This window comes from Peromyscus leucopus, chromosome 1 (assembly GCF_004664715.2).
Source record: "Peromyscus leucopus breed LL Stock chromosome 1, UCI_PerLeu_2.1, whole genome shotgun sequence".
In the NCBI taxonomy this organism is placed as follows: domain Eukaryota; kingdom Metazoa; phylum Chordata; class Mammalia; order Rodentia; family Cricetidae; genus Peromyscus; species Peromyscus leucopus.
In genome coordinates this window covers 177225301-177292632 of record NC_051063.1, presented here as the reverse complement: position 1 = coordinate 177292632, position 67332 = coordinate 177225301, and the positions used below count along the sequence as shown (strand labels likewise).

Below are 67332 nucleotides of genomic sequence, written 5' to 3'. Positions count from 1 at the left end.
ATGAAAGGTTATATAATAACTCTAGAGTCTATGGAAGAAAAATACGTTTTTATAGGATATGTGAACAATATGTTAAGGGAACTGGAGAAATGGCTCATTGGTTAAAGAGGAGTCATGCATGAGTCCTCTTTAACCAATGAGCCATTTCTGAATACTGTACAATGGAAAGATTCTGTTCAAGTGCATGCTCATGGGCAATTTGTATTGAGAGACTACATAGGTTACATGTCCTGCCCACACAGATAAGATGGGTTTAATACTCTGTGCTGAGACATTCAAGAAGAGCACTGTCACCAGGGCTGGTGATCGCTGGGTGTGCGCTTGGAGATATAGGATGGGGAGGTCCTGAGCAGCTGCCTAGCAATATCACTCAGAGATTTTCCCTGTACTAGGATCTTTCGTCTGCCAAGTTGCATTGTTGCACTTTATTGTTTTGCTCCAGGATTACTTTTTGGCCTCTTATTTCACAATACTTGATTATTTATGTGAGCGTATGTGAGCATGCATATATGCATGAATGAGTGAATGTGCATGACTACATATATATTTGTGCATATATGTATATGTATTCATACCTCATTTATCGTGCTTGATTATACACACTTCTCAAGGTCTTGACTGAAAGAAGATAAATATAGAAATTGGATATGAGTAGGAAAATAGTCAGATGATGCCCCCTCGCAGATGATATTGCCCCACATGTCACAAATCCTAAAGACTCCTCCAAGAAAACACTTAGACTTCATAAGTACTTTCTCCAAAGCAGCACTTTCAAATAACAACAATGAACATGTTGAAAAAGAAATAAGAAAAAACGCTGTTCACAATAGCTTAAAATGTAATGGGAAAATGCTTAGGACCAGACATACAAATTAATTTCTCAGCTGGCACTGACAAGGCTAATCCAGCAGAGCCCCTGGTTAAAGTCAAAACTTACAGAGTTTTGGTGGTATTGACTTTTGAATGTATCAGCTGTTTCCTGAAGTAAATTTCTTGTGTGATATTGTATCCTTCCCCTCTGATTCTATCCCCAAACATTTCTAACAGTATGACTGATCATTTATTGGGCACAACTTCCCCTATACATTTGAGGTATTTGGATAACATCCCCAGCTGTGTATACAACCAGTCATGTTAGAAAATTGCAAAAACTCTGGTTTTGGTGTCCCAGGTTTTGGCACCAATATGTTAGTAAATTGATGGCTGAAACTGCAAGGAGACAGTTCAACCCTGGAGGGCAAGGTTTCCCAGAGACCTCATGCTACTCATAACAAGATCTCTGCCCTGAAAGTGTCCCAGACACCTGGAGCTGTGTAGCACAGCTGTGAAGGCTGAAACTGCAAGGAGAAAGTTCAACCCTGGTGGGCGAGGTATCCCGGACACCTCGAGCTACTCAGAACAAGAGCTGTGCTCTGAAGGTGTCCCAGACACCTAGAGCTATTTGTCACAGCCCTGACAGCTGGGACTGCAAAGAAACTGCCCAACCCTGGAAAGGAAATTTTTCTGACTTCTCAGGAGAGTCAAGCCTGGAACTGCTTCAGCAGGAAAGGGTGTTCTGACTATTCCTGAAAGTCAAGGTATTCCTGGTGTGATGGGAGATAGTCTCCCTGCAGGATATATCAATCCTGCTCCTCTCCTGGAGAGTCTCTGCAGCTGAGCTTTGCTCAGCCCCCACTTAAGGGGACTTGCTAGCAGAGCTCTGCTTCTCCTGCCTAAGATGTTTCTTCTTTTGCTTCTCTCTGTGAAAAGGGGAAGCCCTGCAGAAATGTAGCAATCTCCTCCAGCTCCTAAGAAAAGTGTTACTTACAGTTCTCTCTGTCCACTGAGGGATGTTTTAGCAAAGATCTTTTGTTCAGCTCCTCCTTGCTCTGCTCTTTCAGCTCTCTATCTATCTATCTATCTATCTATCTATCTATCTATCTATCTATCTATCTATCTTTCTATCTATCTATCTATTTATCTATCTATCTATCTATCTTGTTTTGTCCACTGGGGGCATCTCAGCAAGGTTATTCTTTATCCCAGTGAATGAAGATTATCACACCCAAAAAAATCTTTTTAGGAATATATTTATTTGGGAAGGGGGAGTCCAGGAGAGTAGCTGCCTCTACCAGGGTGGAGAGAACAGCCTTCCTTTTTGGACTGACTAGACAGAAGGCATTTTTTACAGGAATTTCAGGCGGTGAAGTCAACTCCTGACACAGGGTTCTACTATCCTGCTCTGTGATTGGTTGGTTTCACAAGTCAGTTGGACAGGGCAGAGATGGCTCTGAACTGAGCTAAACTGTGTTTCTCTCACTGGCTTTATCTGAGCCATCCTTCCTTAGTTCTGGGCTCCAGGATCAGGGAGGGTTTCTTTAGCCAGACCCTTTTCCCTACAAGTCACACAGACAATATGTGTTTCCAACAACCAGGCCTTTGTTCCTTTCTCCAATATAATCTTAGACATCTGCTCTCTTCCAGTTATCTTCATTGGCAGACATTTTGTTAATGTTAAGTGTCCAGGCAAAAGTATCTCATTTGAGACATTTGCAGAAACCCAAGGACAGAGCATTCCATCATGTCTGAATTTGTTGACTCACAACCTTTAGATAGAGAGGGAGCAACTGTGCCCTGGGCTCACCCAATCTGCAGATAGGAAAGTGCTGCCCCATGCTAACCTCTAACTAACAAATTCTTAACTCGTATTACGTTCATCTTGGTTTACAAATCAGCTTGTTATCTAACCACACTTATGAATGCAGTATTACACACGGATTCCCCTTTTTCCCTTCTTAGATTTCCCTAATTGATTTAAGATCTCTCTCCCTCTCATTTGACACCATTCTCTTTAAGAGTTCACTGAGTGTACAAGTCAACAATTCTTTGAGTCATAAAGAGATCCTGATTGCTGATTGGATGTGTAGAAAACAGAAAACTTAAAGGAGAACTAAGGTAGAACAAAGAGAGAACTGCAGAAAAGGATACAGAGAATCAGGCAAGAGAGAAGTGAAGTATGAGCTCTGAAAAGAGTCTGTACAGGTAGAGCAGACTTAGGACAATGAAGAGAATGGACTGGAAGAGCTCAGTGTGCATAGATTGTTTTGATATCCCTCAGATTGAATTCCCAGCTGGTTGTTTGATTCTTTCACTGACCCTGGGAGAGAGTTATATGGGTCTGGACCCTAATAGCTCTTGTTAGACTAATCCTTAAAAAGGAAGTGAAAGTCAATTACAGCAAAAATTTAAGAAACCAAAGAAAGCACCTGAAAAGGACAACATAAATGGGGATGAGCCGCCCCCCCCCCGTCCTCCCATCCTGCAATGCTTTCTTCACAGATGGGCAAATTTAATGATATGAAAATGACTAAATTACCCCAGGAAATTTACAATACAATTGTGTCCAACTTTAATTGCATTCCCTTTTTGAATATATTTTAAGTTTAATGTACTGTGATGTTTGAGTGTTTTACTTCCATGAATATCTGTGCAACTAATGTATTCTTTGTGTCTGTTGAAGCCAGGAGAGATCACTGGATTCCTTGGAACTGCACTTACAGATGGATGAAAGTAATATACAGGTAACAAGAAAGGGAGCTGGGTCCTCTGGAAGAGCAACAACAATTGCTCCTAACCACTGAACCATATTGTGCCTATCCCATTTTATGGTCTGATTATAAATAAGAAATATGATACCACTAAATTCAGGAACAAGACAAGGCTGTCCACTCTCCCCATATTTATTCAATATAGTACTAGAAGTTCTAGCTAGAGCAATAAGACAGCAAAAGGAGATCAAAGGGATACAAATTGGCAAGGAAGAAGTCAAACTTTCACTATTTGCAGATGATATGATAGTATACATAAGTGACCCCAAAAACTCTACCAGGGAACTTCTACAGCTGATAAATTCCTTCAGTAAAGTGGCAGGATACAAGATCAACTCAAAAAAATCAGTAGCCCTCCTATACACAAATGATAAAAGGGCTGAGAAAGAAGTCAGAGAAACATCACCCTTTGCAATAGCCACAAATAATATAAAATACCTTGGGATAACACTAACTAAACAAGTGAAAGACCTTTTTGATAAGAACTTTAAATCTCTAAAGAAAGAAATTGAAGAAGATATCAGAAAATGGAAGGATCTCCCATGCTCATGGATAGGTAGGATTAACATAGTAAAAATGGCAATCTTACCAAAAGCAATCTACAGATTCAATGCAATCCCATCAAAATCCCAACACAATTCTTCACAGACTTGGAAAGAAAAATACTCAACTTTATATGGAAAAACAAAAGACCCAGGATAGCTAAAAGAATCCTATATGATAAAGCAACCCTTGGAGGCATCACCATCCCGGACCTCAAACTCTACTATAGAGCTATAGTAATAAAAACAGCTTGGTACTGGTATAAAAACCGACATACGGACCAATGGAATCGAATTGAAGACCCTGACATTAATCCATGCACATATGAACACCTGGTTTTTGACAAAGGAGCCAAAACTATACAATGGAACAAAGAAAGTATCTTCAACAAATGGTGCTGGCATAACTGGATGTCAATATGTAAAAGATTACAAATAGATCCATATCTGTCACCATGCACAAAACTCAAGTCCAAGTGGATCAAAGACCTAAACATAAATCCAGTTACACTAAACTTAATAGAAAAGAAAATAGGAAGCACTCTTGAACGCATTGGCACTGGAGACCATTTCCTAAATAAAACACCGACAGCACAGACCCTGAGCACAACCATTAATAAATGGGACCTCTCAAAACTGAGAAGCTTTTGCAGGGCAAAAGACACAGTCAATAAGACAAAAAGACAGCCAACAGATTGGGAAAAGATCTTCACCAACCCCACATCTGACAGAGGATTGATCTCCACAATATATAAAGAACTCAAGAAACTAGACATCAAAGCACTGAACAGTCCAATTAAAAAATGGGCTAAAGAGCTAAACAGAGAATTCACAAAACAAGAACTACAAATGGCTGAAAGACATTTAAAGAAACGCTCAACATCCTTAATCATCAGAGAAATGCAAATCAAAAAAAACTCTGAGATACCACCTTACACCTGTTAGAATGGCTAAGATCAAAAACACCAATGACAACCAATGTTGGAGAGGATGTGGAGCAAAGGGAACACTCCTCCACTGTTGGTGGGAATGTAAACTTGTACAACCACTGTGGAAATCAGTATGGCGGTTTCTCAGAAAATTAGGAATCAAACTACCTCAAGACCCAGCCATACCACTCTTGGGCATATACCCAAAGAATGCTGATACATACCATAAAGATACATGATCAGCTATGTTCATAGCAGCACTATTTGTAATAGCCAGAACCTGGAAACAACCTAGATGCCCATCAACGGAAGAATGGATGAAAAAAATTGTGGTACATACACACAATGGAGTACTACTCAGCAGAGAAAAACAATGAAAGCATGAAATTTGCAGGCAAATGGATGGAACTAGAAAAAATCATCCTGAGTGAGGTAACCCAAACCCAGAAAGACAGTTATGGTATGTACTCACTCATTGGTGGATTCTAGATATAAAATGAACAATCAGACCACAACCCATAGAACCATAAAGGCTATATATATATAGCATGGAGGTCCCTAGGACGACTGTGGCATATAATAAATTTCAGTTTTACTCAATTATTGAAAAAAAATAGCCAAATGAATGGAAACACATGAACTATGAACCAAAGGTTGAGGGGCTCCCAGCTGGATCAGGCCCTCTGAATAGGTGAGACAGTTGATTGGCTTGATCAGTTTGGGAGGCATCTAGGCAGTGGGACCAAGTCCTGTGCTCATTGCATGAATTGGCTGTTTGAAACCAGGAACTTATGCAGGGACACTTGGCTTAGTCTGGGAGGAAGGGACTGGACCTCCCTGGACTGAGTCTACCAAGTTGATCACAGTCCTCGGGGGAGGAATTGTCCTGGAGGAGGTGGGAATGGAGGGTGGGCTGGGGGTATCGGGAGGGTATGGGAGGGGGGAGAATAGGGGAACCCATGGCTGATATGTAGAACTGAATGGTATTGTAAAATAAAAAATATATATCACAAAAAAAGATAAATAAATAAGAAATATGGTTTTCCACAAAATCCATGGAATCCTGACATCTCACTGATCTAATCTCTTATTTCCCATCACAAACATGATTTGTGTCTTAGTTTTTTTATTCCTTTGAAGAGACACCATGACCATGGCAACTCTTAGAAAATATTTAATGGGCTAGCTCACTTACATTTCAGAAGTTGAGTAATTATTTTCATGGTGGGAAACAAAGCAACATACAGGCAGATGTGGTGCTGAAGCTAAGAGTCCTTTTATCTTGAACCAAAGGCAATAGGGAATGGAGTGAGTCATTGGAAATGACTTAAGCATATATGAGACCTCAGAGACCACCCCGCAGTGAAACACTTCCTCCAACAAGGTCACACATACTCAAACAAAGCCACATCTGCTAATATTGCCACTTCCTTTGGGGGGGGGCATTTTCATTCTAATGACCAAAATTTAGTATATCAGATGAATTCCAAATGTTTTGTGGAGTATTACTTTAACTATGTGAAGATGTGTTACATTTGTTTATGTTGCAGAATATTACTTTATCTATGTAAATGTGTGTTACATTTGTTTATGCTGCATTTGTTTAAATATCTAGAGATGTGTTTATTTGTTGTTCCTTGCCTCCCTAAGGCAAATCATTGGTCTAACAAAAAGCCAAAGAGCCACTAGCTAGGCAGGAGAAGTATAGGTGGGATGGTGGGAAGAGAAAATAAATACGAGGAGAAATCTGGAAGGAGATAATGCTCCAACTAGAAATTTTAAGTAAATTGGTTACAACAACTCTGGGTTTGGTCCTGGGTTTCAGCACCAACAATGTAAGTAAATTTGTTGCAACAACACTGGGGAAAGGTGTCCTCACTACCTGGAGAGTCAGGCAACACCTTGAGCTGCTTAGGACAGCTCTGACATCTTTAACTGCAAGGGGACAGTTCAGCCATGGAGGGCAAGGTATTCCAGACACCTCAAGCTCCTCAGAAAATCAGCTCAGCCCTGAAGGTGTCCTGGACACCTGGAGCTATTTAGCACAGCTCTGATGGCCGGAACTGCAAGGAAGAAGCACAACACTGGAAGGGAATTTTTTCTGACTTTTCTAGAAAACTCAGGCCTAGAACTGCTTCACCAGGGAGGGGTATCGTGACTGTTCTGGAAAGTCAAGGTATACCTACCTGGTGTGATGGCGGATGTTCTCCCCACAGGATATATCAATCTTGTTCCGCTCCTGAGGAGCCACTCTAGCTGAGCGTTCCTCAGCCCCTACCTAAGGGGGCTTCCTATCAGAGCTCTGCTTCTCCAGCTTAAGATGTTGCTTCTTTTGCTTCACTCTGCAAAAGCGGGAAACCCCTGCAGAAATGTAGCAATCTTTTCCGGTTCTGGGGAATAGTGCAACCTGTTCAGCTCTCTCTTGCTCTGTCCATTGAGGACCCTCTTAGGAAAGAACTTCTATTAAGCTCCACCTTGTTCTGCTCTTTCAACTCCCCCTTGTTTTGTCCACTGTGGGACTTCTCAGCAAGGATCTTCTCTATACCAGTGAATGAAGATCTTCACACCCAAAAATCTTTTGAGAAAGAGATTTATTTGGGAAGGATGAGTCCAGGAGAGTAGCTAACTCTAACAGGGTGAAGAGAATAGCAGTTTTTAATGGACTAGACGGGGTGGTTTACACAGGATGCCTTGGGGGTATAGTCAACTAGGGGTTGACTTGGGTCCTGCTCTGTGATTGGTTGGTTTCACAAATCAGTTGGCCAGGGGCAGAGATGGCTCTGATCTGACTGAGCCAACCTGTGTTGCTTTCTACCCTGATCTGAGACATATTTCCCTGCTTTTGGGCTCCATTGTCAGGGTGCTTTTATTTGGCCAGCCCTTTTTCCCTACAGAAATCACATGCTACCAAGTAAAATTTCAAGTACCAGGAATTAGTTACATCTTTTCAGGAGTTGGTCAAAGGGTTCCCACAGTCCACCCCCCCCCAACAGCTTAGGCTATTGTCAGTGTTATTGATTACTGTCTACAACCTGATAGTAAGGCCTTATTCCTGAAGACATAATTTAACTTATATCATTGAATATGGAGAAAAGGATCTGGTATATAACAGGAAGCGTCATCGAGCATAATTATGATTAATAGTCCTGGAAGATACTGTGCACACTGCAGGACAAGAAAATCAATCATCAGTATGACACATCTACAAAAGTGAGCTATCTTCAAGATATACTGGTGCAATAATGGTACAAACTTTGTGGGAGAAGTCAACAACTTTTAATTGAATTTAAATCCAACTCCATCAGATCAAACCCACAACTAACACTGATAATGAGGCCAATCCTTCAACAAAAGAATGACATGTGAAAATGTGATATATACATACAATTCTCCTCAGCTGTGGAGAAAAATGAAGTCATGAAAATTTTCAGATAACTGAGTGAAACTAAAAAGTATTATAATGAGAGAGGTAACCCAGACATGAAAAACAAATTCTAAATGTTCCTCCATCTTTGTGCTTCCTGTCTACACATTTGTTGATATGCATTCATAACCTGGAATAACTACAGAACTAAGAAAGAAAAACTGGAGCAATTAATGAAAAAGCTCCAGATACTGGAATAGCATGCAGGTGCTACAAAGGGAGAAATAGAAGAAATTCAGGGACTTGAAATGATATGGGTACAGAGAGAATATATAGTGACAGAGAGGAAGGAGAGATAAATACTACCAAGGATGTTTGGAGAGACACAGGGAAGTTTATTATCTCATATTTATCTAAAGTCATATACAATGTGCATGTATTAACATGTATTTTAAAGATGTTATGAAATTTATAAGGATAATACTCCCTCCAAGTGCCATGGACTGTAAGGGAAAACTCCAGCACCATGCATGAGAAACTCCCTCTCTAGTTGTTCAGGGTACTCAAGTGACCTTCAAAACAATAACAAATATTATTGCCCTTGATTGATTGGCACACAGAACTTAGATTACAACTCTGTTGTCAAAGTCACAATACACTTTAGACACAGAATTCGAATGAATTGAACTGAAATTGACCTGGAACCTCTTATATGTCAAGTGGCTTTCATAAAGTGAAAAGCTGCAGAGGGAGAAGAGCAATCACTTGGCTTATCCAGGTGTGATATCTGTGAACCACAACAATAACTTGACTGGCAAGATATCCATGATGATGCAATAGTGGAGCTTTCATCTTTGGGGTTTCAAGGGTTGAACTTAAGGCACACTCAACAAGTGGGAAGCCATGTCTAACACTGTACACATAGACAACCACTTGTGCCTGGAACCACATAGATCTAAGAGGTGAACCTGCTACTACAAGTATCAGAATCCAGTATACTTTCTAGCTGTTTTCTTAATACATATCTCTTACACACACATAGGTATAATTCTCACCCTCATCAAAGAAGCTTCTTTTTGCAACATATGAAGACTATTACAAAGTCCCACAACTGGTCAAAATGCAGAGAATAATTGACTGCAAGGTGAACAAACACTACTGATAATACATCTACAATGAGTTCATTTAACTGAAAGGTTGGGAAAAAAAACACAGAAGAGGCAATAGAAAACCCCCAGAGCCTAAGGATCCTAATTGCTGGTACATACACCCTAGACATGACAGGAAAATACACCTATGAACTCTCAATAGTATAAGTAGGGAAATGTGCTATCATAATCACACCATTTGGTATAGAAATAAGGACAGGGGAAATTCCACATGGTCTTACCTCTAGGTGAGGTCAATGGCTGCTGAAAGAGAATCATCTGCCTCGGTAGGGAAATCTCATATTGGTTTTCCAATCACAAGTGCTCCACTCAGAGTACATTCACATACAAACAGAATGGATTTGACTCAGTAGGTTATATGTACATGTGATCATATACATATAAATATACATATACATAAACTGAAAAGTAAAGAAGAAATCATAAATACGGGTAGGGAATGAGGCACTGGAGAGGGAGTGTGAGGGTGGGAGCCATATAACACAACTAAGGACTTAAGTTTCTCAAAAATAACAACTACTTTTTAAAAAAGACTTTCATGTGGTTACATTTTGTATGACCTCTGTAACTTTTATGCACATTTGAAACCATTCTGAAAGCTGAAATATATTAGAAAACATTTTAAATTCAACCCCATCTTTATGTCCTAGTACTTGTTATTGAGTTTCTGGTTTGGGTTCATAAATATTGCAGAATGATCTCTGAATGTGTTCACAATTGCTTAACACAACCTTTGGTTATTACAATATTTCTTCCTGTAAGTAGCTAGATTTACAAGGAACTGTGCGTGGGGTGTTAATGATTTCTTTGCCTACACTATAAATATTACCTCTCAACATTTGCCAGAAGCTGAAAACTTGGCTAAAGCTGTATCATAACAGCATCCACAAAGAACTCTTTGCCATGTCAGACTACCTTTGGTTTGAAGGGATACCTTTCCCTACTGCAGTGAATGAAGAAGAAATAATTGAAGAAATTCGCAATGTGTTTGTGATCAGAGATGAAGACACAGTCATACTGACTTACCCTAAATCAGGTAAGAACTGTTAGTGAGAGTGCTCTTGAAGCGTATGAGGAAGGATAAGGCTTTGATCCTCATTCATTTGTGTGATGAGTGGCGTGCTCTATATATCTGAGGTTGAAAAAGTTTTGTGGCATGGATTGCTGTTTGTGAGTGCATTTTAATCAGAGAAAGAACTCCAGCCTGGTCTGTGTGGGGAGAGGCTCATCTAGGCCATTCAGAGCAATGCCAGTGGATCCTAAGGCAGACTCTGGCACTGTTCTGTCTCTGTGTGGAAGAGAATGTGAGGGGGAAATGAGGGAAATAAACTGAAGAAACAGCACCAAGGTAAAAGTCATGGATGTAAGAATATGTGGAGGAGAGGACAATGTCCGGTAGAAGAATTACCGTGGACCTTGTCCAATGAGAGAAAACAGTCTCAAAACTCAAGGAACCAAAAAGAAGCAGTGTGGGCTTTGGGGAAGGGTTGTTTTCTGGGTGGCAGAAGCACTGAACATAGGTAAGTTTTAGGTTGCTAACACTGACAGTGAAAGAACATGGAAAAGCCAATGGCGGTAGAATGCATGAAGAAGATTCATACAATGACCCAGAGAAGTAAGCTAGAGAAATACCCAAGGACAAGTGAAAATGTAAACATAAATACAAGTGTGTGTGGAAAATTGACAGAAGGGGATTTATTCACCTAATGAGAAACAGTACTCATACACATATTGCAGCATGGATGCATTTCAGTTGCTTTGCATTAAAAGAAAGGAGCTAGTCTCAAGGACAGAGTCGACAATTACATCCCTGTGAAGTATCTGGGAAAGTCGAACAAAAAGTACCAGAACGTAGAATGATGATGGCCCAGGACTTCAGGGGATGTTAGTTAGAGTTAATTGAATATAGTCTCAGGTTTTTCATGTGAAGCATTGGCAATGTGCTAGATGACTATACTTTGTGCTTAGAGCATGTGGACTTTGAACTCCACAGGTCTGTGTGCCTGGAAACAGCTTTACTGTAAATTGTACAGGTGTACAATGTTCTACTTGAGGCTTTTTAACAAGTACTGTTGAAATGAGTGACCATTACTTTTCCTTCTTCAGGAACTAACTGGCTAATTGAGATTGTCTGCTTGATTCAGACCAAGGGGGATCCCAATTGGATCCAATCTATGCCTATCTGGGACCGCTCACCCTGGATAGAGAATCAAAATGGATATCCACTATTAATCAATAAGGAAGGACCACGCCTCATCACCTCCCACCTTCCCTTCCATCTTTTCCCCAAGTCTTTCTTCAGTTCCAAGGCCAAGGTCAGTGTCCAGGGGTTGAGAAATCTTTGTCCAAATGTTCTTTGAATTTCATCTACCTTGGTGGGCCCTGGACCTCTTAATGAAATGCGCTCAGAATGAGTAGGTTGTGGGTGGGAACATGAGATTCTCATGCACTAACTAAGTGATGCAGATGTGTCTCTTCCTCAGACTACATCAGAGTACCAGAATGTCAAGTACCACGAGGTGATCCTGGGCAGATATACGAAAGAATGTGAAATATCAACTACAGCATTCAGGAACTACACATACAGGTCAAGCAGAGGGCAAACTCTAGTGTGCAGTGGACATTACTGTTTTCCCATCATCAAAATCAATTAGCTAATTGTGATTCTACATATATATATGGATATATATGTATATATATATATGTATATATATATATATGTATGTATGGATATATATGGATATATGTATCCCATGTGCAGTGTGTGAATCACCCCAGGCAGGGTTGCTCATAGAAGAAGCAGCCTGACCAGGCATCAGTGCTCTAATCATGGAGATTGTTCAGCAGTTATGGCTCAGTTGTACCCACTGTGTGTTATTGTATCTAGCTGTCCATTGAGATCAGTAGCCACAGGAATCCCCCACACCACAGATAGAGGATTTCCAGAGGGGAACAGAGATATGCAGGTTCTGACCTATCATAGTTTCTAGTTTGTAAAAAAGCTTTCGGGAGGTTTCTGCACAATGGAACTTAAAAATTTTATACTTAAAATACAAAGACAAATGTAGAACTATTATCTCTCTTGATAATATCATGATGAAGTTGTGACATTATATATATATATATATGTATATATGTATATATGTATATATATATATATATATATGTGTGTGTGTATGTGTGTGTGTGTGTGTGTGTGTGTGTGTGTGTTATGTGGATTTGGCAAACTCTTGGCTGGAGAAATTGAAGTCTAAAAAGTTGAATTCTAGAATAATGTTACACAGAGTATTGGTACAAAATATGAATTTCCTTTTATAAAAATTATTGTTTATTTTAAATAGTTTCCTTTATTGTTTGTGATCATAACATAAATACATCCATCATTTTCCCTTCTTCCTCTCTCCAAGGTTTACTCCTTTCTCTCTTTCAAATTTGCAGTCTTTCTTCATTAATTGTTGTTACATCTGTATATGTATCTACTTATTTCTCAATATTTAAATACAATCTGCTCAGCTTATAAAATGTTACTTGTATGTATGTTTTCAGGGTTGAGCATTTGGAATTGCATAACTACCTGTTATGCTTTTCCCAGGTAAAGTCGATTTCTCCAACTCTCTGCATTTCTGAGTTGCCTGTAAGTCTTTGTGTTCACTATTGTGACACACTGGCTTTGAGATCTGCACAATGATTCTTTGAAAGTTACATTTGGTAGTTACAGTTGTGGGCAACAATTAGGTTTGCATATTGCAGATGTATTTATCACAGTACTCATCTCTGTGTATATAAGATGTTCTCTCACAATGGAAGAATGGTTTCTTTTTTTTACATTTGTATATCATTTATTTATTAAGTATATATTTACTTTGATTGGCCAAGTATGGACAAAGGTGTTAAGGAAGAAATAGGGAAATGAAATTGAAGAATGATATTGATAATACTGTAAGTTCATAATTACAAAGAGAAGGGAAAGTAGATTGGAGAAAAGAGAGAGATGTATTCAAGAAGTAATAAAAAACAGGTTAAATAAAAAAGTTTTTGTTAGGGTTTCTATTGCTGTGACGAAACACCATAACCAAAAAGCAAGTTGATCAGGAAAGGACTGATACTTCATCATCCCTGTTCATCACTGAAGGAAGTCAGGACAGGAACCCAAGCAGGGTAGGATGCTGTAGGTAGGAGCTGGTACAGAGGCCATGAAGGGGAGCTACTAATTGGCTTGCTTCCCATTGTTTGCTCAGTCTACATTCTTATAGAACCCAGGACCAACAACCCAGGTGTAGCACCACCTACAGTGGCCTGGACCCTCCCTCATTGATCACAAATTAAGAAAATACCTTACAGCTGGAGTTGACATAGGTATTTTCATTTTTATTTTTATTTTTATTATTTTATTTTATTTTACAATACTATTCAGTTCTACATAACAGCCACAGATTCCCTTGTTCTTCCCCTTCCTGCCCCCTCCCCTTCCCACAGCACATACCCCATTCCCATCTCCTCCAGAGCAAGGCATCCCCCAAGGCCTGAGATCGACCTGATAGTCTCAGTCCAGGCAGATCCAGTCCCCTCCTCCCAGATTGAGCCAAGTGTCCTTGAATAAGTCCCAGGTTTCAAACAGCTAACTCATGCAATGAGCACAGGACCTGGTACCACTGCCTAGATGCCTCCCAAACAAATCAAGCCAAACAACTGTCTCACCTATTCAGAGGGCCTGATCCAGTTGAATTGATGGTTTTTCACAGTGTAAGATATTGATCTTTACAAATATAGGATCAGTCTTGGATCTTTGTTATAGTTGTTTTGTTTTTTTTGATGTGTTAGTGACCTGAGTAATTTTGCTGTTATGTGTTTATAAATGAAATAAATTTATAAAAGAGGATTCTCACTATAGATATTTGGTACTTATGAAAATATTTTGTCCAAATAAAAATAATTAATGTTTTTAGAACCTCATGGAGATTTGACTGACAGTTCATGTAAATTGTGCAAGTTAAAAGGTTTGGAATGGCTATGTTGACCATCATGTACATGTTTTTCTATTTAAGATAATCTATGTCATCAGAAATCCCAGAGATGTTCTTGTGTCTGGTTATTTTTTCTGGAGTAAGACAAAATTTGTTAAGATTCCAGAGTCACTGACAACTTATTTTGAATGGTTCATCAAAGGAAATGGTGAGTATTGTATTAAATATAGGACTTGGGGGAGGCTCAGAGACATTTTAATGACAAGGTGATATATAGCTCAGGTTGGTCATGAATTCTATATAGCCAGGGACAATGTTGAAGCTCTGTTCCTCAGGCATCCACTTCTTGAGTTCTAGGACTAAAGCACCTACTACCGTGTTCCATCAATTTAATTCTGGCACTCACTCTCATGATCATGTATTTTATTTAACTTGGTTACAACCCTAGCCATTAGTATATTCTGTAGTCTTCAGTTGGCTACATTCTATCTCTCTGTATTCAACCAATATGTGGTTCCAAGTCTCATCACCATTTTGAACCTAATTGTGAAGCCTTCCTGTTTTCACACACAACTACACAACAGGACACAGCCACAGCTTGCCCACAACATATCATCCCAACAATGTTTGCAGTGTCTGGTCTTTCCAGTATTAAAGTAGGTGTTATAATTTGTGATATTTAATAAGAAATTCCTCAAATAGACCTTGACATTTAAAACCTGTTTCCCACTTGATGGCACTGTTTCAGAAGATTCATGAGGCACAACATTGCAGGACGTACATCACTGAGTGTGGGCTTTAATAGGCTATATATTCTTTTTTTAATTAAATTTATTCATGTATTCTGTATCCTGACAAGTTTCCCCTCCCTCCTTTCCTCCAATCCCCTCCATGTACCACTTTCCCCACCCCAAACCCCAATCCACTCCTCCTATGTTTCTGTTTAGAAAGGGGCAGGCCTCATCATGGGTGTCAAACAAGCATGGCGTATCAAGTTCAGGTAGAGCTAAACTCCATGAATTTAGGCTGGACAAGATAAACCACTATGAGGAATAGGTTCCTAAAAGTCAGCCAAAGAAATAGGGATGGGCCCTGCTTTTTTCACTAGGAGTCCCACAAGCAGATCAAGTTACACAAGTGTCACACATATGTAGAGGCCCTAGGTTGGTTCCATGCAAGCTCACTAGCTGTGAGTCTAGAGACTGTGAGCTCCTCTCAGTACATGTCATTTGTTTCTGTGGGTACCCTTGTGATGCCATTGAGCCACCTGGCTCATCCAATCTTTCCTCTGTCTTTTCAACAGGATTTCTTGTCTAGGCCCAGTGGGTCTCTCCATATGGTTTATTCAGTCACTGGAGGAAGGCTCTCTGATGATAATGTGGGTAGTTGCCAACTTGATTACAGGAGATGGCCAGTTCAGACTACGTACACACTATTGCTAATAGTCTTAGCTTGAGTCATCCTTGTAGATTCATGGGAGTTTCTCTTATCAGGTTTCTACCTGACCCCAAATGCCCACCATCAAGATGTTTCTTTCATTACTCTCACACTCCAACCATGCCCCCGACCCAATCTATCATGTTCCCATCCCAGTCAACCCAGGAGATCTCTTCTATTTGCCCTTCCCAGGGACAACAGTACATGACCATACACTTTGGGCTCTCCTTGTTACCTAGTCTTTATGGAGCTATGGATTGTAGCATGGTTATCATCTACTATACAGCTAATTTCCACTCTTGAGTGAGTACATACCACGTCTGTTTTTCTGTGTCAGGATGATTTTTTTTCTGGTTCCTCCAGTTGCCTTCAAAATTCCTAATGTAATTGATTTTAACAGCTGAGTAATACTTCATTGTGGAAATTTACCACATTTTCTTTGTCCATTGTGTGGCTGAGGAGCCGCTAGGTTGTTTCCATGTTCTGGCTAGTGTGAAAAACCCTGTCATGAACATAGTTAAACAACTGTTCTTATGGAAAGATTGAGCATCCTTTGGGTATATGCCCAAGAATTAGGTATCACTAGGTCTTGAGGTAGATTGATTCTCAGTTTTCTGAGAAAACTCCATCTTGAATTCCATAGTGGCTGTACAAGTTTTCACTACCACTAGCAGTGAAGGAGTGCTCCCCTAGATCTACATCAAAAGGTTAAGTTCTTAAGTCACTTCCAGATGATTGCCTCTGCTTCCTGGATGTAGTTGAGGAGATGACATCGCAGCTTCCTGATGCTATAGCCCTGCCTGCCACTCGTTGCCATTGTCTCTTTTTTCCCATCATTTATTCTTATCCCTCTAGAATCATAAGCCAAAATTAAGCTCTTTCTGCTTACTTAAGCTGCCTTTGTTCATGATGCTTTACCACAGCAGCAGAAAAATAACAAATGTGCATGTTCCTACCACACAACTCAGTTGTGGTTACTCTTAGTCTTTTTTTATTGGCTTCCCATACATTATCCTGAATGTTCAATGTTTTGTTAAGAAACATCTTAACAAATATTGTAAATCCTATTTTCTTTATTGTCACAAAAATATTTTCATAGGCATGGTTTCTTAACACTTTGCAAAGAGTTTAACTTTTATTGAGTTACAATAATTATATATAATAACAAGTTTCATTATGACATTTTCATACATGTGTGCAGATAATTTTGATCAAATTAATGGCCCACTATCCTCTCTTCTGCTGTTTCCACTTTTGCTGATCAATTTCCTCTTCCCAAGTAACTCTGCTTTCTACTTCCATGTCCCTTTTCTTCATATGTGTGTTTGTGACCCAGTGAGGTCCATTGGGGTTGCTTACTGGAGCACAGGGAAGAAGTCATTTATAGGAACATGGGTTTCTCACCACTAACTCCTATACTGAAGAAAATGCCTATCCCTCCACCAGCTACCACTGTGGAAGGAGAGGGACGTCATGAGCCCTGCCCCCTAACTACACTTGACTGCTCATAAAGTCACAGGAAAGTGGTGGATACTTGGGAGTACTTTCTCTCCTCTTGATACAGTATGTTATAGCCCAGTCTTAGGCAGGTCTTCATAATACTTATGGGATGGATTCAAGTGAATCAATAGTTCAAGACCATCCTTGACTACATACCAAAGCAGAGGCAGGCTTGTTGAGATATTCTTTTAATACCTGCTTCCAAATAAAAACTTACCTTTTAAAATGACTTCCAAGACAGAACCACTGTTAATTTCCAGCTACATATATGTCATTAGCTTATTTTTAGTGCTCTCCCTAAAATGCTTTTGGCTTTTTAGTTTGTTTTCAAACAGGATCTGTTGTATTCCAGATTGGCCACAAATTCTCTATGTACTGGAATATGACATTGAACCTCTGGTCTTCTCTTGTCTTGACGTCCTGAGTTTTAGTATTAAAGATGTATGCCATTTTTGATATGGCTTTTAGGTTTTCTTTGAATGTGAATAAGTATGTGTGTTAACAATAGTGAAGTTATAAATGTGTTAAATTGCAGTTCTTGAGCCAAAACTTGAATGTGGAAGGCAAGCAACAACATCAGGTGTTGAGCCTTAATTTCTACCCTGTTTGAGACAAAATCTCTTTCTTCTTGTTCATCACTGTGTTTGCCAGCTTAGCTGGTCCCAATCTTCTGGACATTCTCCTGTCTCCACCTTCCATGTCATTGAAGGAGCACTAGGATAACAAAAAGAACCTGAATTATCATCTTTGAATGGTTCCTGTGGATTCAAACTCAGGTCCACACATGTACGGCAAATGATTTCCTCTGAGTCATCACCTGAACCCAGCTTTCAATCTCTTTAAGTGGCCTAATTCTGTGTTGTATTATAAAGTTTATTTCTCTCTACTACTTCTCTGTAGATCATTTACCCCCAGCTTTCAATCAAATCTTAGATTCCTTGAATTCATGCATCCTACTGCTCTGAACCTTGCTTAACTCTTAGCTTCACTCCTCACTTGATTTAGTTACTTCTTCAGATGATCATGAACAATGCAGATATGCAATGGCAGCTGAGAAATGCAGAGAGAGAGAAACAATGAAGAAACAAATATCTAAACCAGGAACAATGAAGACACTGTGACTGTTGAGAAAACATCACAATAGCCCTAGGAATGTAAATGAAGCTTTTGGGGGTGTGTATCAGGGTCCTGTGCTGTTGTTTTCCTGGGGGATGGGGGCAAGTAGGGAGAGTCAATGATATAGCCTCTGGGAGAATGGGGAAAAAAACAAGCTCAGTTTATTCATAAAGAGACAAGTCTTACATACCCTCCACCCCAGCCTGGTAGAAGGTCACAGGAATATAAATCTGCTGATGTGACTTGGCTGCCTCTCATTGGTCCAGGTGATCTCTAGATCATGTCTCAGCTGCTTTTGCTAAGGTCCTTAAGCAGACCAGGTTGGCTTTTAGAAAGTATCTTTTTTACTGATTTGGGCCCATTTTTCCCTCAAGCCTGTTAGGGATGAGTCATCCTACAGGGATGAAGCTGGAATTCTATGCCTGGAAGGTCTCTAGTAGTCTGTGTTTAGGACGCCAGGGTACTGACGAGTCGCTATTGAGACTTGGTGGAAGCTTGGAGGTGGATGCCAGGGTGAGGAGATCTCCCTTAGAAAGAATAAAGATAGTTCCTTAGACATGATACCAATATAAAGTCCAACTGTAGCCATGCCAAGATCTCTCTGGCTTACTGTATTGGTAAGATGGCTTCTCCCCAAAATATGCCTCCATCGCTAAAGCCCAACAGAAAGATGTCTCCATGAGGCATCAGGGGTAAATCTGTAAGATGATGAGTTTACTAATGAACTTGATTTAATCAGCTCATTATCTGTGTGCATGTGTCCAATGTTACCTTGTATATTTTAAATACTAGTTTCATTTTTCTTAGTAAAGCAGTCTGCCAATTGCAAAAAGGTGAAGAATATCAGGAAGACCTGACATTCATTCTTTATAATTAATGCTTTCCACTTCCGTTCCCACAGTGGCATATGGATCATGGTTTGAGCACACCCGTGCCTGGCTATCCATGAGAGAAAGAGACAACTTCCTGCTATTGAGCTATGAAGACATAAAAAAGGTAATTGTCATTCTTACAGCAATCATAGAGCCTCTCACAAACTCACCCAGTGTAGCACCCCATATTTCTCAGTATCCCCATGTCAGTTTTAGATTCATAAAGCATCAATAAAAGTGAAATTTGTCCTAGGACCTTTATTGGCATGCACCTGAAATTTTCTCTGCAGTTGCCTTATCCATCACCCCCATCTTTACCTTATCAACCCTGTAGTAGGTTGGGGTAGCTCACACTTGTGCTATAGGCTTTGTAATTCTGTCTATGCAACACATTTAATAACCTTATAACCCAGTAGTCTGTGGGGAATAGGTAAAGCACTTCCATTCCACTGTTGTGCCCAAATGTATGTCATCCCCCCTTGATGACAAGAAGAGGGACAAAGGCAGGAAATCCATCTGTGAATCCTGGGAGAGCACAGGAGCTGAAGTCACATGAAGTGAGTGATACACACATCTGACCAGGAATGTACAAGATGCAGCCAGTCAGGGATGATTGTGTCCTGTGCTCTGCAGTACAGGGGGTTCTGCTTGGTAGGATAGAATACACTGGAGATTTCAAAACTCTTAGTAGAGAATATCTAAAATGTTTCAACATTAAGTAATGGCATATGTCTAAATAGACTGATAGGCCATAACCTTATCAGATCATTGCAGGTTTCATTGCATTGAAATGCCCCACAGACAGGTAGCAAAATCTTCAAGTACTGTGTAGGTGTCTAAAATATCTACTATTTTGAAAATTAAAAATATAACTTGGCAAGGCATCACATGACTCTAAAACGAGCACTGGGAGAGATAGAGAGTTAGAATCAGGAGTTCTAGGTTATCGTACTTTGTAACGTAGTTTTGAGGTCAACCTTGGTCAAAAGAGACATTGATTCAAAGATCATTAATTTGAATAATTTTAAGTTCATTTGTGTATTTTATTTTCATTTACTTAAAAAAATTCTCCCTCTACTAATGGACACAAAATAATGACACCAAGCATATACATCCAAAAATATACACATTTGTTCAGCAACTCAAAAGCTTTAGTAGTTTGGAAGCTAATAGTGAAAGATAATCATCATTTATATATCATAAATAAAAATATCAATCATCCTTTTTACTGAACAAGAAAAAACTTGTGCAGTCTGTCAGAGAAAAACACTTACCCATCCTTTGAATATTTCTAAAAATTTAGTTAAGGAGGAAAATAAGCAGTCTTACAGCCACTGTTGAGTTTTCAGAAGTAGATTCTGGTGATGATGAAGATTACTGAAAGCGGTAACTTCTTTGTTTTCATTTTTATTTCTCTTATAAAATTTTTATAATTTAAAACAATTTTTAAATTTAAATTTAAACATATTTTAATCATATTATTTCTCTCCCAAATTTCTTCCAAGTTTTCTCCTCCTCCTTACCCAAACAACCTTAAATTCTTTCTGAAAAAAAAAACCAAAATCCAAATAAAACAAAATTCCCCCAAAATAAAATAAAATAAAACAACAACCAAAAGAAAAAAACACTGAACTGCAACAAAATACAACAAAATAAAAGCACACACATGCACACACACACACACACACACACACACACACACATAAACAGAAATAAAACTGTGGTGTCCATTACATGTTGGCCAACTACTACTGCACATGAAGACTTTCCTGGAGTGGTTGATATATCCAGTGTCATTAAATTGGAGGCAGTGGATTTTCCCTCTGCCAGCAGGTATAAATGACAGTTCCATTGTTATCCTTTAACCTGGTGGCTAGATTTTCATTCATTCATTTTTTAAAAATATAACAAAATAAAGTACAATCTGATGAAATAATATTATTACCTCAAAATTGGACAAGATAAACCAACAGAATGAAAACAGCACAAGAGAAGGCACAAGCAGAGACCCACATGCTCAAATATCAAGGAAGACCACAAAATCACTCAACTGTAGACCCTAACATATAAGCAGAGGATTGGTGCAGATGGGGGTGGCACTATGCATGCTGCTCCAGTCTGTGGGTCCATATGAGCTTTTCTTATGTTGATGTGGATGGTCATGTTTTCTTAGTGTTCTCCCTATTCTCTGGCTCTAACTCCACTTTCCTTCTTCTTCTGAAGAGTTGTCTATGCTCCAAAATGAGAGATTTGGTGGAGGCACACCACTAAGGGCTGATTGTTCAAAAGTATCTCAAGCACTGTGGATGCTCTGTCTGATCAACAAAGCACTGCCATCTATGTATTTCATCTCATAGAGTAGGCCTTAAGTAAAACCAAGCATTTCTTGGCTACTCTCATGAGCTTTGTGGCATCATTGCCTTAGCATATCTTGCAGGTAGGACTATATAATTGTAAGTTTCCTGTCCCAACTACCTGGTCAAAAATAACCAACTCAGCGGCTGAATGTGATCTATAATTTCACAGCTGATAGCTCTGTCTTGTTACTAGATAATTCTTAGATTTAAATTAACAAATTTTATTCATCTATGTATTGTCAAGTGTCTCGGGGCTTTACATGTCTTCTAACATGTCTTGCTTCCTGATCAGCTAGCTGGCAGCACTCCTGAATCTGTTCTCCTTCTTCCATCATTCTCAATGTCGTTTTACTGCCTAACTTCCTGCCCAGCTACTGGTCTGTCAGCTTTTTATTAACCAATATGAGTAATACATATTGATAGTGTAGAAGGGATTGTTACAGAGAATTTTCCCCTTTCTGTCTAATTTAAAAAAAAAAAAAGATTTTCACCTTAATATAGTACAGCTATATACAACTAAAACGGTTATCAAATAAGAATTACAGTAATAGATCTGCTCCATTTACATTTGGCAAAATTGGAGAAAATACTAATTATCTATCTTATCTTGGTTTGTCTAAAGTTTTGTATCTAATTTACTTTCCATTATAACGAAGGAAAATTATGATTATAATTATTCAGTCTTCAACTCCATCAAAGACCCCAGAACGGTGAAAAGTTATCTAATGGCAGGGACATCAGGTTGCCTGGACAGTCACCCAAAGTTCTTCTGTAACACTGGGGCGTCCTACGGTGGTCTACAGGCTAAGCATATCTGAAAGGCTTTCCTGGGAAGCAGAGAATATTGAAGGACTGTTCTATTTCCTTGGGAGTTATTGGTCTATTTAAAATGTTTATCTGTTCATGATTTAAATTTGATATGTGCTACCTATCCAGAAAATTGCCATTTTCTTTCACATAGAGTACACGTTTTTGAAGTATGACCTGATGATTCTCTGGATTTCCTCATTGTCTGTTGTTAGGTCTCCTTTTCATTTCTGGTTTTGTTAATTTGGATTCTCTCTCTCTCTCTCTCTCTCTCTCTCTCTCTCTCTCTCTCTCTCTCTCTCTCTGTGTGTGTGTGTGTGTGTCTGCCTTTTAGTTAATTTGGATAAGGGCTTGTATATCTTGTTGGTTTTCTTTAGGAATCAACTCGTTGTTTCCAGTTTTCATGAAGCTCACATCTGAGGTTCCTGTTTGAGTTCCTAAGTTTTTCTTTTGCAGATTTCCTATAATTTGTGTTTTCTTGATTGATTTTATTTCTACTTTCAGGTTGGAGTGATTTATTCATTTCTTTCCACTGTTTGTGTTTTCATACATTTCTTTACGAGATTTACTCTATTCCTCTATCATTTCCATACATGCTATTTTAGGGTTAATTTCTTCTTCTGTAACTATGGTAGAATATTCAGGGCCTGTTCTAGTATGGTTTCTGGCCTCTAGTAAAAACATCCTGTCTTGGATGTTATGTACTATGCTTTCAGGTTGGCATCTAGGCATCTAGGATTGGGGAAATTTAATTCTACATGCTGATATCTGGTCTTGCCTTTGTTGGGTTCATTCTTCTTTCCTTATTTTTGTTCCTCTGTCTGGTACTTAGGAGAGTGTAGTGGCTGTGTGTTGTCTAGTAGGAAATTCTTCTGGGGTCCTGATAATTGTGGCCAATGGGAGTTCCAGGTAAAATGTTTCCAGATATAGAAAGCTGAAATTTAGGAATGGAAATAGTCTAGGAGGTTGTCCTAAAAACTTCCACAGGAGGGAAGATAGAATTTTTCCACAGGAAGATAAAAAAGAACATTTCCCAAAGGAACTGCTTAGTTAGTTACCTGAGAATGAGGCTACTGAGTGAGGTTAGGCCACAGCAGAAGGTCTGATACAAACCTATGAATGAGACTGAGGAGTAGATTTGGAAAAATGGAGGGAGAGATGAAGATCTGCACTTAGGCTATTTGCTTTCCTGCTTAGAATGGCCTGTAAGTGATTAGAGAGTGTTTTCTGGATTTCCGCATTTGCTATGACAAAACAATGAGTATGGAGAAGGAACTTTGGAGCATAAGACTTGTGTTATCCATGTGAAGCAAAGGCATTTGTTGGAGGGAGCCTGTAGCAGATGTCCTACACAGAGCTGGGAAGGAGACTAGGAGCCTGGACTTAAAGGAGCAAGTAGAGATGTGAAGATGTGCATTGAGCCTAACTGCTTACATGCCCAGTTTGATCTATGGGTTCCCAGGGAATACATAATGGAGTTGAGGTGTGGAGCAAATCAATGCATTATTGTTGGGATGTTAGGAGGGGGGATCCACTAGAGATGTGAGTGGCTGAGGCAGGTGTTCTACTACAGAGCTAGGGGTAACCCTGGGGTGGTTGGACTTAAAGGAACTAGGGGGCGGTGAAGATGTGTAGTTACTTTATTTCTTCATGACCAGAATGTTCTTTGGTGTCCCGATGAGGTCCTTTTGGAGTTGGATGCTGGGATAGTACAATGAATTACAGCACTGAAGTTAGAAGATCTGTGGAATCCATCTAGGTTGGGGTGTTGCTACAGATTTTCTGTGGCATAACTGGGTATGAGACTGGGGAATTGGATCCAGAAGAGCACAGTGAAAGGTAAAAATCTGCAGTAAGCCTACATGCTTCCCTGGCAAGAGTCAAAAAATAATTTTTAATGTAAAATATTAAGGAGCATCAAAAACAGGAAATTGGATTATTCAAAAGGAATTGGATCTCTTAATTGTATCATCCAGGAACACAAAGTTTCTACATTATTAGCAATATAAAAGACTGTTTTGTCTTTTGTAAAATCTTTTACTTTCTCTTCATAAAATTCAGTATTTCCCAGGAAGCTTCATTACTAAGATGTCTTTGTTGCATGGTAGTGCAGTTTCCCATAAGTTTTCTCTCCAACCATTCCACGCATTTTTTTTGTTATTGCCATGGTTGTTTACCTTCCCATGAGATATTAACTAAATCTGTGATAAAAATATGTAATAAAAGTTTTGAGACAGTGGTACCTTTAGGCCCCTAGTAAAAGTGTACTGGCCCAGAAATAGTGTCCCGGCCTGTGGGATCTTCAGCAGAGACCCTACAAGGGGGAATGGTGAATGAAAGGGACAAGAGACACAAAGAATTGACAGCAAGACAATATTCTGATCAAGCTGAAAATTTTTATTTTTCTCAGGTGGGTTTTATAGTAAGCAGACCAGGAAACTTTCTTTGGGAAAAGATCAGGAGACTGTTGAGTTGCCAAGCAACCCAACAGGGCAACCTAACCACAAAACATTGTTACTTATGGTTACTATAGCAGAAAGATAAGGAAATGTTAAGTTATTTTCTAATAACTCAGGACTTCTCCAGGCATGTCAAAAGTTTCTGGTTAGTGGCTCAATACTGGACAGCAGAAACTTGACTCAGGCAGGCAATATGGCATGGCTCTTACAATTGTCCTCAGAAGAAAAGGGTTGGAATTCAAAGCAAAATCCAAGACTGTACCTTCTTGTGACTATGTCTTAGTATTAACCCAGGTGTGGCAGTTCACAATTGTAATTCCAGAATATGGGTATCTGAAGCAGGAAGACTGTGAATTTGATGCCCTTCTAAGTTACAGCATGAGGTAAAACTCGAAACAAACTAATATCTCCACGAAGTACCCCCAAGTAATAATAATTAAGATCAGTCTTATGAAAGTTTAAAACTATTATTTGCATTTACCCATAGGGTGCAGTTTTACATGGTGTAAACATTAACCTCTCTAAATTCTTTGTGCACATTTTCTTCTTTCCCATAGATCATTGTCTAGAATTATTTCTATAAGTCCCTTTGAACATCACAGGGCACGTTGGGTATGGTGGTGCACAGCTATAATGCCAGCACTTAGGTGGCAAAGGCATGTAGGTGGATCTCTGATCTCTTTGAGCTTAGGCTCAGTCTGGTCTCCAGAGCAACTTCCATCCCAACAGACAGGGCTCCCTCCATATTGAACACCTCTCAAGCAAAACATCCCAGTACATTTAATAGGTGGGTTGTCACACACCTGAGAACACATCTCTGCAAAGATGGAAGCAAGAGGATCAGCTTTTAAATGAATGCATACACTATGAAGTAAGTTTGAGAATAGCATTGGTTATATGAGACCTGGTCTCTAATATTCTCTCCTCCTTAGAAGAAATTCCAGCCTATGACTCTTAGGAATATAGACCAGTCACAATTCACGCCCACTCAATATTAAAATTCTGTGAAACTCCTACCCTCTCAACATTTCCTGTATCTTTCCTAAACCCTTTTCACTACTTTCTCATTTCATGTTCCCATTTCTTTCTTCACATCCTCTTTTCATCCTCCATCCATTATTTCCATCTCTGCATCTGCTCTCTCAGAGCTTTCTCTTGATAACCTTCATTTTTTTCTTCTTCTTTTAGGACACAAAGAGCACCATAAAGAAGATTTGTGACTTCCTAGGAAAAAAATTAGAGGCAGATGAGCTGGATATGGTCCTCAAGTACAGTTCCTTCCAAGCCATGAAGGAAAATAAAATGTCCAATTTCAGTATCATTACAGAAGATTTGGCTCCTAATGGTTTGGTTCTCTTGAGAAAAGGTGAAGAAACTTTTGAGCTTTAAATGATGTCAGGAAGTGTGGAGGGCATGTTGTTCCAGTGAGACTCTAGGAAAGAGTTGGGAATGGTTCAGAAGTCATTGCTCATCATATCATAGTTTCTCACAGACCTTACAGAAGAGTCATTCCATGGTGATGATGTGGGCTTCAGTAGCTCTGAAAAAAGTGATTTCTTCTGGGAGTGGATCTTGGGATTGCAGATGGTTGTGTCCAAAACCTTCAGTGGAAAACGAAATGGTAGAAGTGCTGTAATAAGGCTTAGGAAGGCTCCATATATCATAGAAATCTAAAGAAAACACGTAGTGCATTGGACCAAAGATATATTCACCATGATAATCACAGAAAACACTTCCATTCATGGCTGAAAAAGATGTTGAACATGCCAAAATTGCTGTCCCACACCAGGCTGAGTATAGACCCCATAAAGACTAAGCAAATTATTCACCAGGGTTACACCTGATGGTGTTTACCAACCTAAATTTGGATTGCTTCAGGCTCAGGGCTACTCAGTTTGTTTTGAAAGCCTCTCCAGGAATGGGAATATCCATCTTCTCTATGTCTGTGCTACATCTCTATGCTGGGAGCAGATTGTGGGTGTGGTTTCATAGCTGTAAAGTTGAGGAGCCACTGTAACAAAAAAACCACACCTGGAATGTCACCTTTTCCTATTAGCAGATAATTGTGAGATGGGACTTGGCATTGAAGAAGGAATGAATCACATGTCAGGTGTTTGGGGATAAGTAAAGAAAATGGATATAGACTCAGCAAGTAGAGAGTTATTGGTTATGGGTTTAATTTTCTTCTTCCAATAATTTATATGCTTCAGCCTTAACCTCCAAACCTCCTCCACCCTAGATTGTAAGGATCAGGTCATAGAACATAAAGACATCAGGAATATACAGACAGAGAAGTAAGTTAAAGTGGTTAGCAGATTGCACTTAATTCAGTACTCCTGGTGTCCTCACAAGAAGAAGTTTGGGCTCAGATTTGAGCACATATACATATCACTTCAAGAATATCATTGTCTATACACTATGGATTGAGACCTCTGGAGAATCCACTGCTGTTGACAGATAACCTCAGACTGCTCTGCTCCAGACTCTGTGGAGACAGAGTTGCCTGCACTAGAAGTGATGGTCCCACATAAGAAGAGAATTGGCCCATTCTTGGATTTCCTGTAATGAATCAGAATTTGGCAGAGGTAAAACAGTATGGATACATAAAAAGCTTCAATGAAATGCCAAACTAGATGAAATGTCTTGTTTAATAGGGAAATGCTATGGAACCTAACAGGTAAAGGTTTGGTCAATAGAGCAGATGTAATAGAATAAGGACATAATTCCATGAAGACAACTGTCATTTCCTCTTTTCCATGTAGACCCTTCGAGGATGAGACCACAGTGAGATTTTAGTTAATTTTCTCGGGAATATTGTATTTTTCATGTATCATATATGGTGATTCTGTCATAAAACTTGATCTTTCACCATAAGTCCTCTGTAATTTATCATAGTGATTATATATGACATCAGTTTCTTCTGTATTTAAAGATAACTTTTACTCTGAGGAATTATTTTTCTTTTACTCACACTCATTATAAACCATGAGTCCACTGGAAACCAGGTCATTGAAGGAAGAGACCAACATCATTACCTGCCCAGCATTGATTCATGATTTCTTTATAGAGGATGCTGAGAGAGATATCTGGGAAACACTTTTGAAAGAATATGATGCATGAAGATAATTTTGGTCTTTTCAATTCCTATATCATATTGATTCTTTTTTTTAAATCATGAAAGAAGAGCAGGTCAAAGATTAATTCTAAAATGAATTTAATTACTTACCAGTAGATACTTAATACCCTAAACCATAATGCATGAACAGCTTTGCAAACTGTTAGACTGGTCTTAAGCAGGAAGAATTCTCTAGAACTATTTTCACTGACCTTTAGTTGCTCTTCTCAGCACCCAAGAAAAATACCTTTTTTTTAACTCTGGAGAGCTACTCTGAAGAGCTAGGTTTTACCTGGGAGACTCAATCATCTGGCTAGGTGGAATGAATCTGGTATTAAGATTTAAGCAATAATTATTTACAAACAATTTTAATCTTTATGATTCCATATTTAGATACTGCAGGAAATACAGATCAGAGAGATGGTCATTCTCATGCATCCACTGTTTAGTTGACAGAACTCTTATAAAGACATTGTCACAATGAAGACATGAGGAAGGAAAGGTCTTCTGACAAACTTCAAAGGTTTTTGACCTCAGTACTTCACAGTGCATGTTTCCTAAATGCTTGAGCCATGAATCATTTTCCCTGGAGTCCTTAGAAGGCATTAATCTGAAACAAAGAGGGAAGAAGACCTAGAGAGGAGCCCACTATCTGCAGGCCAGTAAAAAGCCAGGGAAGGTCTGGACAACAACTTTTTGTGAGACCTGCCTCCTCCAGGACTATGAGGAAGTTCCTTTCCAACAAGAGTTAAGCCAGGAAGATTTAGAGTCATCCTGTCCTCTGATACACCAGAGTTTGAGGAGATTTTTATATAGAATGAATGAAGAGAAATATATGCTTGTAAGGGCCATAGGATTTTGACAGAATTTGACTTACAACTTCATGTGTGTACCTGCAAAGACATGCTTCTCTCATCTGGACTGATTCAACACAAGTAGGCAGACTAATTGAATTTACTGAGACTCTGTTAGCACAGCATCCAGTCTGGCTTATCAAGAGACAGGTGTACTGTGGGAAACAATAGAGAAATTTGTTCTAATAATGAAGATATAAGAAAGGTGATAGTAGCAATGGATTCCTACAAGTTACCTTCTTAAAAGATGACACTTTTATTGTAATATCAATTAATGGCTTATTGTTTGAATATGGTGTATCAATACTTACAACTTAATTCTGAATATGTTATATTTTATTTAGTAATACCACAGGGAATTTAAAGTTAACTTATATAATACATAACAAATACAATGTGATAAGGAAAAAATTTCTACAGTCAGTCTTTTTGGCTTCAAGTCTACATACATCACTATCATGCTGGGTAACATCTCAAGGACAAATTTTTTCTCATCAGCAAAATGGAAACAAGGCCAGTATTTTCCTCAATCATTCATGAATGCTTTCAAAAATTCCACACTGAGTATATTCTGTGTGTCTGATATGATTTGATAAATGAATACTTTGCCGATGAAAGAAACATTTTGCTTTTTAAATATATTAGATACATATTTCAGGCATCTTTACAAAAAGGAAATTCATCAATGTGTCACAGTTATGAAATAAAATACAACAAGGATGTGGCCAGCAGAGTTCTACATGGAAGGAAAATAGGAAAAGGTGGTCACATGGGCATAAATTAAGAAACAAAAGAAAAAAATGAGTATATGGAAGACATCAGCAATCTAGAAAGAAGCAACACACAATTCAATGAAAGCAATTACACAGTTTGCCATCTCTAATGTCAAACCTAAAGACATAAAGGAATGGAGTGATGAGGACCAAAGTCTGGCAAAAAGATATGGTAAAAAGATCATGTAGGTCTTGATGTATCACCAGACACCATGGTGATTGAAAACAGAAATCTTGGGATGTTCTCAGTTGGCAGTTATCTGGGTCTCCTGCACCTGATGAAAGCATCAAGATGTTGGCATGCAGCTAACAACAGTGTGCATCTCTAGCTCAAGGAGATCTGATGCTTCAAAGTTCTGCCGGAAGCTGCATTCATGTGCACCTACACACATATAATTAAACTTAATTTTAAAAGATTTTTTTAAAAGTTGCTTGCATGTTTTGCAGAACGTTTACAAGTAACCACTAAACTTTAAAAAGAAGAACTGAAACCTCTTTCGATAATTAAGTTTAGAAACTCTGTTGGATTGGACAGTGTGATGGAAGCAGGTATAGTGGGAAGCAGTAATAATCTGAACATCTAAAAAGTAGAGCTAGTGTGGAATCTATTAGAGTGTGTAGCTGATAGGATGAGATAGGAAAAGAGGAGACATTATTGCCACAGAGGTAGTAGTCTGATGTATAATTTTTCAAGGTGTAAGATGTATTCTCCAGGAAGTCACTGGTACTTCCCCTTTATTAACCATGTGGTCCTTGTCAAATGGATGGTAAGAGCATGTGAAGGAAGGACTGAGAGCAGTGTTGAGATAGATCATCATTAACACATCTATGTGTCTGCTTCACATTTTCTAGGCAAGACTGGGGACTGGAAGAATCACTTTACAGTAGCCCAAGCTGAAGCCTTTGATAAAATATTCCAGGAGAAAATGGCTGGTTTCCCTCCAGGGCTGTTTCCATGGGAATAAATTCTTAAAACTGAATATATATATGGAGAGTGGGGTTTATTTTCCTGTTCTTGTATATGTGAATGACTGGATGTTGTCCTGTCCTTATGCTCCTGTTAGTAGGTTGTGCTTCTACATTGCCCACTCTGCTTGTGTGTCATAGAGACACACTTATATTTAAATCCTGATGTGCAAATAGGAAAAGAATGCAATATTCTCCTTTTATGGTTAAGGGGAAGGTTCTTCTGATAGACATGGTGGAGAATACAGAGAGGGGCATCTGGAAGATTCCAGAGCAGGGAGAGAAAGAGGTAGACTGTTCATGACCAGCAAAATAGGCCAGGCCATGAGGTAGGGAGCAAGAAAGGAAGACCAACAGAGGAGCCAGGAGAGAGAGAGAGAGAGAGAGAGAGAGAGAGAGAGAGAGAGAGAGGAAAGAGAGAGAGAGAGAGAGAGAGGAAAGAGAGAGAGAGAGAGAAGACCAAGAGAGCCAAGAGGTGCATAGTCAAGAAGCCAGGGTTATACAGGAGTCAGAAGCTGGGAAAGTGAAGCCCATGATCTGGAGATTATTGTAGAGCATGGAGTGTGAGGAGCTGAGAAGAGCCAAGATTCCAGATATCTGAGTGGAGTCTCTAACAAATACTTGCCCAGACTAGTTTGAGGACAGTATGCACTTTATTATGCTAATAGGCAGCATAGTTAGCCATTTGTCCCGGGTTTCTTTTGGGCCTGACATTCCAGCCTATTTGTTGATGATGATATAATCTATTTTGTAACTTCTTCTTAGCTAAAGTTAGGACATTATCCAGACCTGTGCAGTTTGGAATGCTGACCAAAGGTTGGGAGAGGATGGAGAGGATTTAGGCTTCCCAGGTTCTGTGTGACTATTTGGGGCTAGCAAAGTACAGGCAGCTTTGGAAAAGTCTGAAAATTCTGATTAAGTCAGAGGCTCATCCCAGTTGGAAATTCCATCAGAAGCATCTAGTTTACAATGGTTTTCAGTAAGTCTAGGACTAGCTGATTTTTATTTGTAGCACTTTGAAATCTTTAAGTGATTAGAAATCTGATTGGACAGGAATAGACTGGCAAAATAAGATAAAGTTAAGGAGTTTATTGGAAAAATTTTTTTCTTTGGTGTACCATTGAATCTTCTAGACCTGTGATCCTGGTATTGGGTTGTGGAAATTGTCCAAACACTAGGAGTAGCAGAGAGAGTGAGAGAGAGTGAGAGAGAGAGAGCAAGAGAGACAGAGACAGAGACAGAGAGAGAATACTTAAGTATAGACAGTAGGCAAGTGGGGAAACTTAAGCTGTTGATTGAGAGGAGTCCATACCTGGAGTCTGTTTGACCTGTGACAGGGGGATCCAGGTCATGACTCATTGACGCTTGCACAGATTTGGAAAAAAACAATACTTAACTTTACATGGAAAAACAATAAACCTAGGATAGCTAAACTAATCCTGTATAATAAAGCAACCTCTGGAGGCATCATGATCCCTGACCTCAAGCTCTACTCTAGAACTATAGTGATAAAAACAGCTTGGTTCTGGCATAAAAAGCGACAGGTGGACCAATGGAATCAAATTGAAGACCCTGACATTAATCCACGTACCTGTGAACATACGATTTTCAACAAAGAAGCCAAAGCAGTACCATGGAAAAAAGAAAGCATCTTCAACAAATGGTGCTGGCATAACTGGGTGTCAACATGCAGAAGACTGCAAATAGATCCATATCTTTCACCATGCACCAAACTCAAGTCCAAGTGAATCAAAGACTTCAACATAAATCCAGTTACAGTGAACTTTATAGAAGAGAAATTAGGAAGTAGTCTTGAATGCATTGGCACAGGAGATCACTTCCAAAATTAAACACAAGTAGCACAGACGCTGAGAGCAACTATTAATAAATGGGACCTCCTGAAACTGAAAAACTTTTGTACAGCAAAGGACATGGTCAATAAGACAAAATGACAGCCTATAGAATGAGAAAAGATCTTCACAAACCCCACAACTCAAAAAGCTAGACTTCAAAATACTGAAGATTTCAGTTAAAAATGGGCCACAGAGCTTACAGAGAATTTTCAACAGAAGAATGTCAAATGGCTGAAAGACATTTAAGGAATTGCTCAATATTTGTAGTCATCAGGGAAGTGCAAATCAAAACAACTCTGAGATACCTCCTTACACCTGTCAGAATGACTAAGATCAAAAACACTGAAGACAGTCTATGTTGAAGAGGATGTCGATCAAGGGGAACACTCCTCCACTGTTGGTGGGAATGCAAACTTGTACAGTCACTCAGTATGGCAGTTTCTCAGAATATTGGGAATCAATCTTCCTCAAGACCAGGCTATACCACTCTTGGGCATATACCCAAAACTATTCAATCATATCACAAAGAAACATGCTCAACTATGTTCATAGCAGCATTATTCGTAATAGCCAGAACCTGGAAACAACCTCGATGCCCCTCAACTGAAGAATGAATAAAGAAAATGTGGCACATATACACAATGGAGTACTATTCAAGAGTAAAGAACAATGACATCATTAAATTTGCAGGCAAATGGATGGATGATATCTAGAAAATATCATCCTGAGTGAGGTAACTTAGTCTCAGAAGGACAAACTTGGTATGTACTCACTCATAAGTGAATAAGATGTGAGGGAAGGAATGGCCAGACTGCAACCCACAGATCCAGAGAGGCTAGCTAACAGGGAAAGACCCTAGGAGGATGACCCAGCGAAGAAGTGGATAAGATCTACATGAGTGGACGGAGTGTTGGGGGGTGGCAGAGGGCGAGATGTGGGGGATGAGAACATAGGGAAATGGGAGGGACAGAGTGGGAGGGCAGGGAGGGATACACCATGATATATGAGGACATCATTGGAATAGGAAAAGGCAGGGTGCTGGGGAGGCTCTCAGGAATCCTCAAGGATGACCCCACCTTGGACTGCTGGCAGTGGTCCAGAGGCAGAGGGTGCCTGGTCTGGTCTCTTCTGGTGACTGGTCTAGCAAATCACCTGTCATCATAGAGCCTTTGTCCAGTGACTGATGGAGGCAGAGGCAGAGATCCACAGCCAGGCACCAGACTGAGCACCGGGAATCCAATCAATGAGAGAGAGGAGGGATTCTGCAAGCAGGGGACATCGAGATCATGATGGCAAGACATGCAGAGATGACCGGCCACACTAGATAAAGCCCATGAACCATAGACTAGTGGCTGTGGAGCCCCCATGGGACTGAACCAGGGCCTCTGGATATGCAACACAGTTGTTTGGCTCAAACAGTTTGTGGGTACCCAGGGAGGATGATCAGGATTCATCCCTGGTGCAGTGTGAAGGGGCTTGGACCTGCCTAGGTTCAGTGTGCAAGCCTCTGCTGAATCCCCTTGGGATACCTTATCTGGGAGATGTGGGAATGTGGGTTGGCTTGGGAGAGAGGGCTGTGGGGTGGGAGGAGGGGAGAGGTGGGTTCTGTGGGAGATATATAGAGTGAGTAGAAAATTTCTTAATAAAGAAAAAATAAGAAATTACAAAAAAGAAAAGAAAGAAAAAGAAAAAAATAAGAAGACCCCCGATCAACTGTAAAAAAAAATCATCAAAGATCATACAGAATTCAAAATAACTTATTAAATATCCATAGATCACTTTGCACCCATGAGACATTTGACTGCCAGGACAGTCACTAAAAATTCATCTGTAACATTGAGCATTCATCTTCAACCTACAGGCCTACATTGTCTGGCAGATTTCTCAGCAAAGTAGGAAATTTGAAAGACTGTCTCGCCTATTTTGGCAAAATTCATCAGTTGCTTTCTTTTGTGTCCTGCAGAATGTCTGGCTTCCCTTTCATGAATCAGGAACCCTGAAGGGCTGCCCCACCTTGTTTTAGCATGTTTAGCAGTAGAAGCAATAACTGGTCCTAACTTCCATAACTTTTCAAGATCTGGCAGTTATGGTAAAGGCTGCCAAACAGGGCAACACTTGAAAATAAATTCATTATGGACACCAAAACAAAGATGGCAGGGCCAATATTCTCTTAGTTCCATTTTTCACACAATGCTGCCACTCCATAATCATTTGGAAAACAATGATTAAAACTCCCAGGATCATGGTTGCCCAGTCCTTTGATGCTAATATTCAGGAGCATGAGCAAAGGTAGTATCTATAAGTTTGAGGCTAGGCTAATCAACATTGTGAATGAAGGTCAGTTGGGCTAATATAAAGACACTGACATTAAAAAAAATTATGATTGAATCAGTAAGATAAGGATTCTGGAGTGGGGCTGATACAGAGGGGCAAAAAAAGGTGGGTGTGAATAATGGATTAGAGAGCCTGCAAGGGTGGGAGGGGCCAAATGATGGGTGGAGCTTTTTGAATTTTCACCTTGAGGAAGGTATTTAAGCCCTGCTTTTTGGACTAGTGTTCAAATACTGAGAGTGATCTGAGCAAGTTGCAGCAACCTACTGACTTCCTGGTGAGGTGAGGCCTCAAGGTAGGTTGGGGGGTACCTTGATGGGGGAGAATGGGAGCTATTGGAGCTGCCTTGGATTTTGAATTTCACAACAAGCCTGTAGCAGTTGATAGCAAAGCAATAGAGTAGGAGTAATTGACTGTGGGGCTTCTCTGATCTCTGTTTAATCCCACGTTCTCCAGTGTCGGAAGATCTCACAATGGGATCAAATTCTCCTGTAATTCCTGACTCTCAAGTCCCCCAAGAGTTCCCTTTTCCACCTGGAGTGAGTAGGTGCCCCATTTTACGTTCAAGTAACAAATCCTGTAGTTTAACAGTGAACTCAGGTACCCAAGATTCCATAAGTGCCGCAGTTCCACCATTTCAACAGGTTTTCCTGGCATCTCAAGTCCCACCAAGGTCACGAGATTCACCCAGTAACATACTGCACCAAACACCAGATCACTGAATTCTTCTCTCTGGAACTATCAAGCTAAAAATATCCTTTTATTCCCTACCTAGTTTATGGTAATTTTTTCTATCAATGGCCATATGAGCTCTTACAGAATTTTTTACAGAATAGGAAATAATTGCATTTCATTCTGTAGTTTATGTACAATTTTTAGTTAGGTGTGTTGAGAATGTGTGTATCTGCATAAAAAATTTGGCATACGTGAATTAGGGGAAGGGACAGGCTGTGTCTTCACAAGGTCTGCCCAAACCTTCTCTTCCATATTTTCCTGGTAACACCGGGGACTGGAAGTATCACTTCACATTAGACAAGTGAAGATTTTGATAATGTCTTCCAGACCGACTTTTCCTAAACAGCCATTTCCATGGAAATAATACTCAAAATTATGTGGATTACTGGAATACTCCATATGTACTGTTGACATTGTGCCTCTGTGTCACTTAGCCTAATAGCATAAAATTTTTGTTTCATCTCAGATCATTTAATTGTCAAATCTTGATACACTGAGGTGGCACAGTGGGTAAAGGCCCTTGCTGCTAAACCTGTGAATCTGAGCTTAATCCTGACAGCAGCAAGGTTGAAAGGGGATCCAACTTCTAGCAGTTGTCTTCTGACTTCCACATATACACCATGATAGCAATACCTACAAAATATATTACAGTAATTTTAATATGTGCCAAATTTTCAAATTCATAAAATAACAAAGAAATCATACAATTATGACTTCTAATTGTGTAAAATATTTCAGACAAGAAATACAATCTAAGATTAACTAAGGCTCTTTTTGTTCTTTTACAGTGATCTCCCCAATTTCTTTGCTACATATTTTTTTGAAGTGTGGATCAAAGTGTTAGCTCGTAGCTGCACTTAATTCTCAGCCATCAGGGACGGTAGTCCCCAGAAACCATTAGCCAAACTAAATGCTTTCTATAACAAGTTTAGGTGGTCATGTTGTTCTTTCTCAACAATTGAAAAGTTAGTATGACAATAATGAATTTACAAAGAAAACCAAAAGTATTATAATAGATAATGTATGTAATAAAATATGATGTGTTTTTCTATCAATTTAACTTTTAATCTGTTTATATACCCATCCATTTAATTGTATTTTCATCTATCTACCTATCTACCTATCTATCTATTCCATTGTTCAGTAAACTCAGTCAAGAAGATGGTAGCAATGAGTCCACCCAGTAAATTAGCTACATATTGTCTGAAAAAGTCATTTTTTAATTTAATTTAATTTTACATATCAGCCACAGATTCCCCTGTCCTCTCCCCTCACCCCCTGCCATTCCCCCAGCCCATACCCCAATCCCATTTCCTCCAGGGCAAGGATTCCCCTGAAGATTCAGTTCAACCTGGTAGATTCAGTCCAGGCAGGTCCAGTCCCCTTCTCCCAGGTGGAACAAAGTATCCCTGCATAAGCCCCAGGTTCAAAACAGCCAGCTCATGCACTAAGGACAGGTCCCGGTCCCACCGTCCTGGGTGCCTCCAAACAGTTCAAGATAATCAACTGTCTCACTTATCCAGAGGGCCTGATCCAGTTGGAGGATCCTCAGCTATTGGATCATAGTTCATGTGTTTCCATTAGTTTGATTATTTGTCCCTGTGCTTTTCCCAGTCTTGGTCTCAAAAATTCTCCCTCATAAAATCCCTCCTCTTTCTTGCCAATTGGACTCCTGGACCTCCACATGGGGCCTGGTCCTTGATCTCTGAATTCACTTTCATCAGTCATTGGATGATATTTCTAGCATGGCAGTTAGGGTGTTTGGCCATCCTATCACCAGAGTAGGTCAGTTTGGGCTTTCACTTGACCATTGCCAGTAGTCTATTGTGGAGGTATCTTTGTGGATTTCTGGGGACCTCTCTAGCACTTTGCTTCTTCCTATTCCCATGGGTGTCTTCATTTATCATGGTCTCTTATTCCCTTTTCTCCCTCTCTCTTCTTGATCCAGCTGGGATCTCCTGCTCCCCTAAGCTCTCTTTCCCTCGAAACTTGCCCTTCATTACTTGCACATGTCCAGGTTGTTCATGGAGATCTCATCAATTTCTCTGTCATTGGGCAATCCCTGTGTCTTTCTTAGGGTCCTGTTTTCTATTTAGCTTCCCTGGAGTATGAATAGCACTCTAGTCATCTTTGTTTTACATCTAGTATCGTCCTATCAGTGAGTACATACCATGTTTGTCTTTCTGAGTCTGGGTTACCTCACTCAGGATGATTTTTTCTAGACCCATCCATTTGCTTGCAAACCTCATGATGTCATTGTTTTTCTCTGCTGAGTAGTGTTCCATTGTGTATATGTACCACATTTTCTTAATCCATTCTTCAGTTGAGGTGCATCTAGGTTGTTTCCAGGTTCTGGCTATTACAAACAATGCTGGTATGAACATAGCTGAGCAAGTACCCTTGTGGTATGATTGAGCATTCCTTGGGAACATGCCCAAGAGTGGTATAGCTGTGACTTGGGGGAGATTGATTCCCAGTTTTCCAAGAAGGTACCATATTGATTTCCAAAGTGGTTGTACGTGCTTGCATTCCCACCAGCAGTTTTAAGCAATACTACTTCAGGATAATGGAACAGCACTTAACTATCATATGTGGGGAATTGCCATACACACAATTAAAAGTGAAAAAAAAAACTAACAATCACTCATTGCAAGGCTTGTCTGTTTCTTGCATCCAATCAAGGATGGACAACTACCTGTCAGCAGGGCCTGTCTGTCTCCTCTTCAGGCAATCAGGGACTACCATTGCTGCCATGTCTTGATTGCAACAGCAATCCTCCTCCGAGTTACTGCCAGAAGTTGGATGTTCCTAAACAGATGTTATGTTTGTCCATCTTCCCACTCTCTTTATTTTTGTATGAGTGCCTTCATCTAAATAGTCTGTAAGAGCTGAACTGAGTAACTCACTGTTTGAAATATAAAGGGAATAGGTTGGATAGCCAAGTGAAATTCAAGGTCATAGACCAAGAAATAAAATGATCAAATTCGAAGCTGGATGCTGAGGGTGAGTTTTACAGAAGAAACTAAACAAGAATATATGCTAAGTTACATGCAAACCATTATTCATTATAATGACCACTATATCACAAGAGTAACTTCAAGGCGCTCTGCTTTACCAGAGGACATGCCAATATCCAGAACTCCAAGTAAGACCCCACCTACAAACCACCAACACTTCCTCAGGGCCTTGCCAGCTTTCCCCAACAACCACTTCTCCCCTTCTCTCCATATCCTAGCCCACAACTCCACCAGAAGTCCGCTACTCTACCAGAAATCATGCTAGTATCCCAAAACCCAACTAAGACACGACCTGCAGCCCAAAAACACTTCCTTATAGCACAGCCAGATTTCCCCAACAGCCTACACTCCCCTTATCACTATATCCCAGATCACAAGGTTAGCAGAAAAACCCTGTTCTAACAGAGGCCACACTGGTACCCAGGGTCACATCCCCTTACTCTACCAGTGGCAATGTCAGGGCCTAGAACACCAGAGGCAATGTACACCCAGAATCCTAGAGGTTGCATAGAAAGCCTAAACTCCAGGGAGTCATCCTACAAGATCAGAAGACTAATGGGTGACCAGAATTTGGGGCCAAGCAGACAGAAAACCAGAGAAAAAACAGGAACCAGGGGAAAATACACATGAAACAAAGTCAAACTCAGAAATCAGAACATAAACTTATAATTACCTAAATCTAGACACCTAGAGGCCAGTGTAAGAATACAATCAACAAAAGCCAGGGCAATTTGTAACATCCAGAGACCAGATATCCTGCTACAGCAACTCCTGAATGTTCCAACACAATTGAAGCACATGAAAATGACTTTAAAACCAAATTTATGAAGATGATGAGTTCCTTAAGGAGGGAGATAGTTTTGTAGCTTGATCTGCTTGAGGGTCCTCTTGGCAGTAGGATAAAGATCCAACCCTGGTAGGAGCTGGCTTTTAGGAGCCCACTACCTATGGTGGGGCACCTTGCACAGCTTTGATGCACTGGGGGTAGGGGGTTGGACCTGTCTCAACTGAATGTACCAGGCTCTACTGACTCCCCATGGGAGGCCTTACCTTTTTGGAGGAAAGAATGGGGGCTGGGTTGGGAGATACTAGAGAGGCAGAAGGAAGAAAGGGGGTCGATAGTTGTTATGTAAAATGATTTAAAAGCTCTTAATTTAAAAAAAGAAAGAAATTTAGTGCCAAAACTTATGACACTGGGAGTCTCAAACACACAGGATTTTGAAGTTTGCAAAGTTCTGTATGAACTTATAATACCTCCTTAAAAAACCTACTTTGTGTGTTGAAAAAATAGGGAGGTAAGTAAATAAATCCCTTTAAAAAAACTCAAGAAAACACACACAAACAATGTGAGGAAATGAAAAAGTTCCTTGGAGAAAGCAAAGAAACTCAAGAAAAACAAACAAACAAACTTATGAAGGAAATAAAACTGTGTAGGACATGAAAATAGAAATACAAGGAATAAAGAAAAAACAAACTGAGGGAATCCTGAAGATATTTTGTGAAAAAGGCAAATTTAAACAATATTTGTTCACAAACCCAACCCTACAGAAAGTACTAAAAGGAAACGACAACTCGAGGAGGTTAACTATACCCATGAAAACACAGGAAATTAATAACCCCGAGCAGCAAAACCCAAGGAAAGAAAGCATACACACAACACACACACACACCAATAACAACAACAACAAAAATAACAATAACAGTGAAATAACAGGAATTAACAGTCATTCATTAATATCCCTCAATATCAATGGACTTAATTCTTTAGTAAAAAGACACAGGATAACAGAATGGATGTGACAAAAGGAAGGATCCATCCTTCTGCTTCATGTAAGAAACACATCTTGACATCAAAGAGAGGCATTGCCTCAGAGTAAATGGTTGGGAATAGATTTTCTAAACAAAGGACCCAAGAATCAAGCAGGTTAAACTATTCTTATATCTAACAAAATAAACTTTCAACCAAAATTAATCAAAAGAGAGGAGTGTAGGATGAATTGCTAAATGGTCTTATTAATAAAAAAAACTCAGAGCCAGATATTAGGCTTAAAACTGAGAGATCAGAAAAGCAGAAAGAAGCCAAACATGTTCTCACCATTTGGAGATCCTCAGACATAAAGAACAACTTCCTGTATACCCATGCCTATATGTCTTTCTGTTCTGTCATCTCATTTCCTCTCTCTGCCCACGTACATCACTTCCTCTTCCTGGCCAGCTCTGTCACTTCCTGTCTGTCTGCATAGACATCCAGACCTTTATAGTTAGTGCTGGCATTAAAGGTATATACCACCATGCCAGGCTTTGTTCCCAGTGTGGCCTTGAAATCATAGAGATCCAGATGGATCTCTGCTTTCCCTCTCATAGGTTTAAAGGCATGTACTACCATTGCCCAATCTCTATATTTAATATAGGGGCAGTCTTTTTTCTCTGATAATCAGGTAAAATTTATTGAGGTCACAGATAAAATATCACCACAGAGGGGGAAGTATACTTCATATTCTTTGAAGGAAAAATGATATGTCGATTCTTAACATCTATGCCCCAAACTCAAGGGCTCCCACATTTTAAAAGAAACATTACTAAAACATCAAGTCACAAATCAAACTTCACGAATTAAGAGTAGGAAACTTTAATGCCACACCTCCACCATTGGACAGATTATCCAGCAAAAACTAGACAGAGCAATAATGGAGCTAACAGATATTATGAACCAAAGGGACTTAAAAGATAACTATAGAACATTCTCCCATACACACACAAAAAAACCTTCTTCGCCCCTCAGGAAACATTCTTCAATGTTGAACACAAACTCAGCCACAATTCTGAATAGAAACAAGGATATTAAAATAACATCCTGTATCCTATCAGACCACCAAGGGTTAAAGCTGGATTTCAACAACAAATAAAAACAGAAAGAACACAAACTCACAGAAAATGAACAACTCTCTATTGAGCATACTTAATCAAGGCAGAAACAAAGAAATCAGACTTCCTAAAATCCAATGAAAATGAATGAACAACATATTCAAACTGATAGGACACAATGAATGTGATTCTAAGAGGAGGTTATATAGCAATGGGTCCCTTCATAAATAAATAGGAAACTCTCAAAACAGCAACTTAAAAGAATACCTGAAAGCCCTAGAACAAAAAGAATCAAACACTCCCAAGAGGAGTAGATGACAGGAAATATAATCAAACTGAAGCCTGAAATCAATAAAATAGAAACAAAGAGAACAATATAAAGAATCAATGAAACAAACATTTGGTTCTTTGAGAAAAATTATTGAGATATACAAAGCCAATGCAATGAAAAGACTGAGAGAGAATATCCAAATTAACAAAATCAGAAATGAAAAGGGGGCATAACTACAGACACCGAGGAAATACAAAGAAGCATTAACTTCAAAAATTTATACTCCACAAATTTGGAAAATGGAAAGAAATATACAATATGATACTACATACCAAAGTTAATTCAAGATTAGAAAAAAAACAATTTAATAGAAACAGGAAATAGAGTCACTAAAAGTCTTCAAAAGAAGAAAACACATGGCCAGTCACTATTATCACAGAATTCTACCTTCAAAGAACTCTACTTTCAGGGAAGATCTAATACCAACAACAAATGCACAAATTATTCAATAAAATAGATAGAGAAGTATGGTGGTATTTTATTTGTACTGAAATGTGATTTTAATTGTATGTTAAAAAATAAAGTTGCCTGGGGGTCAGAGCTATTAGCAAGCCATAGGAAAGCAGGGTTGTGGTGGCGTAAGCTTATAATCTCAGCACTTGGTAGGCAGAGCTAGGTAAGTCTCTGTGTCTTCAGGAATACAGCCAACATTAGAGACACATGCCTTTAAGACCTGGAGGGCTGTACATACAAGCAGTGACGAGGCAGTCACGTGTTTGTGTTTACAACCAATGATAAGGCAGAACAGAAAGATTATATAAAGACAAACACACAGGAAGTAGGTCTCTTTTGGAGAGGTAGGACCACCACAGGAGGGAAGGTAAGGTTTTAGCTCTGAGCTCTGATCTCTTGGCTTTCTCTTTCACATTGGTTCTGTGTTTCTTTTTTTTTTTTTTTGGTTTTTTTCGAGACAGGGTTTCGCTGTGTAGCTTTGTGCCTTTCCTGGAGCTCACTTGGTAGCCCAGGCTGGCCTCGAACTCACAGAGATCCGCCTGGCTCTACCTCCCGAGTGCTGGGATTAAAGGCGTGCGCCACCACGCCCGGCGGTTCTGTGTTTCTTATTTAATAAGACGGTTGGTTACATCTACAGAGAAGGAACATTGTGAAATTCATTTTAAGAGGCCACAGTCACCCTAATACCTAAACTACACAAAGACTGAACAAATAAAGACAGTTATAGACCAATTTTCCTCATGAACATTGAGGCAAAAATACTCAATAAAATACTCCCAAACATATCCATGAACATATCAAAAAGATCATCCACCACAATCAGGTGGATTTCAGCCAAGAGACATAGGGAAAGAACAACATAAAAACATCTGTCCATGTAAGCCACCATATAAACAAACTTAAAGAAATAAAGCAGATAATCTTTTCATATGATGCTTAAAATTGCCTTTGAAAAAAATGCAACACCTCTTCATGATAACAGTCTTGGAGAGATCAGGGATACAAAGAGCACACCTCAAAATAATAAAGGCAATTTAAAGCAAGACTATAGCCAACATCAAATTAAATAAAATCTCAAAGCAGTTGCACTAAAATCAGGAACAAGACAAGCCAGTCCACTCTTTCCATATCTATTCAATAGAATCCTAAAAGTTTTAGCTAGAGAAAGACAGCTAACGAGATCAAGAACATAAAAAATGGAAATGAAGGAATCATGGTGTCATTAACTGCAGATAATATGATAGTTTATATAAACAACTCCAAAAATTATATCAGGGAACTCCTACAGCTGATAAACACCTTCATTGAAATGGCAGGATACAAGATTAAGTCTAAAAATCAGTAGTTCTCCTATATACAAATGACAAACAGGCTGAGAAAGAAATTAAGGAGACAACTCCCTTCACAATAGCCACAAATAATAAAAAACAATATCTTGGGGTAACAATAACCAAGCAAGTAAAAGACCTGTACTTCAAGTCTTTGAAGAAAGAAATTGGAGAAGATAACATAAGACAGAAAGATCTCCAGTGCTCATGAATCTGTAGGGTTAATATAGTAACAATGGCCACCTTACCAAAAATAATCAACAGATTCAATGCAATCACTATGAAAATTCCAACACAATTCTTTACATTCCTCAAATAAATAATACTCAATTTCATATGGAAAAACAAAAATCCCAGGACAGGTAAAACAATCCTGTACAATAAAAGAACTTCTGGAGATATCACCATCCATGATTTCAAGCTACACTACAGAGTATAGTAATAAAAACCGCAGAAAATCAGAGAGGTTAATCAACATAATTGAATCATAGACCTAGATATAAATACACACACCTGGTTTTTTATTTTGAAAAAGTCAGAAACACAATGGGAAAAGAAAACACCTTCAACAAATACTGGTGTTCTTACTTGATGTTGGTCTGTGGAAGAATGCAAATAGATCCCTATTTATCACCCTGCACAAAACTTAAATCCATGCAATTCAAAGACCACAGCATAAAACCAGAAACAGTGAATCTGATAGAAGACAATGTGGGGAATAGCGTTGAATTCAGTGGCACAGGAGATATCTTCCTGAGCAGAACACCAATAGTAGAAGCACTAAGATTGGCAACCAAAAACTGGGACCTCACAAAACTGAAGAGCTTCTGTAAGGCAAAGGATACCATCAATAGCACAAAATGACAGACTACAGAATGGGAAAAGACTTGCAGCAACACCACATCTGAAAGAGGGCTAATGTCCAAAATCTATAAATAACTTAAAAAAACTGGACATCAAGAAACTAAATAATTCAAATTTAAAATTTAGGTACACATCAGAACAGAGAATTCTCAGCAGAGGAATCTCAAAAGGCCCAGAAGCACTTAAAGAACTGTTTGGCACCCTCTGCCACATAAAAATACGAATCAAAATGACTCAGAGATTGTATCATACACCACTCATAATGGCTAAGATCAAAAATACAAGTGATAGCTGAGTGGTGGTAACAAGTGTCTTTGTCCTAGCACTGGAGAGGCAGAGGAGTATATCTTTGTGAGTTCAATGACAGACTGGTGTCCAGGAAAAGCTTTACAACATCCAAGACTACAGAGAAACTCTCTCTAGAAAAGCAAATACATTTTTTAATTAAAAATAAACCTTAATGACAGCTCATGCTGGCAAGTATGTGAAGAAAAAGGAACACTCCTCCATTTCTGGTAGACAGTTGTTCAACTATGTTCATAGCATCTTCATTCATAATAGTCAGAAAGTGGAAACAACCTAGATATTCCTCAACCAAAGCAGGGATAGAGAAAATGTGCTACATTTACACAATGGAGCATTACCCAGCTGTTAAAAACAATGACATTATGAAGTTCAAAAACAAGTGGACAGAACTAGAAAAAGAAATCATCCTGATTGAGGTAACTGAGACCCAGAAAGACAAACATGGTCTGTGCTCACTGATAAATATATATTAGCTGTAAAGGATGATAATGCTACAATACACATACCCACAGGCTAAGTAACAAGGAGAGCTCAAGAGAGGATGCATGACTATCCTTTGGAAGGAGAAATTGAAAGATTTCATGGGTGGAATGGGGATGGGTGGAGACAGGAACAGGAGGGATGAGGTAGTCCTGGGAGAGAGGGAGAGAGTCTTGGGAGAGCCATGGAATTGGGGGTCACTTTGGAGGTGTGGTAGAATCCAAGTGCAATGAAAACTCCCAGGAATCTGCAAGGGTGATGCTAGCAAAGACTCTTAGTAATGGGAGCACCTGAACTGGTCATCTTCTGTAACCAGGCAAGGCTTCCAGTGAAGTGATTGGGACACCAACCTAGCCACTAAACCCTAAACCGATGTGCTGGGGTAAAAGAGGGGCAGAACTTGTGGAGTGGACAACCAATGACTGGTACAGCTTGAGACCCATGCCAAGACGGAGCCCACAACTGGGACTGTCTGGGGGCCAGAAATAAGAGGTGGGATAGCCCAGATATCATTTGTAGGTCATTTCCAAAATATTATCTTATGTTTGCGTAATAATTCCAGTAGGAGAAGTGATAGAAGGTAAAATAACTAAAATATATTCAAGTTTAGGACTTAATTGATCCAGATATGCCTAATGTAACCTTTTTTCCACTTTGATCATTTCTCTCCCAACTTCAGCTGTTAGATCTCACAGACTATTTAAATCTGAATTACCATGCAAAGTTTGAAATAAACATCTTAATTCTTGAGTAATTAATCCAATATTGAGTCATACCCAGTTAATATCTCCCAGTAGTATTTCAAAATTGTTGAGACTTTGAAATTGATGTCTACTGACCTGAATCTTTTGGGGATGAATATTTCTGTTGACTTAATTTAAATCCTATATAGTTTATAGAATTTCCTCTCTGTATCTTCTCAGGTGTAATCAGTAATCTCCAACAAATAAAATGTTTTCTGCTTCATTAAACATTCTTTCTAAGGTATCTGTATCAGAAGCAGCTAATAAAATAACATCAACATATGGTAATTAATGGATGGATAAAATTGTTTAATAACCAATTCCAGAGGTTAAGGCACAAAATGTTGGCATAAAGTTGGACTGTTTAAATTCCTTGTGTGAGTATTTCAATTTCTTCTTTGTAATTTTCATCTGTAATTCCTGGGTGTACTATAAATCTTCGAGATATTAATCTACTCCTTTCAAAAATCATCCTCCACTTTCCCTGAGGGAAAAGGAGCATACACCCCAGTGGCTATTTTAAAACAAGTAATTTGTAGAGATAATGTAAGATGTTTACCCTCAGCCAAATATAAATGAGCACTACCGAAAGTAGCATGCGTTAAATCTCCAATAATAAACTTGCATTTCACTGATTGCTTTGATTTTGAGATTATTCCATTGCTGAGAGGATATAAGTGGCTCATACTGTTTGGTCCCTGGCAATGAAATAGGCCCTTTACCTGGTTTCCCTGTAGTAAGGGATTAACATGCACATCCCTCACTGATTCACATGTAGTAATACAATGCAATTAATCTAAGTCTGTTTCATATAAAGGAGGAAGAGAATATTCACCCCCAGTGTCATGAGCCTCCACACCTTCATCTTACTTGAAAACAATGTTTTTATTTTCTTCTGAGACAACATTCTCCTCTGACAAATCCTCATCAGAATATCTTTCTTCTTAATTCACTTTTCCACATCTGATGAAGCCTCTTCTGACTCTTCACTCTGCAGCAGCTCCAAAACATTGGGAATTGATTTACATAAAGACCACATCTCTCATAGTATAGCTTATTTAATGAGCCTTCCAAAAAGCTCTCCTTACTTTGACAATGTCATTTTAATTGAACATGAGGAGTTGCCTGAAACCAATACAAAGCCACTTAATTAGTTCTAAAAGGTCATTAAGCTGTTTTTCTTTTATTTCACTCCATGTCTTCTGTCAAGTGTTTTAACAACTGCACATATTGCTGCTTCTGAAATGAGAAATTCCTCATGTCCCTTTCCAATTTTGGAGTCTCGGTTACCTGTGAGTGTACTTAACCTGCAGTCCTGGAGCATCTAGATCCTTCATTTCCTTGAGCACTACAGGTTGGGTACCAAATGTCAGTAACTGTTTCATGTAAGATGACCCCAAAAAAGAAAGAAAGTTTCTTGAGGTTGCCATGAAGCCTTGGGAGAGCAAAGGGAAAATCACAGTGGACTGAACCCTGAGAAGCCTTGCAAAAACATTTTATTAATTGTTACACAAAAGGTATTTTTAAAAAGTCAAGTTCCACATATCATAGGCTTTGATCTGATCTAGGAGATGTCAGAAGGAACACATTACCCAAGCCATTCTCAGCCATTACAAGACTTCCAGGTTGCCCTGAATATCTTGTGACTGAATTCATGCAAACAGTCAGAAGCTCCAACACAAAAAAGCAGCTTCATAAATCTCAGATAACAATCACTGCTTAATACAAAGGATAATTTCAAAAACTAGTTGTGCCGTCACTCCTGAGTTTATGTCAGGTAAAATGGCTCTACTATATTTCCCACACTAGGCTGTGTGTCTGCTGTGATGTGACTAGCAACTTCAAGGTCCTATACCTTGACTTCCCCACAGTGATATGCTGTGTCTTGGATTGATGAGCCAAACCACTCTTCCTCCTCCTTCAGGTTCCTCTTCTCAAGTTGAATTATCACAGCACAAGAAATGAAACGAAGGCAGGTTGCCTGATCTGAGTTAATTCTTCAGCCCACAGGACCTGGAGGAATATAAGACTGATGCTGCCAGACACAAGCTACAATGTGTACTTCCAAAAGGACCTTAGCTCAGACACCCAGAGAAAGAGGGAAGAGTACTTGTGATGATAAAGAGGAACACAGACATCAGAAATGTACTGACAGAGGGGAGAGAACCTGATCTGTGAAATGGCTGTATGCTGCTGTTGTTCCTTCTCTCATCCAGAAAGTTAGCTGTGGGGAGATGAGATGGAAAACAGGATTTAGGGCATTAAGCTGCTGTCTTTTCAGACTTGTGATCTCTGAATACTATACAATGGAAAGATTCTGTTCCAGTGCCTGCTCATGGGCAATTTGTATTGAGAGACTGCATAGGTTACATGTCCTGGCCACACAGATAAGATGGGGTCAATACTCTGTGCTGAGACATTAGGAAGAGCACTGTTTGTCATCAGGGCTGGTAAGGCCTGGGTGTGGACTCTGGAATGGGAAAGTCCTGAGAAGCTGCACGGTGATTGCACTCAGAGACTTTCCTTGCACTAGAACCGTTCATCCAACAAATTGAATTGCTCCACTTTTTTGTTTTGCTCCAGGATTATTGTTTGGAAATTGTTTTTAACAGTACTTGATTAATTTTTTCACATGAGAGTATGTGTATATGCACATATGCATATAAGCACATGTGAATGACTGCATGTGTATGTGTGCATATATGTACATACACTGAAATCTCATTGATTGTACTTCACTTTACACACTCCTCAAGGTCTTGACAAAAAGAAAAGAGAAATAGATAAGTAGGTTATGAGTAGAAAAGTAGTCAGATGATACCCCCCTCACATGTCACAGATCCTAAAGATCCTCTGAGAAACACATAGACCGGATAACTATTGTCTTCAAGGCAGCACTTTCCAATTACAACAATGCATCAATGAACATGTTGAAAGTGAAATACGAAAAATTACTGTTCAAATCAGATAAAATATACTGGGGCTAATCCTTAAAAAAGAAGTGAAAGTCATTGACAGCAAAGATTTAAGAGACCAAAAAAGCACCTAAAAAGGAGGACAAAAACTGGGATAAGCCCCCTCCTCCCATCCCACAATGCTACCTTTACAGATGGGCAAATTTAATATTATAAAAATGACTAAAATAGCACAAGAAATTTGTAGTAGGACAGGTCTATAGAGTTGAGGAAATTGGCTCAAATCAGTTGCCTAGGGATGCCCATAACTTACTTCCTTATGATCCAAATTAGAGTCTGCCTGACATCCTTGCAACAGGTGCTGTCAGAGTTCCCAATCGTTCAGGGTCACCAGATTGGGACACAGCCTGTGTGCTGAGAGGAGGGTATATAAGGCCATTCCCATTATTTTTTAACATATAAATTTTGATTTAAAAAAGATTTTCAGCCGGGCGGTGGTGGCGCACGCCTTTAATCCCAGCACTCGGGAGGCAGAGCCAGGTGGATCTCTGTGAGTTCGAGGCCAGCCTGGGCTACCAAGTGAGTTCCAGGAAAGGCGCAAAGCTACACAGAGAAACCCTGTCTCGAAAAACCAAAAAAAAAAAAAAAAAAAATATTTTCTTTCCTTTTACATACCAACCCTTGTTTTCCCTCCCTCCTCTTCTCCTGTTCCCCATACCTACACCCACCCCACCCCCACCCCCTCTTATAGAGAATAAGACCTTCTTTTTTTTTTTTTTTTTTTTTTTTGGTTTTTCGAGACAGGGTTTCTCTGTGTAGCTTTGCGCCTTTCCTGGAGCTCACTTGGTAGCCCAGGCTGGCCTCGAACTTCCGAGATCCGCCTGGCTCTGCCTCCCGAGTGCTGGGATTAAAGGCGTGCGCCACCAACGCCCGGCTGGAGAGATGGCTCAGCCGTTAAAGGCTAGGCTCACAACCAAAAATATAAGACCTTCTTTGAGTAGTCAGCACAGGCTGTAATACCATGCTGGGGACAGACCTAGAACCTCCATCTGCATCAAGGCTGAGTAAGGCATTGCACCTTAGGAAATGGGCTCTAAAAAGACAGTTTGTCTACCTGGGGTAAGTACTGGTCCCATTACTAGGGGACCCACAAACACATCAAGCCATGCAACTTTCACCCACATTCAGAGGGCCTAGTTTGGTCCCATGCAGACTCCCCACCTGTCAGTCCAGAGTCCATGAGCTCCCATTACCTTGGGTCAGCTATTTCTGTGGTTTTTCTCATCATGATTCTGACCACCCTTGCTCTGATAATCAGTCCTTCCTCCCTCTTTCAACTGAACTCCAGGATCATGGCTAAGTCCTCAGCTGTGAGTCTCTGCCTCTGCTTTCATCAGCCACAGAATTTAGGTTCTATGATGACAATTAGGGTAGACACCAATCTAAGTGCAGGGGAAGGCTAGTTCTAGAACCCTCTCCACCATTGCTATGAGTTGCCTGGGGACAATCTTGTGAGTTCCTGGGGTTTTCCCTACCTGCAGATTTCTTCTCATCCCCTTAATGGTACATTCTGTCAAGATATATCTTTAACTGCTCTCACTTCCTCTCTCTCGCCCATGCTCAAACCTCCATTCCACTCCTGTCCCCTTCCCTCTATCCCCCCTCTTAGTTTGCCCAGAGGACCTTAACCCTTTCCCCTTCCTGGAGTGATCCATGAGTATCCCTCTTACTGTCCTCCTCTTAACCTAGCTTCTCTAGGTTGTGGATTGTAGCTCGGTTATCCTTTGCTTTGCTTCTAACATTCACTTATGAGTGATTACATATCGTGTTTGTCTTTCTGGGTCTGGATTACCTCACTCAAGATGATTTTTTTTCTAGTTCCGTCCATTTGTCTATGAATTATATGATGATATTGTTTTTTACTGCTGCATAATAATCCACTGTGTAATTGTACCACATTTTCTTTGTCCATTCGTCTATTGTAGGGCATCTAGGTGTTTCTAGGTTCTGGCAATTACAAATAATGCTGCTATGAACGTGGTTGAGCAAATGATCTTGTGGAGTGGTTGAGAAACTTTTGGTTATATGCCAAGGAGTGGTATTGCTGGGTCTTGAGGTAGGTGGATTTCCAGTTTTCTGAGATAGTGCCACACTGATTTCCAGAGTGGCTGTACAAGATTGCATTCCAACCAGCATCAGAGGAGTGTTCCCCTTTCTCCACATCTTCTCCAACATAGACTGTCATCTGTATTGTTATCTTAGCCATTCTGACAGGTGTAAGATGGTATCTCAGAGTCATTTTGATTTGCAGTTCCCTGATGGCTAGGGATGTGGAACATTTCCTTAAATGTCTTTTGGACATTATTAATTAAATCAGTCTGCTCTTGGCCTTTCATCTGGGCCTTTGATGTGGTGCCTTCTTACTTCCTCCCATGAGGAAGCCATTAGGACCCATGAATATCTGGCACCTGAACATGGGACTTCTGTTACTGTCACTTTCCTGCTTTGGTTCTGATCATCTCCCTCTCCTCACTCATGGTGCTAGACAGTGCCCCCAGATGGTGTGTTTAGGTGAGAAGGCCCCTCAGTGCTGTGTTCTTTTGGTCCCTTCAGCAAGTAAGTGTGTGCTATACTTGTGCACATCAATAAAACTTATCTGGGGATCAGAGGAGAGAACCCGCCACTAGATTAGACATAGAGGCCAGACCGTGATGGCACACCTCCTTAATCCTACCATTAAGGAGACTCAGATCCATCCAGATCTCTGTGAGTTCAAGGCTACAGTGGGAACAGAGCAAGATGTAGTGGCACACACCTATAATTTCAACACTGGAGAGCTCATGAATTGCTTGGGAAGCACACATGCCTTTAATCCCAGGAAGTAAGATGGTAGGGCAGAAAAAGGTGTAGAAGGCATGAGGAAACATAAACTCACTGTATTTAGACTGAGGATTTCATAGAGGTGAGAACTTATGCCTCGCTTGCTCTGCTTCTCTGATGTTTCAGCTTTCATTCCAAATCTTGCTATGGGGTTTCTATGAATAAGACCATTTAGCAATTTGTTTTATAGGTAAGCATTGGAACCACCATTTCTTTCCTTCTTTTGTGTTGTCTGTCATGTTGGTCTGCCTGTTCCATTAGAAGGCACATTTTTGTTTCAGTATACCCAGCACCTGCACATAAGTAATGACCACCACACCCCTCACAAAAGGTAGAATCAAGACTTGACTCCCAAATGCCATCCCTCATCTGGAGATACTCTGTGGGCTTATGACCAGGGCCTACAAAACCATGGAAAGTCCCCCATTAAGCACAAGACATAAGGGTCTGATACAAATTTCTACCCCTGTTGTTTGTCATCTACTTTCTGACTGTTGTTTGCCTTCTGTCTCCCTCTACAAGATGTGTAACCTCTTTATCACCTCCTCCCCTCCCATGTGTGATCACATGAGGACATTCAATGATGAGGATGCAGACAGTTCAGGCCCATGAGTCTGTCAAGGAGAATGCAGCTACCATTAATACCCATGCTCTGCTTCCCCTTCAGCCCCAATTCTGCCATAGATGTCAACACCCCTAGGGTGTCCTTGGGGCAATCTGCCCCAGGGACTGCCTGTCTTGGAGACCGGCCACTTCCCTGCTGCACTGTATACCCTCACTCTGTACAGCCAGTCCCATTCAACACTAGGGGGCCTGCAAGAGTTTATCCAGTATGCATTGGTCCAAATGCCTGTTACCCCTGGATCCCCACCCCATAGCTGAACTCTTCCTCATCTGGAGGCAGCTAATAAGTAGGGCCTGGACTCACCTTATTTGGAACAGGTCCCCACACAATGGGCAATGCAACTACAGACATAATTTGAGTGCTATAGTTTGTTCAAAGCTGTGATGGAGCCAGCTACCTTTCTTAGCTGGAAATCAGCTTATGGTGATCAAGCAGAAACTCAAGCATGAATGAACCTCTTAATTAACATTCCAGTGACCCTTGACATGCTCACTGGATGAGGTAACTTTGTCCATCCCAGCCTTCCCATAAAGACTGGCCATTGAGCCTACTACCAACAGGTTACTTACCTGGCTGTGGGAGGCCAGCAGGGAGACCTGCTCCCACATTCTATGCCAGGGTATTTTTGAGGAGAGACAGATAAGAGATTAAGATGAAAGGATAGAAGGGAGAGAAACAGAAACAGAGGCTAACCTCACAAGGGCCTGAATCCTTATCCACTGGCCCCTTCTATCTCTTCTACAGGGTTATTTATAGGAATGCCAAGGGACTGAGCAAAAGACCACTACCCAGCAGAGCCAAGGGCAGACAATTTCCAATCACCTGGTAACCATACATGTGGTCAAGCAGTTCTAAAATGCAGCTCTGCTGAGTAAAGCAAGCTCAGATCTCACTAGGAAACCTTTGTGGGCCTCCACACCAGGCCTTCAAGGCTCTTAAGGCATGTACCCACAGGACACTTCAGCTTACTTTCATAATCTTATTCAACAGCCAGGAGAGGTGTTCACCATCTTCCAGGACCATGTCACTGATGCAGTAGAGCACAGAGTGGATGCAGGCCCCACTGGAGATATGTTAATTAAACAGCTGACTTGGGAGGTGCTCAGTGTCCAAACCAAAACTTCAATTGCAGCCCTGTGAAATGAAGACATACATAAATGGGTGCAGGCCACCAGAGACCTCAGCCCCAGCACCGATCACACCACTGCTCTTAGCACCTCCCTGGATACCCTCCTCACTGACAGGCAATGTGCTAATGACACCTCCAAGGGCCCCAGCTAGATAGAACTTGCTGGGGATGAAATAAACCAGACAATTTGTGGCATGACTGACCCCAGCCTAAACTTAAGGCCCAATGTTCCAGATACAATAAGGGATTTCTTTGGGCAAAAAATTATAGGTCACAGCCTGCCAATACACGAGCCACTTTAAACATCAGGCAGGGAAATCCTCAGTCCTGCCAGTAAGAGGAGGCTCTGGTAATCCAAAAATCTATTGGACAATGCCCATTTTTCCACACTCTCCAATGCTGACCATCTATCTTGATGGACAAGTTGTGAAAGGCTTTATTGACATGGGTGCAGACACCACCATTTTAACCAAGACAGAGGTACTTCACTTCCCTCATTGGAAGTTTCATCCCACTCCCCATTAGTGGTTTAGGAGGCCAACAAGATTCTGAGATGACCACCTATCTGGTCCATTGGAAGGACCTTAATGGTAACTGGGGGGCCATTCACCCTATCATTTCTACTGTACCTAAGAACATGTGGGACAGAGATATTTTGGAGGATAGGGGTGATCTCCTAACTACAGATGACAGGGCCTTTTGCATGACATTGAGGTCTCTGTAAAGGCAGGTCTTGCAGTCCGTGACCCTGCATGTGATCTGCACCCCCAATTCTAAGGGCCACTGTCCCCATAAGATCAACCACAATCAAGTCTCCTACCCCCATTTCTTTGACATGACTCTTGGATCAAGAAGTATGGGTGTAACAGTGTCCTATAATTGAACCCAAGCTGTCAATCCTAAAGTAATTAGTTGCAGAACAGCTAAAGTTGGGGCACAGAGAACCATCCCCAAGTAAACATAATACCCTCATATTTGTTATCTCAAAGAGGTCAGTATGCTGCTGTCTCCTGCAGGATCTTTGTGTAGTTAATGGTCAAATAGAAAAAAAAAATGGGGTCTGCACAGGCAGGACTCCCCCACCCTAGTGCTATTTCTCCGTCTTATTAGATATTAGTTTTAGATATTAAGGATTGATTTTTTTCAGATCCTCTGGCAAAATAAGATCAATATTGTAGCGTGAATCTTAAAAGTTTTTATTAATAGAAACAAACCTGAATGCTGGAAGATCAGAGAAGCAGAACAAGCCAGAGCCACCTCAACTTGCCATTTCCCCAGCTGATCTTGTTTCCACAGATTAGAAGCTTCTGAGTTCTCATCCAAATGGATCTCAGCTGAACTGCTGCTACTCAAAAGCCTAAAAGCTTAACCAGCCTAGTTCCTGGTTTTCACACCTTATACACCTTTCCACTTTCTGTCCTCACTTCTTTGGAATAAATGCATGAGTCACCATGCCTGGCTGTTTCCAGTGTGGCTTTAAACTCCCAGAGATCCAGATGGATCTCTGCCTCCCAAATGATAGGATTAAAGGTGTGTGTGCCACCATTTTCTAGCCTCTAGAAATTCACTAGGTATTTGTCAAAAAGCAAATACCTAGTGGCTGTTCTGTTCTCTGACCCTAGATAAGTTTATTAGGGTACACAATATTTTGGGGAACACAATACCACAACACAATATCATTTTGCCAATTCTGTGTGGAAACCTAATATGCATAAACCAGCTAAGAGATATCAATGAACAGTTTTGCCCCAAGGAATGAAAATAGCCCCAATATTTGCCAATTATATATTTCTCAAGCTTTGGTTAATGTCCCCAGGGATGTTGTTTTGACCCATTATGTGGATGATCTTATCCTGTCACACCCAGATGCAGCCTAGCTAGAAAAGACTGCCAAAGGAGTTTTAGAAGATCTTGCTTGCATTGTTACATCTGATAGTGGCTCCAGATAATGTCCAAATGGTACCCGACTTTGTGTTTTCAGGCTTTTTCTTTGCTAAGCAGATCCACTTCCTTTCCCTTAAATTGGAAATGAAGGAATTGTACTCACTCTCAGAATTACAACTATTATGTGGTGCAGTTAATTGGTTTAGACCTTACTTGTCCATCCCTGACTAAGAGATGAGACACCTCTTTCTGTTGTTGGAGGGCCTCACTTGTCCTTCCACTAAGGTTAGTCTTACCCAAGAAGCTAAAGCTTTTGGCTACTAAAGCTTTTGGCCATTCTAGTAACCCCCATCCTGCAACATCATGATACCCAAAGGCCCTTACTGACAATGGTCCTCTGGACATGCAGGGGATTTGGGGGAGTATTATGAAAACCTGGGCCCATTCTATCGATACAACAAGCACATTCTGACCTGCACAAAGTCACCTTTAAGTTTGACCAGTCCTTCCAATTCAGCCTTAAGCCATGAATGCTGACATGAAGAACTTATGGAAGAGAGCCAGATAAACTTATCTTCCCCTTTTCTTTAAACAATACAGAGTCCCTCTGGGCACATTCCATCTCATTCCAGGAAATGGTTGCAGGATTCACAGGAACTAGTGACAATCATTTGTCAAACAGCAAGATCTTGGCAGAACTCCCCACACGTCCTGTCACAATATAAGCCCATGCAGTCTCTTACTCCACTCCTATCCCTCATGCCACCTCGGCCTTTTTAGATTCCAATAAAAACACACATGGTGTTCTTATCCATTGTTCTGACTCCAAAGATGTTATATATGTTATCCCTAAACCTGGTTCCATTCAATTGGGTGAGCTATTGGCCATCCCAAATGCTCTAGTGGAGTGCTAGCCTGCGCCTGTTAATACTTTTTCTGACAACCAGTATGCTGTACAGGCAGTTCATGTGCTGGAATTTTCTAGAGTCAAAGACTCACTGATTCCCCATTGCCAGCACCATGCTACTCATACATGATGTCCTAAATCAGAGGATTGAGCACTGGTACTTGTCCTGCCAGAGACGGCATATGAAAAGCCTGACATGTTGCCGGTGGAATCTGTGCTGGAGGTAACTGAGATGAGGACATCGATCCTTCCAGGCCTGCCCTGCTGGATGTTCTACTAAGCCTGCCTCCTGTGGGCCAGGGAGAAAACAATCCTTGTGTCCAGAGGGCAGACTTTATGGCATATGCATGTCATGATGTCACCCATCCAACTCTTACTGGTTCTTGTAATCCTCCTACTCTATTTATTCTTCATGATTTTCTTTCTCTCTCCTGTGATGGTTTCCATGAAATTAGAAATGATTTTGAGACTGTGACAATGGCAGGAGTTAAAGCTGTTATGCAGGTCATGGGAAAACCCCAGAAGGCCAGTGGCAGAAAACTGTCTATGGAGTGACATATAGATAGGATAGAAGACAAGACTTGTCCAGAACTAGTTAGAAGACAACTTGACGAATTACAGAGAGATGAAGAAGGACTTAAGCTGAGAGGAAGCTGGCAGTCTAGTACCTTAAACCTTTGCTTGTATTTCTGTGATTTCTGAGAAACCACAAGTAGATGGCCTTTGGGGTGATAACCTCAGATGTTCTGATAACTATTAACATGCAAAAGAATAAGCTGGTGTGCTTTAGCTTTCTTCCTGGGAACTTCTATGTGCAATCAATGGGCACGGGGTACACTTTGCTGATTTCCAAAAAGAACTTTTGAAACTATTGTGAAGAATCCAATAACCTGTTGAAATTTCTCATCCCCTATTTTCTTGTATTATTGCAATAAAAGGCTGGGGTTGAGTCAGACCAAGAGAAGGTTGAGAAAATGCACATCTGAAGATCTGAGAAGACTCATCAGCTTATACCAACTCATGTGTCTGAGTCTTTTCTTACACCTGCCTACATTCCTGACTTTCGAGACCCTCAAAACTGATGAGGCTGGTCCCAGTCACTATCCCATATTAATCTCACTCCAAATTACCCAAAATATTGGCTCAAGGAAATGAAGTCACAGACACCATCATATTAACAGCCAGTATGTATTTATTAGAGCAAGACAGGCCTCTTCACCAGCTGTTCCATCTGTCTCCACAGAATTTGCATAGGCTTCTTTCAGAATTATCAGTTTCCCAATGTAAACATTTGTCCTGGGCATGTGCAACTTGAACACCTCTTGCCCAATTAAGACCACTCAATGTGCAGGGGCTAATCCCTGGATCTTGTTGCCTAATGCAATCTGGCAAATGGATGTTACACATCATGCCCCCTTTGGCAATGTTAAATATGTTTATGAGACAATATATACCTATTTATCCTTTGTTTATTCCCTCACCCTTCCTGGGGAGAAGGCAATCAATTATATCAATGCTATTAGGTTGGCCATAGTACTTTTCGGGTACCTTGGGCACTTAATACTGACAATGGCCATGCCTATGCCTCTCAACAATTCAATACTTTCTGGGGTCCTGGAAGATTTCCCACACAACTAGCATTCCCTACAATCCTCTGGGACAAGCCATTGTGGAGAGGATCAACAGAGCTTTTAAGGAGCTATTGGGAAGGACTATTTTACCAGAGGCTAGGAGAGATCCTCATCTAGCATTGACAGGTGTCCTTTTCCATATGAACTTTCTCAGTTTTAATGACAAGGGGCTCAGCCAAGCCTAAAAGTACTAGATGTCTTTGGTGAGATTGGAAGATCTTATCTCCCTCCAATGGTGGCCACCTGCCCTTTGCATACCCATGGAAGAAGGTATGCCTGTATATGTACACCAAGACATGGATCAGCCTGTTTCTATCACTTGAAGTAGGAAGTAACTGAGGACATGTAATTTATATACTCCCTTTTCTTGCACTCATTGCCCCTCTAAAAGCTTCGGACTTGTAGGTCCTTGCTTTTCCACATTTCATATGATGCCTTTGGTGTACTTGAAAGATTTCCTGTGTCCTGACCAGTAAGAAGTAGGGATACTCATGTCCCTTAAGTAAATACACAGAGGCTTATATTAATTATACCTGCTCAGCCATTAGCCCAGGCTTATTACTGACTAGCTCTTACATTTGAAATTAACCCATTTTTATTAATCTATGTTTTGCAATGTGTTCCATAGCTTTACCAGTCTGTTGGCATGTTGCTTCTCTTTCAGTGGCAGCTGGGACCTCTCCTCTGCGTTTTTCCTGTCTCTCTGTTTGGATTTCCCACCTGCTTCTAAGCTGACTTACCAAAGGCCAAACGGCATTATTTATCAACCAATCAGAGCAACACATATTCACAGCCTACAGAAAGATATGCCCCATCACTTTAGAATTGAGAAATGTTAGTTTAGTAGGCCAGGCACTAGTTAAATATATTAAGGGCTCATGGTCAGTAAAGTTTCTATATTATTTATTACAGCTAACACAAAAAATTTTCCAACTAAATCAGACAAGGGCAGAGGTTATGCTTTTTGATTATTTTTTTATTATTTCATTTTATTTTACAATACTATTCAATTCTACATAACAGCCACAGATTCCCTTGCTCTCCCCCTTCCTGCCCCCCTCCCCTTCCCTCCAGCCCAACCCCTATTTCCACCTCCTCCAAAACAAGGCCTCCCCCAAGGACTGAGATTGACCCGATAGATTCAGTCCAGGCAGGTCCAGTCCCCTCCTCCCAGATTGAGCCAAGCATCCCTGCATAAGTTCCAGGTTTCAAACAGCTAACTCATGCAATGAGCCCAGAACCTGGTACCACTGCCTAGATGCCTCCCAAACAGATCAAGCCTGTCATACCTATTCAGAGAGCCTGATCCAGTTGGAGCCCCCTCAGCCTTTGGTTCATAGTTCATGTGTTTCCATTCATTTGGTTATTTGTCCCTGTGTTTTATCCAACCATGCTTTCAACAATTTTCTCTCATATAAATCCTCCTCTTTCTCACTAATTAGACTCCAGGCACTCAACCTGGGGCCTAGCCATGGATGTCTGCATCCAGATTCCTCAGTATTTGGATGGGGTTTATGGCACAGCTATTGGTCATCCCATCACGAGAGTAGGTCAGTCCCGGCTGTCTCTCGGCCATTGCCAGCAGTCTTTTGTAGGGGTATCTTTGTGGATTTCTGTGGGCCTCTTTAGTACTTTTTTTCTTCCTTTTCTCATGTGGTCTTCATTTATCAGGGTCTCCTATTCCTTATTCTCCCTCTCTTTTCTTGATCCAGCTGGGATCTCCTGCTCTCTTTCCCTCGACCCTTGCCCTTCATTGCTCCCACTCATGTCCAGGTTGTTCACATAGATCTTAGCAATTTCTCAATCATTGGGTGATCCTAGAGTCTTTCTTGGGGTCCTGTATTCCAGGTAGCCTCACTGGTGATGTGAGTAGCAGTCCAGTCATCCTTGTTCCCCATTTAGTAACCTCCTATGAGGGAGTACATACCATATTTGTCTTTCTGAGCCTGGGTTACCTCACTCTGGATGATTTTTTCTAGATCCTTCCATTTGCCTGCAAACCTCCTGATGCCATTGTTTTTCTCTGCTGAGTAGTATGCCATTGTGTATATGTGCCACAATTTATTTATCCATTCTTCAGTTGAAGGGAATCTAGGTTGTTTCCAGGTTTTGGCTATTATAAACAATGCTGATTTAAACTGCTGAGCAAGTGCTCTTGTGATATGATTGAGCATTCCTTGGGTGCATGCCCAACAATGGTATAGCTGGATCTTGGGGGAGACTGATTCCCAATGTTCTTATAAAGCAACATATTGAACTTTCTCTAAAATGGACCACATAGTTGGACACAAGTCAAATCTCAACAGATACAAAACAAATGGAATAACCTCCTGTGTTCTATCAGACAACCATGGTTTAAAGTTAGATTTCAATAACAACAAAAACTACAGAAAACCTACAATCTCATGGAAACTGAATAATGCTCAATTGAATCACCAATTGGTTAAGGAAGAAATAAAGAAAGAAATTAGAGATCAACAAAAGTGAAGACACCACATACCCAAACTGGGACACTATGAAAGCAGTGCAAAGAGGGAAATTCATAGCACTAAATGCCCACGTAAAGAAATTGGAGAAATCTCACACTAGTGACTTAACAGCACACCTGAAAGCTCTAGAACAAGAAGAAGCAAAGTCTCCCAGGAAGAATAGATGCCAGGAAATTATCAAAGTGAGATGTGAAATTGATAAAATAGAAACTAAGAGAAAAATACAAAAAATTAATGAAACAAAGAGTTGGTTCTTTGTGAAAATCAACAAGATAGACAAGCCCTTATCCAAACTAACAAAAAGACAGAGAGAGAACATCCAAATAAACAAAAACAGAAATGAAATGGGGGACATAACAACAGACATTGTGGAAATCCAGAGAATTATCAGGTCATATTTCAAAAACCTCTACTCCACAAAACTGGAAAACCTAAAAGAAATGGACAATTTTCTGGATAGGTACCACATACCTAAGTAAATTAAGAGCAGATAAACTATTTAAATAGTCTATAACCTCTAAGGAAACAGTCATTACAAGTCTCCCAACCAAAATAAGACCATGAAGAGATGTTTTCAGCACAGATTTCTACCAGATATTCAAAGAAGAGTTAATACCAATGCTCTCTAAATTGTTCCACACAATAGAAACAGAAGGAACATTACCAAACTCCTTCTATGAGGCTACAATAACCCTGATTCCTAAACCAAAGATGCAACAAATAAAGAGAACTATATACCAATCTCCCTCATGAACATTGATGCAAAAATACTCAATAAAATAAGGGCAAACAGACTCCAAGAACACATCAAAACAATTATCCACCATGACAGGCTTAAACCCAGGGATGCAAGGGTGGTTCAACATAAGAAAGTCCATCAATGTAAAACATCATATAAACAAACTGAAAGAAAAAAAACCCATGATCATCTCACTAGATGCAGAAAAGGCATTTGAAAAAATCCAACACCCCTTCATGATAAAGGTCTTTGAGAGATCAGGAATACAGGGAACATACATAATCATAATAAAGGCAATTTACAGTAAACCAACAGCCAACTTCAAATTAAATGGAGAGAAAATCAAAACAATTCCACTAAAATCAGGAATAAGGCAAAGCTGCCCACTCTCCCCATACTTATTCAATATAGTACTTGAAGTTCTAGCCAGAGCAACAAGACAACAAGAGGAGATTAAGGGGATACAGATTGGAAAAGAAGAAGTCAATCTTTTGCTATTTGCAGATGACATGATAGTATACATGAGTAACCCCAAAATTTTGAAAGAACTGATGCAGCTTATAAACATCATTAGCAACATACCAGGATTCAAGATCAACTCCAAAAAAAATCAGTTGCCCTCCTATATACAGTTAATAAACAGGCTGAGAAAGAAATCAGAGATACATCACCCTTTACAATAGCCACAAATGATATAAAATACCTTGGGATAACTCTAACTAAGCACGTGAAGAACATATATGACAAGAACTTAAGTCCCTGAAAAAAATTAAAGAAGATGTCAAAAAATGGAAAGATCTCCCATGCTCATGGGTAGGCAGGATTAACCTCATAAAAATGGCAATCTTACCAAAAGCAATCTACATATTCAGTGCAACCCCCATCAAAATACCAACACAATCCTTCACAGATCTAAAAGAATAGTACTCAACTTCATATGGAAAAAGAGAAAACCCAGGATAGCCAAAAGAATCCTGTACAATAAAGCAACCTCTGAAGGCATCACAATCCCTGACCTCAAGCTCTATTATAGAGCTACAGTAATAAAAAAAACAGCTTGATACTGGCATAAAAACTGACATGTGGACCAATGGAATCGAATTGAAGACCTTGATATTAATCTGTACACCTATGAATATATGATTTTTGACAAAGAAGCCAAAACTGTACAATAGAAGAAAGAAAGCATCTTCAACAAATGGTGCTGGCATAACTGGATGTCAACATGTACAAAGCTACAAATAGATCCTTATCTGTCACCGTGCATAAAACTTAAGTCCAAGTTGATCAGCAAAAAATCCAGTTACACTAAACTTGATAGAAGAGAAAGTAGGAAGTAGTCTTGAACGTATTGACATAAAAGATCACTTCCTAAATATAACACCAGTAGCATAGACACTGAGAGAAACAATTAATAAATGGGACCTCCTGAAACTGAGAAGCTTTTGTAGGGCAAAGGACATGGTCAATAAGACCAAAAAACAGCCTACAGAATGGAAAAAGATCTTCACCAACCCCACATATGACAGAGGGCTGATCTCCAGATTATATAAAGAACTCAAAAAGCTAGACATCAAAATACTGAACAATCCAATTAAAAATGGGCTACAGAACTTAACAGAGAATTCTCAACAAAGGAAGCTCAAATGACTGTAAGGCATTTAAGGAATTGCTCAACATCCTTAGTCATCTGGGAAATGGAAATCAAAACAACTCTGAGATACCACCTTATGCCTGTCAGAATGGCTAAAATCAAAAACACTGAAAACAGCTTATGCTGGAGAGGAGCAAGAGGAACACTCATCTACTGTTGGTGGGAATGCAAACTTGTACAACCACTCTGGAAATCAGTATGGAAGTTTCTCAGAAAATTGGGAATAAGTCTTCCTCAAGACCCAGTTATATCACTCTTGGCCATATACTCAAGGATTGCTAAATCTTACAATAAAGACACATGCTCACCTATGTTCATAGCAGCATTTTTCGTAATAGCAAGAACCTGGAAATAACCTAGATGCCCCTCAACTGAAGAATGAATAAAGAAAAAATGACACATATACACAAGGGAGTAATAGTCAGCAGTAAAAAACAATGATATCATGAAATTTGCAGGAAAATGGATGGATCTAGAAAATATCATCTTGAGTGAGGTAACCCAGACTCAGAAGGACAAACATAGTATGTACTCACTCATAAGTGGATACTAGATGTGAGGGAAGGGATGGCCAGAGTTCTGGGTCATTCCCTCATAACAACAGCTCACCTATCCAAGCAACTTCAGGTAGCCATTGAGGCTTCTGCAGCATCCTTATCCACCCTCCAGAGGCAGTTAACCTCTCTTGCACATGTTACCCTACAAGACTGACGGGCCTTGGACATGTTGACAGCAGAAAAGGGTGGGACATGCCTTTTTCTGAGGGAAGAATGTTGTTATTATATTACTGAGTCTGGAATGGTAGAAACCCAGATAAATAAGCTACATAAACTTAGCCTAGAGCTACATAAGTAGCAATTCTCTGCCGCAGCAGATGATTGGTGGAAATCATCCATGTTCTCCCTTTTGATGCCTCTTGCAGGACCGTTAGTCAGCATCTTGTTATTTGTAACTTTGGGTCCCTTTATAATTTGCAGGCTAATCCAATTCATCAAAAAACAAATAGACTCCCTGGCATCAAAACTTATACAGGTTCATTACCATCGGCTTGAAATGTTGGATCGAGGATGCGATCCCTATGATATTTCTCAGCCCTCTTCTCCTTTACAAGCAGCATAAAGTATGAACCTATGGTTATTGGCATCAGTCAGTATGGATGCCACTGGGTGCAAGGCCAAGCAATGCAGGGGAAGGCTGATTTAATAGCCCTTGGTTTGGATTCCCTGAGAGACAAACCTGACTTGAATAGAGGTTGGTATCAGAGGCAACAAAAATGCCTAACAACTCTCCTCCACAAAAGGTACCCTTTTTCTCAAGCCAGCAGCAGCTCTAGGAGGAGTCAGGTCAATGTCTCCCCCAGTCGGTTAAGGTCCACCCATGTCCAGGTGGGCACACTCCCTCATAAAATAAAATAAAGTGAGGAGATGCCGAGGACAATTTCAAGATCCATGCCATATTGCCTGCCTGAGTTAAGTTTCTGCTGTCCAGTATTGAGCCCCTAACCAGAAACTTTTGACATGCCTGGAGAAGTCCAGAGTTATTAGAAAATAACTTAACATTTCCTTATCATTCTGCTATAGTAACAATGTTTTGTGGTTAGGTTGCTTGGTTGGGTTGCTTGGCAACTCAACAGTCCCCTGATCTTTTCCCAAAGAAAGTTTTCTGGTCTGCTTACTATAAAACCCACCTGAGGAAAAAAAATTGCAGCTTGATCAGAATACTGTCTTGCTGTCAATTCTTTGTATCTCTTGTCCCTTGACCCATCCAGCAGGCCAGGTTATTAGGTAGGACCCGAGGAGGCACCTCCTGAAAAAACCAATGGGGGCAAGAGAGAAAGGAGACCAGGCGCATAAAGAAAAACAGAGTCAGTCTGAGTACCATCAAGGTCTCATTTATTGCCAGGGCAAGCAGGCTTATATATACTGGTGGATAGGAGAAGTGAATAGGGGAAGGAAGGGGGATGAAAAGCTTCTGAGGAATAGGATAAGGGTGAAGTCTCTTCTGAAGAATAGGATCAGGGTGAGGTCTCTTCTGAAGAATAGGATCAGGGCAAGGTCTCTTTGGTCCAAACCTTGTGCAACCGACCAACCTGAACATGTTCCAGGAAGTTATCCTAAGAGTACATTTTGGTTTTTTTTCCTGGGAACAGATGTTTTTGTAAGTTAGTAACAGTTGTCAAGGGTGTAGTTATGCCAGATCATCCAAACATGAAAGGTCAAGGCGCAGTCATCCATATTTTGTTTCCCAACAGTCCCTTCATTCACCATTCCCCCTTCTAGAGTCTCTGCTGAGGATCCCACTGGCCAGGACAACCATGCACAAAACTTAAGTCCAAGTGGATCAAAGACCTCATTATAAATCCAGTTACTCTGAACCTGATAGAAGAGAAAGTAGGAAGTAGTCTTGAATGCATTGGCATAGGAGACGACTTCCTAAATATAACACCAGTAGCACAGACACTGAGAGAAACAATCAATCAATGGGACCTCTTGAAACTGAGAAGCTTTTGTAGAGCAAAGGACACGGTCAACAAGACAAAGTGACAGCCTACAGAATGGGAAAAGACCTTCACCAATCCCACATCTGACAGAGGGCTGATTTCCAGAATATATAAAGAACTCAAAAAGCTAGACATCAAAATACTGAACAATACAATTAAAAGATGGGCTATAGAGCTAAACTTGAATTCTCAACAGAGGAAGCACAGATGGCTGAAAGACACTTAAGGAATTGCTCAACATCCCTAATATAGGGAAATGCAAATCAAAATGACTCAGAAACCACCCTATATCCGTCAGAATGGCTAAGATCAAAAACACTGAAGACAGCTTATGCTGGAGAGGATGCAGAGCAAGGGAAACTCTCCTCCACTGTTGGTGAGAATACAAGCTTGTACAACCACTCTGGAAATCAATATGGGGCTTTCTTAGAAAACTGGGTATCAATCTCCCCCAAGACCCAGTTATACCACTCTTGGGCATGTACTCAAGGAATGCTAAATCTTAACATAAGGACACATGCTCAGCTACGTTCAGAGCAGCATTGTTTGTAATAGCCAGAATCTGGAAACAACCTAGATGCCCTTCAGTGGAAGAATGGATAAATAAAATGTGATACATATACACAATGGAGTACTACTCAGCAGAGAAGAACAATGACATCATGAGGTTTGAAGGCAAATGGATGGATCTAGAAAAAGTCATCCTGAGTGAGGTAACCCAGACTCAGAAAGACAAACATGGTATGTACTCACTCGTGGGAGGATACTAGATATAAAACAAAGGATGACTACACTGCTATTCACAACTCCAGGGAGGCTACCTAGAAAACAGGACCCTAAGAAAGACACAGGGATCACCCACTGACAGAGAAATGGATGAGATCTACATGAACAAACTGGATGTGGGGGGAGGAAGGTAATGAAGGGCAAGAGTTAAGGGAAAGAGAGTTTAGGGGAGCAAGAGATCCCAGCTGGATTAAGAACAGAGAGGGAGAACAAGGAATAAGAGACCATGATAAATGAAGACACCCATGGGAATAGGAAGAAGCAAAGTGCTAGAGAGGTCCCCAGAAATCCACAAAGATACCTCCACAATAGACTACTGGCAATGGTCAAGAGAAAGCACAAACTGACCTACTCTGGTAATAGGATAGCCAAGCACCCTAACTGTCATGCTAGAAATCTCATCCAATGACTGAGGGAACTGGATGCAAAGATCCACGGCCAGGCCCTACGTGGATCTCCAGGAGTCCAATTGGCAAGAAATAGGAGGGTTTGAATGAGAGAGAATTTTTGAGACCAAGACTGAAAAAAGCACAGGGACAAATAGCCAAACTAATGGAAACACATGAACTATGAACCAATAGCTGAGGAGCCCCCAACTGGATTAGGCCCTCTGGATGATTGAGACAGTTGATTAGCTTGAATTGTTTGGGAGGCACCCAGGCAGTGGGACTGAGACCTGTCCTTAGTGCATGAGCTTCCTGTTTGGAACATGGGGCTTATGCAGGGACACTTTGCTCAGCCTGGGACAAGGGGACTGGACCTGCCTGGACTGAATCTACCAGGTTGAACTGAATCTCCAGGGGATTCCTTGCCCTGGAGGAGATGGCAAGGGGGTGTGGGCTGGGGGAAAGGCACAGGGTGAGGGGGGAGGACAGGGGAATCCATGGCTGATATGTAAAATTAAATCAAATTATAAAATAAAAAAATTGTAACTTAAAAAAAAACAAGAACACCAGAAAATTTAGAAGCAAATGGATGGAACCAGAAAAAAAATCATCCTGAGTGAGGTAACCCGGACAGAGAAATCTAAACATGGTATGTACTCACTCATAAGTGGTTATTAGCTACAAGAAAAA

The 67332-nt window shown here is 40.2% G+C and overlaps 1 protein-coding gene across 1 annotated transcript; it reads left to right on the top strand.

Annotated features, from left to right (window-relative positions):
- The first annotated feature begins 10444 nt into the window (after positions 1 to 10444).
- On the top strand, positions 10445 to 30829 carry LOC114687333 (bile salt sulfotransferase 1-like). The gene is made up of 6 exons (XM_028862001.2): positions 10445 to 10627; positions 11698 to 11906; positions 14637 to 14763; positions 19510 to 19604; positions 26292 to 26469; positions 30698 to 30829. Exons 1-6 carry the CDS (start codon positions 10495 to 10497, stop codon positions 30808 to 30810), a joined length of 855 nt encoding a protein of 284 aa, XP_028717834.1. The 5' UTR covers positions 10445 to 10494; the 3' UTR covers positions 30811 to 30829.
- Positions 30830 to 67332: the final 36503 nt, after the last annotated feature.

Coding starts and splice junctions, on each gene's coding strand:
- LOC114687333 (XM_028862001.2), top strand. CDS start 10,495: ATGTCAGACTACCTTTGGTTTGAAGGGATACCTTTCCCTACTGCAGTG. Junction 14,764..19,509: donor ATGGTTCATCAAAGGAAATG/GTGAGTATTGTA, acceptor CCGTTCCCACAG/TGGCATATGGATCATGGTTT. Junction 19,605..26,291: donor GCTATGAAGACATAAAAAAG/GTAATTGTCATT, acceptor TTCTTCTTTTAG/GACACAAAGAGCACCATAAA.